Genomic DNA, 70,320 nt, shown 5'->3' on the forward strand with positions numbered 1-70,320 from the left:
GGGGACAACTTCAGTCTGGTGTCCATCCTTCGATATAAGGATTCTTTGAAGTCAAGGCCCAGCCGCGAGCCATGGGCCCCTGGGAACATTCTTTGGCCATTTTCCCTGGGAAAGAACACTCACCAGTCCAGGTTCCTGATGTCAGTTTGTAGGGCTCCCTTGGGTCTATCAGGGCAGCACAAGTTTGAGGTGGGGACAACTTCGGTGTGGGGTCCATCCTTCGATATAAGGATTTTTTGCAGTGAGGACCCTGCCCAGGGCCAGGGGCCCCTGGGCACATCCTTTTTCCGTTTTCCCTGGGAAAGAAAGCTCAGCAGTCCATGTTGATGATGTCAGTTTGTAGGGCTCCCTTGGGTCTATCAGGGCAGCACAAGTTTGAGGTGGGGACAATGTTGCCTTCAGGGGAAGGCAAGGCTACCTGGTTTCAAGGAACAGCACGGCAGCCCAGTCTCCCCTGGGCCACTCGGGCCAACGACACACGCAGGCACCAGTGTGGTGGACGGTCGAAAAGCCTTTATTATCTTATCTCATGGGTTTAAATAGTCTTGGGGGACTCTGCTACGTCAGGGGGGGTTGGTAGGGTCTCTAGGGTTAGTCAGGAGTGGAAAACTACTGGGTTAGGTGTGGTTACATTCTTTGGGGTAAATGGATAACATGTTGCAGGGTGAGAGGGGGAAGGGGTCTTTCTTTCCGTCACATCCCGAAATCTTCCGTTCGCCTGTCCCTATCTACTACATCTCCCCCCTCCTTTTCATAAGTAACATGAGGTAGTCGTAGATATAGGCACTGGAGTGAGGTACAAACTTGTAACTTGGTAAGGAAAAAAGGGTTTTTGGTAAACCTGAGTAAATCTCGCAAGGTGAGTTTTGAAGGCTTTTGCAGCTGATTGTATTCGCAGTTTTTAGTTCACAGCATTTGTTGCTGGCCCACGAACAGAATGTTCGCCCGTTCTAGACGGGCCTGAACAAATGAGACTAACTTGTTCAGCAGGCATGGTCTTATGGTAACAGCTAAAAGCAGTATTGCCAGTGGACCTACCAGGGCAGAAATTAAAGTGGTGAGCCAAGGTGATTGATTGAACCAGGATTCGAACCAGCTCTGCTGGGTTTCCTTGTCTCTCTTTCTTTGAGCCAGTCTATCTCGGAGTTCTGCCATGGAGTCTTTAACGACTCCTGTATGATCTGCATAAAAGCAGCATTCCTCTTTCAAAGCTGCACACAGTCCTCCTTGTTGCATGAACAAGAGGTTCAGTCCTCGCCTATTCTGTAAAACTACTTCTGAAAGCGAAGAGACTGATTTCTCTAGATAGGAGATGGATTTCTCGATCCTCTGCAGGTTTTCATCGATGGTCATTTGCAGCTGAGAGAGTCCGTGCTGTTGGGTTGCAATGGCTGAGACACCTGTGGCTGTACCAGCTGCTCCCAGGCCGAGCAGCATTGCGATAGTTATACCTGTGATTATTTCTCTTTTGTGCAGTCTGTCAGGTTCTTCGAAAAGGTGGTACACTTCTTCATCTGAGTGGTATAGGACCCTAGGAACAATCAGAACTTGGACACAGAAGTCAATAGAGTCATTAAATTTGGCAAGGAACACACAAGGATTCACTCCGGATCGCTGGCAAACCCACATCCCAGATGCGGATGGGACCACCCACTTACCGATCTTTTTGTTGGGCTTGACAACTTTAGTGCAGAAGTTGCCTTTCTGCTTTGCTAAAGTTGCATTACCAAAACATTTGCCTTGTCCTGTGATTTGACTCAGGGTGATTCCTCTGCGGGGAGTGTCCCATCTGCACTGGTGGGGGGCACTGGCTGTGGAGTAACTGAAGGGGGTGTCTAAAGCAATGCCTTCGTAGAAAGGGGGTTTAACATCATAACAAAGCCAACAGGAGTTAGTCAGGTTCGGTTTGGTTTCGTTTAGGGTTAGAAAGGTAGCTTCTAGCATACGAAAAATTGGGTTTGGATCGGACTCGGCTGTGCGGCTTATCTGGAATACATCTGCATGGCCAGCCGGGGTGTCGGTGACTTTTGGGGGCAAGGTTTTGGGGTGGGTTGTGTTTTTCCCTTTTATTTCTCCCCAGTCGGTAAACTGGGCTGGTTTGTATTGTGGCTGCTTTTCGGTGCGGCTTAAAGCTTTAGTTGGTTTTGTTTTAAATTGCATTGGCTCTATTCTCTTCGTCTCAGAGTTCCAGCCGGCTGCCGACAGTTCTTCCGAGCTGCCGGAGCTGCTGCCGGACTCCGAGTCGGAAGCCGAATGCCAGCGCACTTCCGGGGCTCGGTGCCGTTTTGCGCGGCTCCGACCCCGCTCCTCCCCCCGGGGGTGGCGCCGCTGCCGCCCCCCGGGCTCGCCCTGCCTCCTGCAGGGGGGGGTTTCTCCCTTATATGGTGGCAGCGTCAGGCGCGGCTGCCGATCGGCTCCGAGCCCTCTGCCGCTCTCCTCCTCTTTCTCCTGCACACGCGCATTAGCGAAACTCCGCGCCTCTGGGCTCTTCGCGCCGAGACTGCCCGCGCCCCGCCCCTCCCCTTGGCTGCCGGCACCATTTTCAAAGGCGTATGGAGGCGGCGTGGGCAGGATCTCCCCCCGAGCCGCGGCTCCCGCGGCTCTGGCTTCCCCCGCCAGTCCCTGCCAAAAGAACTCTGCGCGCTGCTGCACTTCTGGTAGCGGGTCACCGACCGGCGGTGGCGGGGCGGGTGGGGAAGCTGCGGATTTTTGGGAGGTTTCCGCGGGGGGCCCCGGGCCCCGGCCCGGGGAGGGGGGCGACGTGCCGGGCCCCCCCGGATCCCCGCTCCCGGGCGGGTCACCCTCAGGGGCGGTTTGCGTTGCCGCTCCTACCCCTAGCTTGGGTGTAACCAATAAACACGTACGCGCTGCGCTCCATGTCTCTTGCTCTTCTATTGCTCTGCGCAGGGCTTTCTCTACTTTTCCCCACGCCTTAAGGCATTTGCCGCTGCTTGAGGATTTCGTGTCCTCGGCCAGCGCGGCTGTGCATTTTTCCCATACCTCCGGATGCAAAACATCCACAGGGCGTTCAATTGCCCCAAGCTCAAGCAGCCTTGCTATAGCAAGATAAAAGTCTTTGAGCTTACACTCAATTCCCCATTGCTTATGAACCTCACTTACGACCCTGGCGATGGCATCCATGATGATCGCGGGTCCTGGGACGTCTCCCTCGCCGAGAACACGGTCTTACCGGTCTGGCCGCTGCTCTTGTCCAGGCGACACCCGCTGCCCGAGCGAATTATTCCCGGGTTTCGGCACCAGTTATGTTGCCTTCAGGGGAAGGCAAGGCGACCTGGTTTCAAGGAACAGCACGGCAGCCCAGTCTCCCCTGGGCCACTCGGGCCAACGACACACGCAGGCACCAGTGTGGTGGACGGTCGAAAAGCCTTTATTATCTTATCTCATGGGTTTAAATAGTCTTGGGGGACTCTGCTACGTCAGGGGGGGTTGGTAGGGTCTCTAGGGTTAGTCAGGAGTGGAAAACTACTGGGTTAGGTGTGGTTACATTCTTTGGGGTAAATGGATAACATGTTGCAGGGTGAGAGGGGGAAGAGGTCTTTCTTTCCGTCACATCCCGAAATCTTCCGTTCGCCTGTCCCTATCTACTACAGGACAACTTCGGTGTGGGGTCCATCCTTCGATATAAGGATTTTTTGCAGTCAGGGCCAGGGGCCCCCAGGCACATCCTTTGGCCATTTTCCCTGGAAAAGAAAACTCACCAGTCCAGGTTCCTGATGTCAGTTTGTAGGGCTCCCTTGGGTCTATAAGGGCAGCACAAGTTTGAGGTGGGGACAACTTCGGTGTGGGGTCCATCCTTCGATATAAGGATTTTTTGCAGTCAGGGCCAGGGGCCCCCAGGCACACCCTTTGGCCATTTTCCCTGGGAAAGAAAACTCACCAGTCCAGGTTGCTGATGTCAGTTTGTAGGGCTCCCTTGGGTCTATCAGGGCAGCACAACTTTGAGGAGGGGACAACTTCGGTCTGCGATCCATCCTTCGATATAAGGATTTTTTGCAGTCAGGTCCCAGCCCAGTTCCAGGGTCCCCAGGGCACATCCTTTGGCCATTTTCCCTGGGAAAGAAAACTCACCAGTCCAGGTTGCTGATGTCAGTTTGTAGGGCTCCCTTGGGTCTATCAGGGCAGCAGAAGTTTTAGGAGGGGACAACTTTGGTCTGTGATCCATCCCTCGATATAGGGATTCTTTACAGTCAGGTCTGAGCCCAGGGCCAGGGTCCCCGGGGCACATCCTTTGGCCATTTTCCCTGGGAAAGAAAACTCACCAGTCCAGGTTCCTGATGTCAGTTTGTAGGGCTCCCTTGGTTCTATCAAGGCAGCAGAAATTTGAGGAGCGGACAAGTTTGGTCTGCGATCCATCCTTCGATATAGGGATTCTTTGCAGTCAGGTCCCAGCCGAGTGCCAGGGGCCCCAGGGAACATCCTTTGGCCATTTTCCCTGGGAAAGAAAATTCACCAGTCCAGGTTCCTGATGTCAGTTTGTAGGGCTCCCTTGGGTCTAACAGGGCAGCACAAGTTTTAGGAGGGGACAACTTCGGTCTGGGTTCCATCCTTCGATATAAGGATTATTTGCAATCAGGACCCAGCCCAGTGCCAGGGTCCTCTGGGCACACCCTTTGGCCATTTTCCCTGGGAAAGAAAATTCACCAGTCCAGGTTGCTGATGTCAGTTTGTAGGGCTCCCTTGGTTCTATCAGGGCAGCACAAGTATGAGATGGGGACAACTTCAGTCTGGGGTCCATCCTTCGATATAAGGATTTTTTGCAGTGAGGACCCTGCCCAGGCCCAAGGGCCCCTGGGCACATCCTTTTTCCATTTTCCCTGGGAAAGAAAACTCAGCAGTCCATGTTGATGATGTCAGTTTGTAGGGCTCCCTTGGGTCTATCAGGGCAGCACAAGTTTGAGGTGGGGACAATGTTGCCTTCAGGGGAAGGCAAGGCGACCTGGTTTCAAGGAACAGCACGGCAGCCCAGTCTCCCCTGGGCCACTCGGGCCAACGACACACGCAGGCACCAGTGTGGTGGACGGTCGAAAAGCCTTTATTATCTTATCTCATGGGTTTAAATAGTCTTGGGGGACTCTGCTACGTCAGGGGGGGTTGGTAGGGTCTCTAGGGTTAGTCAGGAGTGGAAAACTACTGGGTTAGGTGTGGTTACATTCTTTGGGGTAAATGGATAACATGTTGCAGGGTGAGAGGGGGAAGAGGTCTTTCTTTCCGTCACATCCCGAAATCTTCCGTTCGCCTGTCCCTATCTACTACAGGACAACTTCGGTGTGGGGTCCATCCTTCGATATAAGGATTTTTTGCAGTCAGGGCCAGGGGCCCCCAGGCACATCCTTTGGCCATTTTCCCTGGAAAAGAAAACTCACCAGTCCAGGTTCCTGATGTCAGTTTGTAGGGCTCCCTTGGGTCTATAAGGGCAGCACAAGTTTGAGGTGGGGACAACTTCGGTGTGGGGTCCATCCTTCGATATAAGGATTTTTTGCAGTCAGGGCCAGGGGCCCCCAGGCACACCCTTTGGCCATTTTCCCTGGGAAAGAAAACTCACCAGTCCAGGTTGCTGATGTCAGTTTGTAGGGCTCCCTTGGGTCTATCAGGGCAGCACAACTTTGAGGAGGGGACAACTTCGGTCTGCGATCCATCCTTCGATATAAGGATTTTTTGCAGTCAGGTCCCAGCCCAGTTCCAGGGTCCCCAGGGCACATCCTTTGGCCATTTTCCCTGGGAAAGAAAACTCACCAGTCCAGGTTGCTGATGTCAGTTTGTAGGGCTCCCTTGGGTCTATCAGGGCAGCAGAAGTTTTAGGAGGGGACAACTTTGGTCTGTGATCCATCCCTCGATATAGGGATTCTTTACAGTCAGGTCTGAGCCCAGGGCCAGGGTCCCCGGGGCACATCCTTTGGCCATTTTCCCTGGGAAAGAAAACTCACCAGTCCAGGTTCCTGATGTCAGTTTGTAGGGCTCCCTTGGTTCTATCAAGGCAGCAGAAATTTGAGGAGCGGACAAGTTTGGTCTGCGATCCATCCTTCGATATAGGGATTCTTTGCAGTCAGGTCCCAGCCGAGTGCCAGGGGCCCCAGGGAACATCCTTTGGCCATTTTCCCTGGGAAAGAAAATTCACCAGTCCAGGTTCCTGATGTCAGTTTGTAGGGCTCCCTTGGGTCTAACAGGGCAGCACAAGTTTTAGGAGGGGACAACTTCGATCTGGGTTCCATCCTTCGATATAAGGATTATTTGCAATCAGGACCCAGCCCAGTGCCAGGGTCCTCTGGGCACACCCTTTGGCCATTTTCCCTGGGAAAGAAAATTCACCAGTCCAGGTTGCTGATGTCAGTTTGTAGGGCTCCCTTGGTTCTATCAGGGCAGCACAAGTATGAGATGGGGACAACTTCAGTCTGGGGTCCATCCTTCGATATAAGGATTTTTTGCAGTGAGGACCCTGCCCAGGCCCAAGGGCCCCTGGGCACATCCTTTTTCCATTTTCCCTGGGAAAGAAAACTCAGCAGTCCATGTTGATGATGTCAGTTTGTAGGGCTCCCTTGGGTCTATCAGGACAGCACAAGTTTGAGGTGGGGACAACTTCGGTGTGGGGTCCATCCTTCGATATAAGGATTCTTTGCAGTCAGGGCCAGGGGCCCCTGGGCACATCCTTTGGCCATTTTCCCCGGGAAAGAAAACTCAGCAGTCCAGGTTCCTGATGTCAGTTTGTAGGGCTCCCTTGGGTCTATCAGGGCAGCACAAGTTTGAGGTGGGGACAACTTCGGTGTGGGGTCCATCCTTCGATATAAGGATTTTTTGAAGTCAGGGCCAGGGGCCCCCGGGCACATCCTTTGGCCATTTTCCCTGGGAAAGAAAACTCACCAGTCCAGGTTCCTGATGTCAGTTTGTAGGGCTCCCTTGGGTCTATCAGGGCAGCACAAATTTGAGGTGGGGACAACTTCGGTGTGGGGTCCATCCTTCGATATAAGGATTTTTTGCATTCACGTCCCAGCCCAGTGCCAGGGTCCCGAGGGCACATCCTTTGGCCATTTTCCCTGGGAAAGAAAACTCACCAGTCCAGGTTGCTGATGTCAGTTTGTAGAGCTCCCTTGGGTCTATCTGGACAGCAGAAATTTGAGGAGCAGACAATCTTGGTCTGCGATCCATCCTTCGATATAGGGATTCTTTGCAGTCAGGTCCCAGCCGAGTGCCAGGGGCCCCAGGGAACATCCTTTGGCCATTTTCCCTGGGAAAGAAAATTCACCAGTCCAGGTTCCTGATGTCAGTTTGTAGGGCTCCCTTGGGTCTAACAAGGCAGCACAAGTTTTAGGAGGGGACAACTTCGGTCTGGGGTCCATCCTTCGATATAGGGATTATTTACAGTCAGGACCCAGCCAGGGGCCAGGGGCCCCTGGGCACATGCTTTGGCCATTTTCCCTGGGAAAGAAAATTCACCAGTCCAGGTTCCTGATGTCAGTTTGTAGGGCCCCCTTGGGTCTATCAGGTCAGCACAAGTTTGAGTAGGGGACAACTTCAGTCTGGGTTCCATCCTTCGATATAAGGATTATTTGCAATCAGGACCCAGCCCAGTGCCAGGGTCCTCTGGGCACACCCTTTGGCCATTTTCCCTGGAAAAGAAAATTCACCAGTCCAGGTTGCTGATGTCAGTTTGTAGGGCTCCCTTGGTTCTATCAGGGCAGCACAAGTATGAGATGGGGACAACTTCAGTCTGGGGTCCATCCTTCGATATAAGGATTTTTTGCAGTGAGGACCCTGCCCAGGCCCAAGGGCCCCTGGGCACATCCTTTTTCCATTTTCCCTGGGAAAGAAAACTCAGCAGTCCATGTTGATGATGTCAGTTTGTAGGGCTCCCTTGGGTCTATCAGGACAGCACAAGTTTGAGGTGGGGACAACTTCGGTGTGGGGTCCATCCTTCGATATAAGGATTCTTTGCAGTCAGGGCCAGGGGCCCCTGGGCACATCCTTTGGCCATTTTCCCCGGGAAAGAAAACTCAGCAGTCCAGGTTCCTGATGTCAGTTTGTAGGGCTCCCTTGGGTCTATCAGGGCACCACAAGTTTGAGGTGGGGACAACTTCGGTGTGGGGTCCATCCTTCGATATAAGGATTTTTTGAAGTCAGGGCCAGGGGCCCCCGGGCACATCCTTTGGCCATTTTCCCTGGGAAAGAAAACTCAGCAGTCCAGGTTGCTGATGTCAGTTTGTAGGGCTCCCTTGGGTCTATCAGGGCAGCACAAATTTGAGGTGGGGACAACTTCGGTGTGGGGTCCATCCTTCGATATAAGGATTTTTTGCATTCACGTCCCAGCCCAGTGCCAGGGTCCCGAGGGCACATCCTTTGGCCATTTTCCCTGGAAAAGAAAACTCACCAGTCCAGGTTGCTGATGTCAGTTTGTAGAGCTCCCTTGGGTCTATCTGGGCAGCAGAAATTTGAGGAGCAAACAATCTTGGTCTGCGATCCATCCTTCGATATTGGGATTATTTGCAGTCAGGTGTCAGCCGAGTGCCAGGGGCCCCAGGAAACATCCTTTGGCCATTTTCCCTGGGAAAGAACACTCACCAGTCCAGGTTGCTGATGTCAGTTTGTAGGGCTCTCTTGGGTCTATCAGGGCAGCACAAGTATGAGATGGGGACAACTTCAGTCTGGTGTCCATCCTTCGATATAAGGATTCTTTGAAGTCAAGGCCCAGCCGCGAGCCATGGGCCCCTGGGAACATTCTTTGGCCATTTTCCCTGGGAAAGAACACTCACCAGTCCAGGTTCCTGATGTCAGTTTGTAGGGCTCCCTTGGGTCTATCAGGGCAGCACAAGTTTGAGGTGGGGACAACTTCGGTGTGGGGTCCATCCTTCGATATAAGGATTTTTTGCAGTGAGGACCCTGCCCAGGGCCAGGGGCCCCTGGGCACATCCTTTTTCCGTTTTCCCTGGGAAAGAAAGCTCAGCAGTCCATGTTGATGATGTCAGTTTGTAGGGCTCCCTTGGGTCTATCAGGGCAGCACAAGTTTGAGGTGGGGACAATGTTGCCTTCAGGGGAAGGCAAGGCGACCTGGTTTCAAGGAACAGCACGGCAGCCCAGTCTCCCCTGGGCCACTCGGGCCAACGACACACGCAGGCACCAGTGTGGTGGACGGTCGAAAAGCCTTTATTATCTTATCTCATGGGTTTAAATAGTCTTGGGGGACTCTGCTACGTCAGGGGGGGTTGGTAGGGTCTCTAGGGTTAGTCAGGAGTGGAAAACTACTGGGTTAGGTGTGGTTACATTCTTTGGGGTAAATGGATAACATGTTGCAGGGTGAGAGGGGGAAGGGGTCTTTCTTTCCGTCACATCCCGAAATCTTCCGTTCGCCTGTCCCTATCTACTACATCTCCCCCCTCCTTTTCATAAGTAACATGAGGTAGTCGTAGATATAGGCACTGGAGTGAGGTACAAACTTGTAACTTGGTAAGGAAAAAAGGGTTTTTGGTAAACCTGAGTAAATCTCGCAAGGTGAGTTTTGAAGGCTTTTGCAGCTGATTGTATTCGCAGTTTTTAGTTCACAGCATTTGTTGCTGGCCCACGAACAGAATGTTCGCCCGTTCTAGACGGGCCTGAACAAATGAGACTAACTTGTTCAGCAGGCATGGTCTTATGGTAACAGCTAAAAGCAGTATTGCCAGTGGACCTACCAGGGCAGAAATTAAAGTGGTGAGCCAAGGTGATTGATTGAACCAGGATTCGAACCAGCTCTGCTGGGTTTCCTTGTCTCTCTTTCTTTGAGCCAGTCTATCTCGGAGTTCTGCCATGGAGTCTTTAACGACTCCTGTATGATCTGCATAAAAGCAGCATTCCTCTTTCAAAGCTGCACACAGTCCTCCTTGTTGCATGAACAAGAGGTTCAGTCCTCGCCTATTCTGTAAAACTACTTCTGAAAGCGAAGAGACTGATTTCTCTAGATAGGAGATGGATTTCTCGATCCTCTGCAGGTTTTCATCGATGGTCATTTGCAGCTGAGAGAGTCCGTGCTGTTGGGTTGCAATGGCTGAGACACCTGTGGCTGTACCAGCTGCTCCCAGGCCGAGCAGCATTGCGATAGTTATACCTGTGATTATTTCTCTTTTGTGCAGTCTGTCAGGTTCTTCGAAAAGGTGGTACACTTCTTCATCTGAGTGGTATAGGACCCTAGGAACAATCAGAACTTGGACACAGAAGTCAATAGAGTCATTAAATTTGGCAAGGAACACACAAGGATTCACTCCGGATCGCTGGCAAACCCACATCCCAGATGCGGATGGGACCACCCACTTACCGATCTTTTTGTTGGGCTTGACAACTTTAGTGCAGAAGTTGCCTTTCTGCTTTGCTAAAGTTGCATTACCAAAACATTTGCCTTGTCCTGTGATTTGACTCAGGGTGATTCCTCTGCGGGGAGTGTCCCATCTGCACTGGTGGGGGGCACTGGCTGTGGAGTAACTGAAGGGGGTGTCTAAAGCAATGCCTTCGTAGAAAGGGGGTTTAACATCATAACAAAGCCAACAGGAGTTAGTCAGGTTCGGTTTGGTTTCGTTTAGGGTTAGAAAGGTAGCTTCTAGCATACGAAAAATTGGGTTTGGATCGGACTCGGCTGTGCGGCTTATCTGGAATACATCTGCATGGCCAGCCGGGGTGTCGGTGACTTTTGGGGGCAAGGTTTTGGGGTGGGTTGTGTTTTTCCCTTTTATTTCTCCCCAGTCGGTAAACTGGGCTGGTTTGTATTGTGGCTGCTTTTCGGTGCGGCTTAAAGCTTTAGTTGGTTTTGTTTTAAATTGCATTGGCTCTATTCTCTTCGTCTCAGAGTTCCAGCCGGCTGCCGACAGTTCTTCCGAGCTGCCGGAGCTGCTGCCGGACTCCGAGTCGGAAGCCGAATGCCAGCGCACTTCCGGGGCTCGGTGCCGTTTTGCGCGGCTCCGACCCCGCTCCTCCCCCCGGGGGTGGCGCCGCTGCCGCCCCCCGGGCTCGCCCTGCCTCCTGCAGGGGGGGGTTTCTCCCTTATATGGTGGCAGCGTCAGGCGCGGCTGCCGATCGGCTCCGAGCCCTCTGCCGCTCTCCTCCTCTTTCTCCTGCACACGCGCATTAGCGAAACTCCGCGCCTCTGGGCTCTTCGCGCCGAGACTGCCCGCGCCCCGCCCCTCCCCTTGGCTGCCGGCACCATTTTCAAAGGCGTATGGAGGCGGCGTGGGCAGGATCTCCCCCCGAGCCGCGGCTCCCGCGGCTCTGGCTTCCCCCGCCAGTCCCTGCCAAAAGAACTCTGCGCGCTGCTGCACTTCTGGTAGCGGGTCACCGACCGGCGGTGGCGGGGCGGGTGGGGAAGCTGCGGATTTTTGGGAGGTTTCCGCGGGGGGCCCCGGGCCCCGGCCCGGGGAGGGGGGCGACGTGCCGGGCCCCCCCGGATCCCCGCTCCCGGGCGGGTCACCCTCAGGGGCGGTTTGCGTTGCCGCTCCTACCCCTAGCTTGGGTGTAACCAATAAACACGTACGCGCTGCGCTCCATGTCTCTTGCTCTTCTATTGCTCTGCGCAGGGCTTTCTCTACTTTTCCCCACGCCTTAAGGCATTTGCCGCTGCTTGAGGATTTCGTGTCCTCGGCCAGCGCGGCTGTGCATTTTTCCCATACCTCCGGATGCAAAACATCCACAGGGCGTTCAATTGCCCCAAGCTCAAGCAGCCTTGCTATAGCAAGATAAAAGTCTTTGAGCTTACACTCAATTCCCCATTGCTTATGAACCTCACTTACGACCCTGGCGATGGCATCCATGATGATCGCGGGTCCTGGGACGTCTCCCTCGCCGAGAACACGGTCTTACCGGTCTGGCCGCTGCTCTTGTCCAGGCGACACCCGCTGCCCGAGCGAATTATTCCCGGGTTTCGGCACCAGTTATGTTGCCTTCAGGGGAAGGCAAGGCGACCTGGTTTCAAGGAACAGCACGGCAGCCCAGTCTCCCCTGGGCCACTCGGGCCAACGACACACGCAGGCACCAGTGTGGTGGACGGTCGAAAAGCCTTTATTATCTTATCTCATGGGTTTAAATAGTCTTGGGGGACTCTGCTACGTCAGGGGGGGTTGGTAGGGTCTCTAGGGTTAGTCAGGAGTGGAAAACTACTGGGTTAGGTGTGGTTACATTCTTTGGGGTAAATGGATAACATGTTGCAGGGTGAGAGGGGGAAGAGGTCTTTCTTTCCGTCACATCCCGAAATCTTCCGTTCGCCTGTCCCTATCTACTACAGGACAACTTCGGTGTGGGGTCCATCCTTCGATATAAGGATTTTTTGCAGTCAGGGCCAGGGGCCCCCAGGCACATCCTTTGGCCATTTTCCCTGGAAAAGAAAACTCACCAGTCCAGGTTCCTGATGTCAGTTTGTAGGGCTCCCTTGGGTCTATAAGGGCAGCACAAGTTTGAGGTGGGGACAACTTCGGTGTGGGGTCCATCCTTCGATATAAGGATTTTTTGCAGTCAGGGCCAGGGGCCCCCAGGCACACCCTTTGGCCATTTTCCCTGGGAAAGAAAACTCACCAGTCCAGGTTGCTGATGTCAGTTTGTAGGGCTCCCTTGGGTCTATCAGGGCAGCACAACTTTGAGGAGGGGACAACTTCGGTCTGCGATCCATCCTTCGATATAAGGATTTTTTGCAGTCAGGTCCCAGCCCAGTGCCAGGGTCCCCAGGGCACATCCTTTGGCCATTTTCCCTGGGAAAGAAGACTCACCAGTCCAGGTTGCTGATGTCAGTTTGTAGGGCTCCCTTGGGTCTATCAGGGCAGCAGAAGTTTTAGGAGGGGACAACTTTGGTCTGTGATCCATCCCTCGATATAGGGATTCTTTACAGTCAGGTCTGAGCCCAGGGCCAGGGTCCCCGGGGCACATCCTTTGGCCATTTTCCCTGGGAAAGAAAACTCACCAGTCCAGGTTCCTGATGTCAGTTTGTAGGGCTCCCTTGGTTCTATCAAGGCAGCAGAAATTTGAGGAGCGGACAAGTTTGGTCTGCGATCCATCCTTCGATATAGGGATTCTTTGCAGTCAGGTCCCAGCCGAGTGCCAGGGGCCCCAGGGAACATCCTTTGGCCATTTTCCCTGGGAAAGAAAATTCACCAGTCCAGGTTCCTGATGTCAGTTTGTAGGGCTCCCTTGGGTCTAACAGGGCAGCACAAGTTTTAGGAGGGGACAACTTCGGTCTGGGTTCCATCCTTCGATATAAGGATTATTTGCAATCAGGACCCAGCCCAGTGCCAGGGTCCTCTGGGCACACCCTTTGGCCATTTTCCCTGGGAAAGAAAATTCACCAGTCCAGGTTGCTGATGTCAGTTTGTAGGGCTCCCTTGGTTCTATCAGGGCAGCACAAGTATGAGATGGGGACAACTTCAGTCTGGGGTCCATCCTTCGATATAAGGATTTTTTGCAGTGAGGACCCTGCCCAGGCCCAAGGGCCCCTGGGCACATCCTTTTTCCATTTTCCCTGGGAAAGAAAACTCAGCAGTCCATGTTGATGATGTCAGTTTGTAGGGCTCCCTTGGGTCTATCAGGACAGCACAAGTTTGAGGTGGGGACAACTTCGGTGTGGGGTCCATCCTTCGATATAAGGATTCTTTGCAGTCAGGGCCAGGGGCCCCTGGGCACATCCTTTGGCCATTTTCCCCGGGAAAGAAAACTCAGCAGTCCAGGTTCCTGATGTCAGTTTGTAGGGCTCCCTTGGGTCTATCAGGGCAGCACAAGTTTGAGGTGGGGACAACTTCGGTGTGGGGTCCATCCTTCGATATAAGGATTTTTTGAAGTCAGGGCCAGGGGCCCCCGGGCACATCCTTTGGCCATTTTCCCTGGGAAAGAAAACTCAGCAGTCCAGGTTGCTGATGTCAGTTTGTAGGGCTCCCTTGGGTCTATCAGGGCAGCACAAATTTGAGGTGGGGACAACTTCGGTGTGGGGTCCATCCTTCGATATAAGGATTTTTTGCATTCACGTCCCAGCCCAGTGCCAGGGTCCCGAGGGCACATCCTTTGGCCATTTTCCCTGGAAAAGAAAACACACCAGTCGAGGTTGCTGATGTCAGTTTGTAGAGCTCCCTTGGGTCTATCTGGGCAGCAGAAATTTGAGGAGCAAACAATCTTGGTCTGCGATCCATCCTTCGATATTGGGATTATTTGCAGTCAGGTGTCAGCCGAGTGCCAGGGGCCCCAGGAAACATCCTTTGGCCATTTTCCCTGGGAAAGAACACTCACCAGTCCAGGTTGCTGATGTCAGTTTGTAGGGCTCCCTTGGGTCTATCAGGGCAGCACAAGTATGAGATGGGGACAACTTCAGTCTGGTGTCCATCCTTCGATATAAGGATTCTTTGAAGTCAAGGCCCAGCCGAGAGCCATGGGCCCCTGGGCACATTCTTTGGCCATTTTCCCTGGGAAAGAACACTCACCAGTCCAGGTTCCTGATGTCAGTTTGTAGGGCTCCCTTGGGTCTATCAGGGCAGCACAAGTTTGAGGTGGGGACAACTTCGGTGTGGGGTGCATCCTTCGATATAAGGATTTTTTGCAGTGAAGACCCAGCCCAGGGCCAGGGGCCCCTGGGCACATCCTTTTTCCATTTTCCCTGGGAAAGAAAACTCAGCAGTCCAGGTTGCTGATGTCAGTTTGTAAGGCTCCCTTGGGTCTATCAGGGCAGCACAAGTTTGAGGTGGGGACAACTTCGGTGTGGGGTCCCTCCTTCGATATAAGGATTCTTTGCAGTGAGGACCCTGCCCAGGGCCAGGGGCCCCTGGGCACATCCTTTTTCCATTTTCCCTGGGAAAGAAAACTCACCAGTCCAGGTTGCTGATGTCAGTTTGTAGGGCTCCCTTGGGTCTATCAGGGCACCACAAGTTTGAGGTGGGGACAACTTCGGTGTGGGGTCCATCCTTCGATATAAGGATTCTTTGCAGTCAGGGCCAGGGGCCCCTGGGCACATCCTTTGGCCATTTTCCCTGGGAAAGAAAACTCAGCAGTCCAGGTTCCTGATGTCAGTTTGTAGGGCTCCCTTGGGTCTATCTGGGCAGCACAAGTTTGAGGTGGGGACAACTTCGGTGTGGGGTCCATCCTTCGATATAAGGATTTTTAGCAGTCAGGTCCCAGCCCAGTGCCAGGGTCCCCAGGGCACATCCTTTGGCCATTTTCCCTGGAAAAGAAAACTCACCAGTCCAGGTTGCTGATGTCAGTTTGTAGGGCTCCCTTGGGTCTATCTGGGCAGCAGAAATTTGAGGAGCGGACAATTTTGGTCTGTTATCCATCCTTCGATATAAGGATTCTTTTCAGTCAGGTCCCAGCCGAGTGCCAGGGGCCCCAGGGAACACCCTTTGGCCATTTTCCCTGGGAAAGAAAATTCACCAGTCCAGGTTCCTGATGTCAGTTTGTAGGGCTCCCTTGGGTCTATCAGGGCAGCACAAGTTTGAGGTGGGGACAACTTCGGTGTGGGGTCCATCCTTCGATATAAGGATTTTTTGCAGTCAGGGCCAGGGTCCCCTGGGCACATCCTTTGGCCATTTTCCCTGGGAAAGAAAACTCACCAGTCCAGGTTCCTGATGTCAGTTTGTAGGGCTCCCTTGGGTCTATCAGGGCAGCACAAGTTTGAGGTGGGGACAACTTCGGTGTGGGGTCCATCCTTCGATATAAGGATTTTTTGAAGTCAGGGCCAGGGGCCCCCGGGCACATCCTTTGGCCATTTTCCCTGGGAAAGAAAACTCAGCAGTCCAGGTTCCTGATGTCAGTTTGTAGGGCTCCCTTGGGTCTATCTGGGCAGCACAAGTTTGAGGTGGGGACAACTTCGGTGTGGGGTCCATCCTTCGATATAAGGATTTTTAGCAGTCAGGTCCCAGCCCAGTTCCAGGGTCCCCAGGGCACATCCTTTGGCCATTTTCCCTGGAAAAGAAAACTCAGCAGTCCAGGTTCCTGATGTCAGTTTGTAGGGCTCCCTTGGGTCTATCTGGGCAGCAGAAATTTGAGGAGTGCACAATTTTGGTCTGTTATCCATCCTTCGATATAAGGATTCTTTTCAGTCACGTCCCAGCCGAGTGCCAGGGGCCCCAGGGAACATCCTTTGGCCATTTTCCCTGGGAAAGAAAACTCAGCAGTCCAGGCTCCTGATGTCAGTTTGTAGGGCTCCCTTGGGTCTATCAGGGCAGCACAAGTCTGAGGTGGGGACAACTTCGGTGTGGGGTCCATCCTTCGATATAAGGATTCTTTGAAGTCAAGGCCCAGCCGAGAGCCATGGGCCCCTGGGCACATTCTGTGGCCATTTTCCCTGGGAAAGAATACTCACCAGTCCAGGTTGCTGATGTCACTTTGTAGGGCTCCCTTGGGTCTATCAGGGCAGCACAAGTTTGAGGTGGGGACAACTTCGGTGTGGGGTCCATCCTTCGATATAAGGATTTTTTGCAGTGAGGACCGTGCCCAGGGCCAGGGGCCCCTGGGCACATCCTTTTTCCATTTTCCCTGGGAAAGAAAACTCAGCAGTCCAGGTTCCTGATGTCAGTTTGTAGGGCTCCCTTGGGTCTATCAGGGCACCACAAGTTTGAGGTGGGGACAACTTCGGTGTGGGGTCCCTCCTTCGATATAAGGATTCTTTGCAGTGAGGACCGTGCCCAGGGCCAGGGGCCCCTGGGCACATCCTTTTTCCATTTTCCCTGGGAAAGAAAACTCAGCAGTCCAGGTTCCTGATGTCAGTTTGTAGGGCTCCCTTGGGTCTATCAGGGCACCACAAGTTTGAGGTTGGGAGAACTTCGGTGTGGGGTGCATCCTTCGATATAAGGATTTTTTTCAGTGAGGACCCTGCCCAGGGCCAGGGGCCCCTGGGCACAACCTTTTTCCATTTTCCCTGGGAAAGAAAACTCAGCAGTCCAGGTTCCTGATGTCAGTTTGTAGGGCTCCCTTGGGTCTATCAGGGCCGCACAAGTTTGAGGTGGGGACAACTTCGGTGTGGGGTCCATCCTTCGATATAAGGATTTTTTGCAGTGAGGACCCTGCCCAGGGCCAGGGGCCCCTGGGCACATCCTTTTTCCGTTTTCCCTGGGAAAGAAAGCTCAGCAGTCCATGTTGATGATGTCAGTTTCTAGGGCTCCCTTGGGTCTATCAGGGCAGCACAAGTTTGAGGTGGGGACAACTTCGGTGTGGGGTCCATCCTTCGATATAAGGATTTTTTGCAGTCAGGGCCAGGGGCCCCCGGGCACATCCTTTGGCCATTTTCCCTGGGAAAGAAAACTAAGCAGTCCAGGTTCCTGATGTCAGTTTGTAGGGCTCCCTTGGGTCTATCTGGGCAGCACAAGTTTGAGGTGGGGAGAACTTCGCTGTGGGGTCCATCCTTCGATATAAGGATTTTTTGCAGTCAGGGCCAGGGGCCCCCGGGCACATCCTTTGGCCATTTTCCCTGGGAAAGAAAACTCAGCAGTCCAGGTTGCTGATGTCAGTTTGTAGGGCTCCCTTGAGTCTATCAGGGCAGCACAAATTTGAGGTGGGGACAACTTCGGTGTGGAGTCCATCCTTCGATATAAGGAATTTTTGCATTCAGGTCCCAGCCCAGTGCCAGGGTCCCGAGGGCACACCCTTTGGCCATTTTCCCTGGAAAAGAAAACTCACCAGTCCAGGTTCCTGATGTCAGTTTGTAGGGCTCCCGTGGGTCTGTCCGGGCAGCAGAAATTTCAGGAGCAAACAATTTTGGTCTGCGATCCATCCTTCGATATTGGGATTCTTTGCAGTCAGGTGTCTGCCGAGTGCCAGGGTCCCAAGGGAACATCCTTTGGCCATTTTCCCTGGGAAAGAAAATTCACCAGTCCAGGTTGCTGATGTCAGTTTGTAGGGCTCTCTTGGGTCTATCAGGGCAGCACAAGTATGAGATGGGGACAACTTCAGTCGGGTGTCCATCCTTCGATATAAGGATTCTTTGCAGTCAGGTCCTAGCACAGTGCCAGGGGCCCCAGGGCAAACCCTTTGGCCATTTTCCCTGGGAAAGAAAACTCAGCAGTCCAGGTTGCTGATGTCGGTTTGTAGGGCTTCCTTGGGTCTATCTGGGCAGCAGAAATTTGAGGAGGGGTCGACTTTGGTCTGTGATCCATGCTTCGATATATGGATTTTTCCAGTCAGGCCCCACCCCAGGGCCAGGGGCCCCTGGGCACATCCTTTGGCCATTTTCCCTGGGAAAGAAAACTCACCAGTCCAGGTTGCTGATGTCAGTTTGTAGGGCTCCCTTGGGTCTATCAGGGCAGCACATATTTTATTTCGGGACAACTTCGGTCTGGGGTCCATCCTTCAATATAAGGAGTCTTTGAAATCAGGGCCCAGCCCAGGGCCAGGGGCCCCTGGGCACATCCTTTGGCCATTTTCCCTGGGAAAGGAAACTCACCAGTCCAGGTTCCTGATGTCAGTTTGTAGGGCTCCCTTGGGTCTATCAGGGTAGCACAAGATTGAGGAGGGGACAATTTTGGTCTGTGATCCATCCTTCGATATTGGGATTCTTTACAGTCAGGACCCACCCCAGGGCCAGGGGCCCCTGGGCACATCCTTTGGCCATTTTCCCTGGGAAAGAAAACTCACCAGTCCAGGTTGCTGATGTCAGTTTGTAGGGCTCCCTTGGGTCTATCAGGGCAGCACAATATGAGGAGGGGATAACTTCAGTTTGGGGTCTAAACGTCGATATAAATATTCTTTGCAGTCAGGTCCCAGATCTGTGCCCGGGGCCCCTGGGCACATCCTTTGGCCATTTTCCCTGGGAACGAAAATTCACCAGTCCAGGTTCCTGATATCAGTTTGTAGGGCTCCCTTGGGTCTATCTGGGCAGCAGAAATTTGAGGAGAGGACAAATTTTGTCTGCGATCCATCCTTCGATGTATGGATATTTTGCAGTAAGGCCCCAGCCCAGGGGACACGGGCTTAGGGCACATCCTTTGGCCATTTTCCCTGGGAAAGAAAACTCACCAGTCCAGGTTCCTGATGTCAGTTTGTAGGGCTCCCTTGGGTCTATCAGGGCAGCACAAGTTTGAGGTGGGGACAACTTCGGTGTGGGGTCCATCGTTCGATATAAGGATTTTTTGAAGTCAGGGCCAGGGGCCCCCGGGCACATCCTTTGGCCATTTTCCCTGGGAAAGAAAACTCACCAGTCCAGGTTCCTGATGTCAGTTTGTAGGGCTCCCTTGGGTCTATCTGGGCAGCAGAAATTTGAGGAGCGGACAATTTCGGTCTGTTATCCATCCTTCGATATAAGGATTCTTTTCAGTCAGGTCCCAGCCGAGTGCCAGGGGCCCCAGGGAACATCCTTTGGCCATTTTCCCTGGGCAAGAAAACTCACCAGTCCAGGTTCCTGATGTCAGTTTGTAGGGCTCCCTTGGGTCTATCAGGGCAGCACAAGTTTGAGGTGGGGACAACTTCGGCGTGGGGTCCATCCTTCGATATAAGGATTCTTTGAAGTCAAGGCCCAGCCGAGAGCCATGGGCCCCTGGGCACATTCTGTGGCCATTTTCCCTGGGAAAGAACACTCACCAGTCCAGGTTGCTGATGTCACTTTGTAGGGCTCCCTTGGGTCTATCAGGGCAGCACAAGTTTGCGGTGGGGACAACTTCGGTGTGGGGTGCATCCTTCGATATAAGGATTTTTTGCAGTGAGGACCGTGCCCAGGGCCAGGGGCCCCTGGGCACATCCTTTTTCCATTTTCCCTGGGAAAGAAAACTCAGCAGTCCAGGTTCCTGATGTCAGTTTGTAGGGCTCCCTTGGGTCTATCAGGGCACCACAAGTTTGAGGTGGGGACAACTTCGGTGTGGGGTCCATCCTTCGATATAAGGATTCTTTGCAGTGAGTACCGTGCACAGGGCCAGGGGCCCCTGGGCACATCCTTTTTCCATTTTCCCTGGGAAAGAAAACTCAGCAGTCCAGGTTCCTGATGTCAGTTTGTAGGGCTCCCTTGGGTCTATCAGGGCACCACAAGTTTGAGGTTGGGACAACTTCGGTGTGGGGTGCATCCTTCGATATAAGGATTTTTTGCAGTGAGGACCCTGCCCAGGGCTAGGGGCCCCTGGGCACAACCTTTTTCCATTTTCCCTGGGAAAGAAAACTCACCAGTCCAGGTTCCTGATGTCAGTTTGTAGGGCTCCCTTGGGTCTATCAGGGCAGCACAATTTTGAGGTGGGGACAACTTCGGTGTGGGGTCCATCCTTCGATATAAGGATTTTTTGCAGTGAGGACCCTGCCCAGGGCCAGGGGTCCCTGGGCACATCCTTTTTCCGTTTTCCCTGGGAAAGAAAGCTCAGCAGTCCATGTTGATGATGTCAGTTTCTAGGGCTCCCTTGGGTCTATCAGGGCACCACAAGTTTGAGGTGGGGACAACTTTGGTGTGGGGTCCATCCTTCGATATAAGGATTTTTTGCAGTCAGGGCCAGGGGCCCCCAGGCACATCCTTTGGCCATTTTCCCTGGGAAAGAAAACTCACCAGTCCAGGTTCCTGATGTCAGTTTGTAGGGCTCCCTTGGGTCTATCAGGGCAGCACAAGTTTGAGGTGGGGACAACTTCGGTGTGGGGTCCATCCTTCGATATAAGGATTTTTTGCAGTCAGGGCCAGGGGCCCCAGGCACACCCTTTGGCCATTTTCCCTGGGAAAGAAAACTCAGCAGTCCAGGTTGCTGATGTCAGTTTGTAGGGCTCCCTTGGGTCTATCAGGGCAGCACAACTTTGAGGAGGGGACAACTTCGGTCTGCGATCCATCCTTCGATATAAGGATTTTTTGCAGTCAAGTCCCAGCCCAGTTCCAGGGTCCCCAGGGCACATCCTTTGGCCATTTTCCCTGGGAAAGAAAACTCACCAGTCCAGGTTGCTGATGCCAGTTTGTAGGGCTCACTTGGGTCTATCTGGGTAGCACAACTTTCAGGAGGGGACAACTTTGGTCTGGGGTGCGTCCTTCGATATAAGGATTTTTAGCATTTAGGTCCCAGCCCAGTGCCAGGGTCCCCGGGGCACATCCTTTGGCCATTTTCCCTGGGAAAGAAAACTCACCAGTCCAGGTTCCTGATGTCAGTTTGTAGGGCTCCCTTGGTTCTATCAAGGCAGCAGAAATTTGAGGAGCGGACAAGTTTGGTCTGCGATCCATCCTTTGATATAGGGATTCTTTGCAGTCAGGTCCCAGCCGAGTGCCAGGGGCCCCAGGGAACATCCTTTGGCCATTTTCCCTGGGAAAGAACACTCACCAGTCCAGGTTGATGATGTCAGTTTGTAGGGCTCCCTTAGGTCTATCAGGGCACCACAAGTTTGAGGTGGGGACAACTTCGGTCTGGGGTCCATCCTTCGATATAAGGATTATTTGCAGTCAGGGCCAGGGGCCCCTGGGCACATCCTTTGGCCATTTTCCCCGGGAAAGAAAACTCAGCAGTCCAGGTTCCTGATGTCAGTTTGTAGGGCTCCCTTGGGTCTATCTGGGCAGCACAAGTTTGAGGTGGGGACAACTTCGGTGTGGGGTCCATCCTTCGATATAAGGATTTTTTGCAGTCAGGTCCCAGCCCAGTTCCAGGGTCCCCAGGGCACATCCTTTGGCCATTTTCCCTGGGAAAGAAAACTCACCAGTCCAGGTTGCTGATGTCAGTTTGTAGGGCTCCCTTGGGTCTATCTGGGTAGCACAACTTTCAGGAGGGGACAACTTCGGTCTGGGGTGCGTCCTTCGATATAAGGATTTTTAGCAGTCAGGTCCCAGCCCAGTGCCAGGGTCCCCGGGGCACATCCTTTGGCCATTTTCCCTGGGAAAGAAAACTCACCAGTCCAGGTTGCTGATGTCAGTATGTAGGGCTCCCTTGGTTCTATCAAGGCAGCAGAAATTTGAGGAGCGGACAAGTTTGGTCTGCGATCCATCCTTTGATATAGGGATTCTATGCAGTCAGGTCCCAGCCGAGTGCCAGGGGCCCCAGGGAACATCCTTTGGCCATTTTCCCTGGGAAAGAACACTCACCAGTCCAGGTTGATGATGTCAGTTTGTAGGGCTCCCTTAGGTCTATCAGGGCCGCACAAGTTTGAGGTGGGGACAACTTCAGTGTGGGGTCCATCCTTCGATATAAGGATTTTTTGCAGTGAGGACCCTGCCCAGGCCCAAGGGCCCCTGGGCACATCCTTTTTCCATTTTCCCTGGGAAAGAAAACTCAGCAGTCCATGTTGATGATGTCAGTTTGTAGGGCTCCCTTGGGTCTATCAGGACAGCACAAGTTTGAGGTGGGGACAACTTCGGTGTGGGGTCCATCCTTCGATATAAGGATTATTTGCAGTCAGGGCCAGGGGCCCCTGGGCACATCCTTTGGCCATTTTCCCCGGGAAAGAAAACTCAGCAGTCCAGGTTCCTGATGTCAGTTTGTAGGGCTCCCTTGGGTCTATCAGGGCAGCACAAGTTTGAGGTGGGGACAACTTCGGTGTGGGGTCCATCCTTCGATATAAGGATTTTTTGCAGTCAGGGCCAGGGGCCCCCGGGCACATCCTTTGGCCATTTTCCCTGGGAAAGAAAACTCACCAGTCCAGGTTGCTGATGTCAGTTTGTAGAGCTCCCTTGGGTCTATCTGGGCAGCAGAAATTTGAGGAGCAAACAATCTTGGTCTGCGATCCATCCTTCGATATTTGGATTATTTGCAGTCAGGTGTCAGCCGAGTGCCAGGGGCCCCAGGGAACATCCTTTGGCCATTTTCCCTGGGAAAGAAAATTCACCAGTCCAGGTTGCTGATGTCAGTTTGTAGGGCTCCCTTGGGTCTATCAGGGCAGCACAAGTATGAGATGGGGACAACTTCAGTCTGGTGTCCATCCTTCGATATAAGGATTCTTTGAAGTCAAGGCCCAGCCGAGAGCCATGGGCCCCTGGGCACATTCTTTGGCCATTTTCCCTGGGAAAGAACACTCACCAGTCCAGGTTCCTGATGTCAGTTTGTAGGGCTCCCTTGGGTCTATCAGGGCACCACAAGTTTGAGGTGGGGACAACTTCGGTGTGGGGTGCATCCTTCGATATAAGGATTTTTTGCAGTGAGGACCCTGCCCAGGGCCAGGGGCCCCTGGGCACATCCTTTTTCCATTTTCCCTGGGAAAGAAAACTCACCAGTCCCGGTTCCTGATGTCAGTTTGTAGGGCTCCCTTAGGTCTATCAGGGCACCACAATTTTGAGGTGGGGACAACTTCGGTGTGGGGTCCATCCTTCGATATAAGGATTTTTTGCAGTGAGGACCCTGCCCAGGGCCAGGGGCCCCTGGGCACATCCTTTTTCCGTTTACCCTGGGAAAGAAAGCTCAGCAGTCCATGTTGCTGATGTCACTTTGTAGGGCTCCCTTGGGTCTATCAGGGCAGCACAATTTTGAGGTGGGGACAACTTCGGTGTGGGGTCCATCCTTCGATATAAGGATTTTTTGCAGTGAGGACCCTGCCCAGGGCCAGGGGCCCCTGGGCACATCCTTTTTCCATTTACCCTGGGAAAGAAAGCTCAGCAGTCCATGTTGATGATGTCACTTTGTAGGGCTCCCTTGGGTCTATCAGGGCAGCACAAGTTTGAGGTGGGGACAACTTCGGTGTGGGGTCCATCCTTCGATATAAGGATTATTTGCAGTCAGGGCCAGGGGCCCGCAGGCACATCCTTTGGCCATTTTCCCCGGGAAAGAAAACTCACCCGTCCAGGTTCCTGATGTCAGTTTGTAGGGCTCCCTTGGGTCTATAAGGGCAGCACAAGTTTGAGGTGGGGACAACTTCGGTGTGGGGTCCATCCTTCGATATAAGGATTTTTTGCAGTCAGGGCCAGGGGCCCCCGGGCACATCCTTTGGCCATTTTCCCTGGGAAAGAAAACTCAGCAGTCCAGGTTGCTGATGTCAGTTTGTAGGGCTCCCTCTCTTCGGTCTGGGGTCCATCCTTCGATATAGGGATTCTTTACAGTCAGGACCCAGCCCAGGTCCAGGGGCCCCTGGGCACATCCTTTGGCCATGTTTCCTAGGAAAGAAAATTCACCAGTCCAGGTTCCTGATGTTAGTTTGTAGGGCTCCCTTGGGTCTATCAGGGCAGCACAAGTATGAGATGGGGACAACTTCGGTGTGGGGTCCATCCTTCGATATAAGAATTTTTTGCAGTCATGTTCCAGCCCAGGGCCATGGACCCCTGGGCACATCCTTTGGCCATTTTCCCTGGGAAAGAAAACTCACCAGTCCAGGTTCCTGATGTCAGTTTGTAGGGCTCTCTTGGGTCTATCTCGGCAGCAGAAATTTCAGGAGCGGACCAGTTTGGTCTGCGATCCATCCTTCGATAGAGGGATTCTTTGCAGTCAGGTCCCAGCCGAGTGCCAGGGGCCCCAGGGAACATCCTTTGGCCATTTTCCCTGGGAAAGAAAACTCACCAGTCCAGGTTCCTGATGCCAGTTTGTAGGGCTCCCTTGGGTCTATCTGGGTAGCACAACTTTCAGGAGCGGACAACTTCGGTCTGGGGTCCATCGTTCGATATAAGGAGTTTTAGCAGTCAGGTCGCAGCTCAGTGCCAGGGTCCCCAGGGCACATCCTTTGGCCATTTTCCCTGGGAAAGAAAACTAAGCAGTCCAGGTTCCTGATGTCAGTTTGTAGGGCTCCCTTGGGTCTATCTGGGCAGCACAAGTTTGAGGTGGGGAGAACTTCGCTGTGGGGTCCATCCTTCGATATAAGGATTTTTTGCAGTCAGGGCCAGGGGCCCCCGGGCACATCCTTTGGCCATTTTCCCTGGGAAAGAAAACTCAGCAGTCCAGGTTGCTGATGTCAGTTTGTAGGGCTCCCTTGAGTCTATCAGGGCAGCACAAATTTGAGGTGGGGACAACTTCGGTGTGGAGTCCATCCTTCGATATAAGGAATTTTTGCATTCAGGTCCCAGCCCAGTGCCAGGGTCCCGAGGGCACACCCTTTGGCCATTTTCCCTGGAAAAGAAAACTCACCAGTCCAGGTTCCTGATGTCAGTTTGTAGGGCTCCCGTGGGTCTATCCGGGCAGCAGAAATTTCAGGAGCAAACAATTTTGGTCTGCGATCCATCCTTCGATATTGGGATTCTTTGCAGTCAGGTGTCTGCCGAGTGCCAGGGTCCCAAGGGAACATCCTTTGGCCATTTTCCCTGGGAAAGAAAATTCACCAGTCCAGGTTGCTGATGTCAGTTTGTAGGGCTCTCTTGGGTCTATCAGGGCAGCACAAGTATGAGATGGGGACAACTTCAGTCGGGTGTCCATCCTTCGATATAAGGATTCTTTGCAGTCAGGTCCTAGCACAGTGCCAGGGGCCCCAGGGCAAACCCTTTGGCCATTTTCCCTGGGAAAGAAAACTCAGCAGTCCAGGTTGCTGATGTCGGTTTGTAGGGCTTCCTTGGGTCTATCTGGGCAGCAGAAATTTGAGGAGGGGTCGACTTTGGTCTGTGATCCATGCTTCGATATATGGATTTTTCCAGTCAGGCCCCACCCCAGGGCCAGGGGCCCCTGGGCACATCCTTTGGCCATTTTCCCTGGGAAAGAAAACTCACCAGTCCAGGTTGCTGATGTCAGTTTGTAGGGCTCCCTTGGGTCTATCAGGGCAGCACATATTTTATTTCGGGACAACTTCGGTCTGGGGTCCATCCTTCAATATAAGGAGTCTTTGAAATCAGGGCCCAGCCCAGGGCCAGGGGCCCCTGGGCACATCCTTTGGCCATTTTCCCTGGGAAAGGAAACTCACCAGTCCAGGTTCCTGATGTCAGTTTGTAGGGCTCCCTTGGGTCTATCAGGGTAGCACAAGATTGAGGAGGGGACAATTTTGGTCTGTGATCCATCCTTCGATATTGGGATTCTTTACAGTCAGGACCCACCCCAGGGCCAGGGGCCCCTGGGCACATCCTTTGGCCATTTTCCCTGGGAAAGAAAACTCACCAGTCCAGGTTGCTGATGTCAGTTTGTAGGGCTCCCTTGGGTCTATCAGGGCAGCACAATATGAGGAGGGGATAACTTCAGTTTGGGGTCTAAACGTCGATATAAATATTCTTTGCAGTCAGGTCCCAGATCTGTGCCCGGGGCCCCTGGGCACATCCTTTGGCCATTTTCCCTGGGAACGAAAATTCACCAGTCCAGGTTCCTGATATCAGTTTGTAGGGCTCCCTTGGGTCTATCTGGGCAGCAGAAATTTGAGGAGAGGACAAATTTTGTCTGCGATCCATCCTTCGATGTATGGATATTTTGCAGTAAGGCCCCAGCCCAGGGGACACGGGCTTAGGGCACATCCTTTGGCCATTTTCCCTGGGAAAGAAAACTCACCAGTCCAGGTTCCTGATGTCAGTTTGTAGGGCTCCCTTGGGTCTATCAGGGCAGCACAAGTTTGAGGTGGGGACAACTTCGGTGTGGGGTCCATCGTTCGATATAAGGATTTTTTGAAGTCAGGGCCAGGGGCCCCCGGGCACATCCTTTGGCCATTTTCCCTGGGAAAGAAAACTCACCAGTCCAGGTTCCTGATGTCAGTTTGTAGGGCTCCCTTGGGTCTATCTGGGCAGCAGAAATTTGAGGAGCGGACAATTTCGGTCTGTTATCCATCCTTCGATATAAGGATTCTTTTCAGTCAGGTCCCAGCCGAGTGCCAGGGGCCCCAGGGAACATCCTTTGGCCATTTTCCCTGGGCAAGAAAACTCACCAGTCCAGGTTCCTGATGTCAGTTTGTAGGGCTCCCTTGGGTCTATCAGGGCAGCACAAGTTTGAGGTGGGGACAACTTCGGCGTGGGGTCCATCCTTCGATATAAGGATTCTTTGAAGTCAAGGCCCAGCCGAGAGCCATGGGCCCCTGGGCACATTCTGTGGCCATTTTCCCTGGGAAAGAACACTCACCAGTCCAGGTTGCTGATGTCACTTTGTAGGGCTCCCTTGGGTCTATCAGGGCAGCACAAGTTTGCGGTGGGGACAACTTCGGTGTGGGGTGCATCCTTCGATATAAGGATTTTTTGCAGTGAGGACCGTGCCCAGGGCCAGGGGCCCCTGGGCACATCCTTTTTCCATTTTCCCTGGGAAAGAAAACTCAGCAGTCCAGGTTCCTGATGTCAGTTTGTAGGGCTCCCTTGGGTCTATCAGGGCACCACAAGTTTGAGGTGGGGACAACTTCGGTGTGGGGTCCATCCTTCGATATAAGGATTCTTTGCAGTGAGTACCGTGCACAGGGCCAGGGGCCCCTGGGCACATCCTTTTTCCATTTTCCCTGGGAAAGAAAACTCAGCAGTCCAGGTTCCTGATGTCAGTTTGTAGGGCTCCCTTGGGTCTATCAGGGCACCACAAGTTTGAGGTTGGGACAACTTCGGTGTGGGGTGCATCCTTCGATATAAGGATTTTTTGCAGTGAGGACCCTGCCCAGGGCTAGGGGCCCCTGGGCACAACCTTTTTCCATTTTCCCTGGGAAAGAAAACTCACCAGTCCAGGTTCCTGATGTCAGTTTGTAGGGCTCCCTTGGGTCTATCAGGGCAGCACAATTTTGAGGTGGGGACAACTTCGGTGTGGGGTCCATCCTTCGATATAAGGATTTTTTGCAGTGAGGACCCTGCCCAGGGCCAGGGGTCCCTGGGCACATCCTTTTTCCGTTTTCCCTGGGAAAGAAAGCTCAGCAGTCCATGTTGATGATGTCAGTTTCTAGGGCTCCCTTGGGTCTATCAGGGCACCACAAGTTTGAGGTGGGGACAACTTTGGTGTGGGGTCCATCCTTCGATATAAGGATTTTTTGCAGTCAGGGCCAGGGGCCCCCAGGCACATCCTTTGGCCATTTTCCCTGGGAAAGAAAACTCACCAGTCCAGGTTCCTGATGTCAGTTTGTAGGGCTCCCTTGGGTCTATCAGGGCAGCACAAGTTTGAGGTGGGGACAACTTCGGTGTGGGGTCCATCCTTCGATATAAGGATTTTTTGCAGTCAGGGCCAGGGGCCCCAGGCACACCCTTTGGCCATTTTCCCTGGGAAAGAAAACTCAGCAGTCCAGGTTGCTGATGTCAGTTTGTAGGGCTCCCTTGGGTCTATCAGGGCAGCACAACTTTGAGGAGGGGACAACTTCGGTCTGCGATCCATCCTTCGATATAAGGATTTTTTGCAGTCAAGTCCCAGCCCAGTTCCAGGGTCCCCAGGGCACATCCTTTGGCCATTTTCCCTGGGAAAGAAAACTCACCAGTCCAGGTTGCTGATGCCAGTTTGTAGGGCTCACTTGGGTCTATCTGGGTAGCACAACTTTCAGGAGGGGACAACTTTGGTCTGGGGTGCGTCCTTCGATATAAGGATTTTTAGCATTTAGGTCCCAGCCCAGTGCCAGGGTCCCCGGGGCACATCCTTTGGCCATTTTCCCTGGGAAAGAAAACTCACCAGTCCAGGTTCCTGATGTCAGTTTGTAGGGCTCCCTTGGTTCTATCAAGGCAGCAGAAATTTGAGGAGCGGACAAGTTTGGTCTGCGATCCATCCTTTGATATAGGGATTCTTTGCAGTCAGGTCCCAGCCGAGTGCCAGGGGCCCCAGGGAACATCCTTTGGCCATTTTCCCTGGGAAAGAACACTCACCAGTCCAGGTTGATGATGTCAGTTTGTAGGGCTCCCTTAGGTCTATCAGGGCACCACAAGTTTGAGGTGGGGACAACTTCGGTCTGGGGTCCATCCTTCGATATAAGGATTATTTGCAGTCAGGGCCAGGGGCCCCTGGGCACATCCTTTGGCCATTTTCCCCGGGAAAGAAAACTCAGCAGTCCAGGTTCCTGATGTCAGTTTGTAGGGCTCCCTTGGGTCTATCTGGGCAGCACAAGTTTGAGGTGGGGACAACTTCGGTGTGGGGTCCATCCTTCGATATAAGGATTTTTTGCAGTCAGGTCCCAGCCCAGTTCCAGGGTCCCCAGGGCACATCCTTTGGCCATTTTCCCTGGGAAAGAAAACTCACCAGTCCAGGTTGCTGATGTCAGTTTGTAGGGCTCCCTTGGGTCTATCTGGGTAGCACAACTTTCAGGAGGGGACAACTTCGGTCTGGGGTGCGTCCTTCGATATAAGGATTTTTAGCAGTCAGGTCCCAGCCCAGTGCCAGGGTCCCCGGGGCACATCCTTTGGCCATTTTCCCTGGGAAAGAAAACTCACCAGTCCAGGTTGCTGATGTCAGTATGTAGGGCTCCCTTGGTTCTATCAAGGCAGCAGAAATTTGAGGAGCGGACAAGTTTGGTCTGCGATCCATCCTTTGATATAGGGATTCTTTGCAGTCAGGTCCCAGCCGAGTGCCAGGGGCCCCAGGGAACATCCTTTGGCCATTTTCCCTGGGAAAGAAAATTCACCAGTCCAGGTTCCTGATGTTAGTTTGTAGGGCTCCCTTGGGTCTATCAGGGCAGCACAAGTTTGAGGTGGGGACAACTTCGGCGTGGGGTCCATCCTTCGATATAAGGATTCTTTGAAGTCAAGGCCCAGCCGAGAGCCATGGGCCCCTGGGCACATTCTGTGGCCATTTTCCCTGGGAAAGAACACTCACCAGTCCAGGTTGCTGATGTCACTTTGTAGGGCTCCCTTGGGTCTATCAGGGCAGCACAAGTTTGCGGTGGGGACAACTTCGGTGTGGGGTGCATCCTTCGATATAAGGATTTTTTGCAGTGAGGACCGTGCCCAGGGCCAGGGGCCCCTGGGCACATCCTTTTTCCATTTTCCCTGGGAAAGAAAACTCAGCAGTCCAGGTTCCTGATGTCAGTTTGTAGGGCTCCCTTGGGTCTATCAGGGCACCACAAGTTTGAGGTGGGGACAACTTCGGTGTGGGGTCCATCCTTCGATATAAGGATTCTTTGCAGTGAGTACCGTGCAAAGGGCCAGGGGCCCCTGGGCACATCCTTTTTCCATTTTCCCTGGGAAAGAAAACTCAGCAGTCCAGGTTCCTGATGTCAGTTTGTAGGGCTCCCTTGGGTCTATCAGGGCACCACAAGTTTGAGGTTGGGACAACTTCGGTGTGGGGTGCATCCTTCGATATAAGGATTTTTTGCAGTGAGGACCCTGCCCAGGGCTAGGGGCCCCTGGGCACAACCTTTTTCCATTTCCCCTGGGAAAGAAAACTCACCAGTCCAGGTTCCTGATGTCAGTTTGTAGGGCTCCCTTGGGTCTATCAGGGCAGCACAATTTTGAGGTGGGGACAACTTCGGTGTGGGGTCCATCCTTCGATATAAGGATTTTTTGCAGTGAGGACCCTGCCCAGGGCCAGGGGTCCCTGGGCACATCCTTTTTCCGTTTTCCCTGGGAAAGAAAGCTCAGCAGTCCATGTTGATGATGTCAGTTTCTAGGGCTCCCTTGGGTCTATCAGGGCACCACAAGTTTGAGGTGGGGACAACTTTGGTGTGGGGTCCATCCTTCGATATAAGGATTTTTTGCAGTCAGGGCCAGGGGCCCCCAGGCACATCCTTTGGCCATTTTCCCTGGGAAAGAAAACTCACCAGTCCAGGTTCCTGATGTCAGTTTGTAGGGCTCCCTTGGGTCTATCAGGGCAGCGCAAGTTTGAGGTGGGGACAACTTCGGTGTGGGGTCCATCCTTCGATATAAGGATTTTTTGCAGTCAGGGCCAGGGGCCCCAGGCACACCCTTTGGCCATTTTCCCTGGGAAAGAAAACTCAGCAGTCCAGGTTGCTGATGTCAGTTTGTAGGGCTCCCTTGGGTCTATCAGGGCAGCACAACTTTGAGGAGGGGACAACTTCGGTCTGCGATCCATCCTTCGATATAAGGATTTTTTGCAGTCAAGTCCCAGCCCAGTTCCAGGGTCCCCAGGGCACATCCTTTGGCCATTTTCCCTGGGAAAGAAAACTCACCAGTCCAGGTTCCTGATGTCAGTTTGTAGGGCTCCCTTGGGTCTAACAGGGCAGCAGAAATTTTAGGAGGGGACAACTTTGGTCTGTGATCCATCCTTCGATATAGGGATTCTTTACAGTCAGGTCCGAGCCCAGGGCCAGGGGCCCTTGGGCACATCCTTTGGCCATTTTCCCTGGGAAAGAAAACTCACCAGTCCAGGTTGCTGATGCCAGTTTGTAGGGCTCACTTGGGTCTATCTGGGTAGCACAACTTTCAGGAGGGGACAACTTTGGTCTGGGGTGCGTCTTTCGATATAAGGATTTTTAGCATTTAGGTCCCAGCCCAGTGCCAGGGTCCCCGGGGCACATCCTTTGGCCATTTTCCCTGGGAAAGAAAACTCACCAGTCCAGGTTCCTGATGTCAGTTTGTAGGGCTCCCTTGGTTCTATCAAGGCAGCAGAAATTTGAGGAGCGGACAAGTTTGGTCTGCGATCCATCCTTTGATATAGGGATTCTTTGCAGTCAGGTCCCAGCCGAGTGCCAGGGGCCCCAGGGAACATCCTTTGGCCATTTTCCCTGGGAAAGAACACTCACCAGTCCAGGTTGATGATGTCAGTTTGTAGGGCTCCCTTAGGTCTATCAGGGCACCACAAGTTTGAGGTGGGGACAACTTCGGTCTGGGGTCCATCCTTCGATATAAGGATTATTTGCAGTCAGGGCCAGGGGCCCCTGGGCACATCCTTTGGCCATTTTCCCCGGGAAAGAAAACTCAGCAGTCCAGGTTCCTGATGTCAGTTTGTAGGGCTCCCTTGGGTCTATCTGGGCAGCACAAGTTTGAGGTGGGGACAACTTCGGTGTGGGGTCCATCCTTCGATATAAGGATTTTTTGCAGTCAGGTCCCAGCCCAGTTCCAGGGTCCCCAGGGCACATCCTTTGGCCATTTTCCCTGGGAAAGAAAACTCACCAGTCCAGGTTGCTGATGTCAGTTTGTAGGGCTCCCTTGGGTCTATCTGGGTAGCACAACTTTCAGGAGGGGACAACTTCGGTCTGGGGTGCGTCCTTCGATATAAGGATTTTTAGCAGTCAGGTCCCAGCCCAGTGCCAGGGTCCCCGGGGCACATCCTTTGGCCATTTTCCCTGGGAAAGAAAACTCACCAGTCCAGGTTGCTGATGTCAGTATGTAGGGCTCCCTTGGTTCTATCAAGGCAGCAGAAATTTGAGGAGCGGACAAGTTTGGTCTGCGATCCATCCTTTGATATAGGGATTCTTTGCAGTCAGGTCCCAGCCGAGTGCCAGGGGCCCCAGGGAACATCCTTTGGCCATTTTCCCTGGGAAAGAAAACTCACCAGTCCAGGTTGATGATGTCAGTTTGTAGGGCTCCCTTAGGTCTATCAGGGCCGCACAAGTTTGAGGTGGGGACAACTTCAGTGTGGGGTCCATCCTTCGATATAAGGATTTTTTGCAGTGAGGACCCTGCCCAGGCCCAAGGGCCCCTGGGCACATCCTTTTTCCATTTTCCCTGGGAAAGAAAACTCAGCAGTCCATGTTGATGATGTCAGTTTGTAGGGCTCCCTTGGGTCTATCAGGACAGCACAAGTTTGAGGTGGGGACAACTTCGGTGTGGGGTCCATCCTTCGATATAAGGATTATTTGCAGTCAGGGCCAGGGGCCCCTGGGCACATCCTTTGGCCATTTTCCCTGGGAAAGAAAACTCAGCAGTCCAGGTTCCTGATGTCAGTTTGTAGGGCTCCCTTGGGTCTATCAGGGCAGCACAAGTTTGAGGTGGGGACAACTTCGGTGTGGGGTCCATCCTTCGATATAAGGATTTTTTGCAGTCAGGGCCAGGGGCCCCCGGGCACATCCTTTGGCCATTTTCCCTGGGAAAGAAAACTCACCAGTCCAGGTTGCTGATGTCAGTTTGTAGAGCTCCCTTGGGTCTATCTGGGCAGCAGAAATTTGAGGAGCAAACAATCTTGGTCTGCGATCCATCCTTCGATATTTGGATTATTTGCAGTCAGGTGTCAGCCGAGTGCCAGGGGCCCCAGGGAACATCCTTTGGCCATTTTCCCTGGGAAAGAAAATTCACCAGTCCAGGTTGCTGATGTCAGTTTGTAGGGCTCCCTTGGGTCTATCAGGGCAGCACAAGTATGAGATGGGGACAACTTCAGTCTGGTGTCCATCCTTCGATATAAGGATTCTTTGAAGTCAAGGCCCAGCCGAGAGCCATGGGCCCCTGGGCACATTCTTTGGCCATTTTCCCTGGGAAAGAACACTCACCAGTCCAGGTTCCTGATGTCAGTTTGTAGGGCTCCCTTGGGTCTATCAGGGCACCACAAGTTTGAGGTGGGGACAACTTCGGTGTGGGGTGCATCCTTCGATATAAGGATTTTTTGCAGTGAGGACCCTGCCCAGGGCCAGGGGCCCCTGGGCACATCCTTTTTCCATTTTCCCTGGGAAAGAAAACTCACCAGTCCAGGTTCCTGATGTCAGTTTGTAGGGCTCCCTTAGGTCTATCAGGGCACCACAATTTTGAGGTGGGGACAACTTCGGTGTGGGGTCCATTCTTCGATATAAGGATTTTTTGCAGTGAGGACCCTGCCCAGGGCCAGGGGCCCCTGGGCACATCCTTTTTCCGTTTACCCTGGGAAAGAAAGCTCAGCAGTCCATGTTGCTGATGTCACTTTGTAGGGCTCCCTTGGGTCTATCAGGGCAGCACAATTTTGAGGTGGGGACAACTTCGGTGTGGGGTCCATCCTTCGATATAAGGATTTTTTGCAGTGAGGACCCTGCCCAGGGCCAGGGGCCCCTGGGCACATCCTTTTTCAATTTACCCTGGGAAAGAAAGCTCAGCAGTCCATGTTGATGATGTCACTTTGTAGGGCTCCCTTGGGTCTATCAGGGCAGCACAAGTTTGAGGTGGGGACAACTTCGGTGTGGGGTCCATCCTTCGATATAAGGATTATTTGCAGTCAGGGCCAGGGGCCCCCAGGCACATCCTTTGGCCATTTTCCCCGGGAAAGAAAACTCACCCGTCCAGGTTCCTGATGTCAGTTTGTAGGGCTCCCTTGGGTCTATAAGGGCAGCACAAGTTTGAGGTGGGGACAACTTCGGTGTGGGGTCCATCCTTCGATATAAGGATTTTTTGCAGTCAGGGCCAGGGGCCCCCGGGCACATCCTTTGGCCATTTTCCCTGGGAAAGAAAACTCAACAGTCCAGGTTGCTGATGTCAGTTTGTAGGGCTCCCTCTCTTCGGTCTGGGGTCCATCCTTCGATATAGGGATTCTTTACAGTCAGGACCCAGCCCAGGTCCAGGGGCCCCTGGGCACATCCTTTGGCCATGTTTCCTAGGAAAGAAAATTCACCAGTCCAGGTTCCTGATGTTAGTTTGTAGGGCTCCCTTGGGTCTATCAGGGCAGCACAAGTATGAGATGGGGACAACTTCGGTGTGGGGTCCATCCTTCGATATAAGAATTTTTTGCAGTCATGTTCCAGCCCAGGGCCATGGACCCCTGGGCACATCCTTTGGCCATTTTCCCTGGGAAAGAAAACTCACCAGTCCAGGTTCCTGATGTCAGTTTGTAGGGCTCTCTTGGGTCTATCTCGGCAGCAGAAATTTCAGGAGCGGACCAGTTTGGTCTGCGATCCATCCTTCGATAGAGGGATTCTTTGCAGTCAGGTCCCAGCCGAGTGCCAGGGGCCCCAGGGAACATCCTTTGGCCATTTTCCCTGGGAAAGAAAACTCACCAGTCCAGGTTCCTGATGCCAGTTTGTAGGGCTCCCTTGGGTCTATCTGGGTAGCACAACTTTCAGGAGCGGACAACTTCGGTCTGGGGTCCATCGTTCGATATAAGGAGTTTTAGCAGTCAGGTCGCAGCTCAGTGCCAGGGTCCCCAGGGCACATCCTTTGGCCATTTTCCCTGGAAAAGAAAACTCACCAGTCCAGGTTCCTGATGTCAGTTTGTAGGGCTCCCTTGGGTCTATCTGGGCAGCAGAAATTTGAGGAGCAAACAATTTTGGTCTGTTATCCATCCTTCAATATAGGGATTCTTTGCAGTCAGGTGTCAGCCGAGTGCCAGGGGCCCCAGGGAACATCCTCTGGCCATTTCCCCTGGGAAAGAAAATTCTCCAGTCCAGGTTCCTGATGTCAGTTAGTAGGGCTCCCTTGGGTCTATCAGGGCAGCACAAGTATGAGATGGGGACAACTTCAGTCTGGTGTCCATCCTTCGATATAAGGATTCTTTGAAGTCAAGGCCCAGCCGAGAGCCATGGGCCCCTGGGCACATTCTTTGGCCATTTTCCCTGGGAAAGAACACTCACCAGTCCAGGTTCCTGATGTCGGTTTGTAGGGCTCCCTTAGGTCTATCAGGGCAGCACAAGTTTGAGGTGGGGACAACTTCGGTGTGGGGTCCATCCTTCGATATAAGGATTCTTTGAAGTCAAGGCCCAGCCGAGAGCCATGGGCCCCTGGGAACATTCTTTGGCCATTTTCCCTGGGAAAGAACACTCACCAGTCCAGGTTCCTGATGTCAGTTTGTAGGGCTCCCTTGGGTCTATCAGGGCACCACAAGTTTGAGGTGGGGACAATTTCCGTGTGGGGTGCATCCTTCGATATAAGGATTTTTTTCAGTGAGGACCCTGCCCAGGGCCAGGAGACCCTGGGCACATCCTTTTTCCATTTTCCCTGGGAAAGAAAACTCACCAGTTCAGGTTCCTGATGTCAGTTTGTAGGGCTCCCTTGGGTCTATCAGGACAGCACAAGTTTGAGGTGGGGACAACTTCGGTGTGGGGTCCATCCTTCGATATAAGGATTTTTTGCAGTCAGGGCCAGGGGCCCCCGGGCACATCCTTTGGCCATTTTCCCTGGGAAAGAAAACTCAGCAGTCCAGGTTCCTGTTGTCAGTTTGTAGGGCTCCCTTGGGTCTATCAGGGCAGCACAAGTTTGAGGTGGGGACAACTTCGGTGTGGGGTCCATCCTTCGATATAAGGATTTTTTGCAGTGAGGACCCTGCCCAGGGCCAGGGGCCCCTGGGCACATCCTTTTTCCATTTTCCCTGGGAAAGAAAACTCACCAGTCCAGGTTCCTGATGTCAGTTTGTAGGGCTCCCTTGGGTCTATCAGGGCAGCACAAGTTTGAGGTGGGGACAACTTCGGTGTTGGGTCCATCCTTCGATATAAGGATTTTTTGCAGTGAGGACCCTGCCCAGGGCCAGGGGCCCCTGGGCACATCCTTTTTCCATTTTCCCTGGGAAAGAAAACTCAGCAGTCCATGTTGATGATGTCAGTTTGTAGGGCTCCCTTGGGTCTATCAGGACAGCACAAGTTTGAGGTGGGGACAACTTCGGTGTGGGGTCCATCCTTCGATATAAGGATTATTTGCAGTCAGGGCCAGGGGTCCCCAGGTACATCCTTTGGCCATTTTCCCCGGGAAAGAAAACTCAGCAGTCCAGGTTCCTGATGTCAGTTTGTAGGGCTCCCTTGGGTCTATCAGGGCAGCACAACTTTGAGGTGGGGACAACTTCGGTGTGGGGTCCATCCTTCGATATAAGGATTTTTTGAAGTCAGGTCCAGGGGCCCCCGGGCACATCCTTTGGCCATTTTCCCTGGGAAAGAAATCTCACCAGTCCAGGTTGCTGATGTCAGTTTGTAGGGCTCCCTTGGGTCTATCAGGGCAGCACAAATTTGAGGTGGGGACAACTTCGGTGTGGGGTCCATCTTTCGATATAAGGATTTTTTGCATTCAGGTCCCAGCCCAGTGCCAGGGTCCCGAGGGCACATCCTTTGGCCATTTTCCCTGGAAAAGAAAACTCACCAGTCCAGGTTGCTGATGTCAGTTTGTAGAGCTCCCTTTGGTCTATCTGGGCAGCAGAAATTTGAGGAGCAAACAATCTTGGTCTGCGATCCATCCTTCGATATAGGGATTCTTTGCAGTCAGGTGTCAGCCCAGTGCCAGGGGCCCCAGGGAACATCCTTTGGCCATTTTCCCTGGAAAAGAAAACTCACCAGTCCAGGTTGCTGATGTCAGTTTGTAGGGCTCCCTTGGGTCTATCTGGGCAGCAGAAATTTGAGGAGCAAACAATTTTGGTCTGTTATCCATCCTTCAATATAGGGATTCTTTGCAGTCAGGGGTCAGCCGAGTGCCAGGGGCCCCAGGGAACATCCTTTGGCCATTTACCCTGGGAAAGAAAATTCACCAGTCCAGGTTCCTGATGTCAGTTTGTAGGGCTCCCTTGGGTCTATCAGGGCAGCACAAGTATGAGATGGGGACAACTTCAGTCTGGTGTCCATCCTTCGATAAAAGGATTCTTTGAAGTCAAGGCCCAGCCGAGAGCCATGGGCCCCTGGGAACATTCTTTGGCCATTTTCCCTGGGAAAGAACACTCACCAGTCCAGGTTCCTGATGTCAGTTTGTAGGGCTCCCTTAGGTCTATCACGGCAGCACAAGTTTGAGGTGGGGACAACTTCGGTGTGGGGTCCATCCTTCGATATAAGGATTTTTTTCAGTGAGGACCCTGCCCAGGGCCAGGGGACCCTGGGCACATCATTTTTCCATTTTCCCTGGGAAAGAAAACTCACCAGTCCAGGTTCCTGATGTCAGTTTGTAGGGCTCCCTTGGGTCTATCAGGGCACCACAAGTTTGAGGTGGTAACAACTTCGGTGTGGGGTCCATCCTTCGATATAAGGATTTTTTGCAGTGAACACCCTGCCCAGGGCCAGGGGCCCCCGGGCACATCCTTTTTCCATTTTCCCTGGGAAAGAAAACTCAGCAGTCCATGTTGATGATGTCAGTTTGTAGGGCTCCCTTGGGTCTATCAGGACAGCACAAGTTTGAGGTGGGGACAACTTTGGTGTGGGGTGCATCCTTCGATATAAGGATTTTTTGCAGTGAGGACTCTGCCCAGGGCAGGGGCCCCTGGGCACAACCTTTTTCCATTTTCCCTGGGAAAGAAAACTCAGCAGTCCAGGTTGCTGATGTCAGATTGTAGGGCTCCCTTGGGTCTATCAGGGCAGCACAAGTTTGAGGTGGGGACAACTTCGGTGTGGGGTGCATCCTTCGATATAAGGATTTTTTGCAGTGAGGACCCTGCCCAGGGCCAGGGGCCCCCGGGCACATCCTTTTTCCATTTTCCCTGGGAAAGAAAACTCAGCAATCCATGTTGATGATGTCAGTTTGTAGGGCTCCCTTGGGTCTATCAGGACAGCACAAGTTTGAGGTGGGGACAACTTTGGTGTGGGGTGCATCCTTCGATATAAGGATTTTTTGCAGTGAGGACTCTGCCCAGGGCCAGGGGCCCCTGGGCACATCCTTTTTCCATTTTCCCTGGGAAAGAAAACTCACCAGTCCAGGTTCCTGATGTCAGTTTGTAGGGCTCCCTTGGGTCTATCAGGGCAGCACAAGTTTGAGGTGGGGACAACTTCGGTGTGGGGTCCCTCCTTCGATATAAGGATTCTTTGCAGTGAGGACCCTGCCCAGGGCCAGGGGCCCCTGGGCACATCCTTTTTCCATTTTCCCTGGGAAAGAAAACTCAGCAGTCCATGTTGATGATGTCAGTTTGTAGGGCTCCCTTGGGTCTATCAGGGCAGCACAAGTTTGAGGTGGGGACAACTTTGGAGTGGGGTGCATCCTTCGATATAAGGATTTTTTGCAGTGAGGACTCTGCCCAGGGCCAGGGGCCCCTGGGCACATCCTTTTTCCATTTTCCCTGGGAAAGAAAACTCAGCAGTCCAGGTTGCTGATGTCAGTTTGTAGGGCTCCCTTGGGTCTATCAGGGCAGCACAAGTTTGAGGTGGGGACAACTTCGGTGTGGGGTCCCTCCTTCGATATAAGGATTCTTTGCAGTGAGGACCCTGCCCAGGGCCAGGGGCCCCTGGGCACATCCTTTTTCCATTTTCCCTGGGAAAGAAAACTCAGCAGTCCAGGTTCCTGATGTCAGTTTGTAGGGCTCCCTTGGGTCTATCAGGGCACCACAAGTTTGAGGTGGGGACAACTTCGGTGTAGGGTGCATCCTTCGATATAAGGATTTTTTTCAGTGAGGACCCTGCCCAGGGCCAGGGGCCCCTGGGCACATCCTTTTTCTATTTTCCCTGGGAAAGAAAACTCACCAGTCCAGGTTCCTGATGTCAGTTTGTAGGGCTCCCTTGGGTCTATCAGGGCAGCACAATTTTGAGGTGGGGACAACTTCGGTATTGGGTCCATCCTTCGATATTGGGATTATTTGCAGTGAGGACCCTGCCCAGGGCCAGGGGCCCCTGGGCACATCCTTTTTCCATTTTCCCTGGGAAAGAAAACTCAGCAGTCCATGTTGATGATGTCAGTTTGTAGGGCTCCCTTGGGTCTATCAGGACAGCACAAGTTTGAGGTGGGGACAACTTTGGTGTGGGGTCCATCCTTCGATATAAGGATTATTTGCAGTCAGGGCCAGGGTCCCCCAGGCACATCCTTTTTCCATTTTCCCCGGGAAAGAAAACTCAGCAGTCCAGGTTCCTGATGTCAGTTTGTAGGGCTCCCTTGGGTCTATCAGGGCCGCACAAGTTTGAGGTGGGGACAACTTCGGTGTGGGGTCCATCCTTCGATATAAGGATTTTTTGCAGTGAGGACCCTGCCCAGGGCCAGGGGCCCCTGGGCACATCCTTTTTCCGTTTTCCCTGGGAAAGAAAGCTCAGCAGTCCATGTTGATGATGTCAGTTTCTAGGGCTCCCTTGGGTCTATCAGGGCAGCACAAGTTTGAGGTGGGGACAACTTCGGTGTGGGGTCCATCCTTCGATATAAGGATTTTTTGCAGTCAGGGCCAGGGGCCCCCGGGCACATCCTTTGGCCATTTTCCCTGGGAAAGAAAACTAAGCAGTCCAGGTTCCTGATGTCAGTTTGTAGGGCTCCCTTGGGTCTATCTGGGCAGCACAAGTTTGAGGTGGGGAGAACTTCGCTGTGGGGTCCATCCTTCGATATAAGGATTTTTTGCAGTCAGGGCCAGGGGCCCCCGGGCACATCCTTTGGCCATTTTCCCTGGGAAAGAAAACTCAGCAGTCCAGGTTGCTGATGTCAGTTTGTAGGGCTCCCTTGAGTCTATCAGGGCAGCACAAATTTGAGGTGGGGACAACTTCGGTGTGGAGTCCATCCTTCGATATAAGGAATTTTTGCATTCAGGTCCCAGCCCAGTGCCAGGGTCCCGAGGGCACACCCTTTGGCCATTTTCCCTGGAAAAGAAAACTCACCAGTCCAGGTTCCTGATGTCAGTTTGTAGGGCTCCCGTGGGTCTGTCCGGGCAGCAGAAATTTCAGGAGCAAACAATTTTGGTCTGCGATCCATCCTTCGATATTGGGATTCTTTGCAGTCAGGTGTCTGCCGAGTGCCAGGGTCCCAAGGGAACATCCTTTGGCCATTTTCCCTGGGAAAGAAAATTCACCAGTCCAGGTTGCTGATGTCAGTTTGTAGGGCTCTCTTGGGTCTATCAGGGCAGCACAAGTATGAGATGGGGACAACTTCAGTCGGGTGTCCATCCTTCGATATAAGGATTCTTTGCAGTCAGGTCCTAGCACAGTGCCAGGGGCCCCAGGGCAAACCCTTTGGCCATTTTCCCTGGGAAAGAAAACTCAGCAGTCCAGGTTGCTGATGTCGGTTTGTAGGGCTTCCTTGGGTCTATCTGGGCAGCAGAAATTTGAGGAGGGGTCGACTTTGGTCTGTGATCCATGCTTCGATATATGGATTTTTCCAGTCAGGCCCCACCCCAGGGCCAGGGGCCCCTGGGCACATCCTTTGGCCATTTTCCCTGGGAAAGAAAACTCACCAGTCCAGGTTGCTGATGTCAGTTTGTAGGGCTCCCTTGGGTCTATCAGGGCAGCACATATTTTATTTCGGGACAACTTCGGTCTGGGGTCCATCCTTCAATATAAGGAGTCTTTGAAATCAGGGCCCAGCCCAGGGCCAGGGGCCCCTGGGCACATCCTTTGGCCATTTTCCCTGGGAAAGGAAACTCACCAGTCCAGGTTCCTGATGTCAGTTTGTAGGGCTCCCTTGGGTCTATCAGGGTAGCACAAGATTGAGGAGGGGACAATTTTGGTCTGTGATCCATCCTTCGATATTGGGATTCTTTACAGTCAGGACCCACCCCAGGGCCAGGGGCCCCTGGGCACATCCTTTGGCCATTTTCCCTGGGAAAGAAAACTCACCAGTCCAGGTTGCTGATGTCAGTTTGTAGGGCTCCCTTGGGTCTATCAGGGCAGCACAATATGAGGAGGGGATAACTTCAGTTTGGGGTCTAAACGTCGATATAAATATTCTTTGCAGTCAGGTCCCAGATCTGTGCCCGGGGCCCCTGGGCACATCCTTTGGCCATTTTCCCTGGGAACGAAAATTCACCAGTCCAGGTTCCTGATATCAGTTTGTAGGGCTCCCTTGGGTCTATCTGGGCAGCAGAAATTTGAGGAGAGGACAAATTTTGTCTGCGATCCATCCTTCGATGTATGGATATTTTGCAGTAAGGCCCCAGCCCAGGGGACACGGGCTTAGGGCACATCCTTTGGCCATTTTCCCTGGGAAAGAAAACTCACCAGTCCAGGTTCCTGATGTCAGTTTGTAGGGCTCCCTTGGGTCTATCAGGGCAGCACAAGTTTGAGGTGGGGACAACTTCGGTGTGGGGTCCATCGTTCGATATAAGGATTTTTTGAAGTCAGGGCCAGGGGCCCCCGGGCACATCCTTTGGCCATTTTCCCTGGGAAAGAAAACTCACCAGTCCAGGTTCCTGATGTCAGTTTGTAGGGCTCCCTTGGGTCTATCTGGGCAGCAGAAATTTGAGGAGCGGACAATTTCGGTCTGTTATCCATCCTTCGATATAAGGATTCTTTTCAGTCAGGTCCCAGCCGAGTGCCAGGGGCCCCAGGGAACATCCTTTGGCCATTTTCCCTGGGCAAGAAAACTCACCAGTCCAGGTTCCTGATGTCAGTTTGTAGGGCTCCCTTGGGTCTATCAGGGCAGCACAAGTTTGAGGTGGGGACAACTTCGGCGTGGGGTCCATCCTTCGATATAAGGATTCTTTGAAGTCAAGGCCCAGCCGAGAGCCATGGGCCCCTGGGCACATTCTGTGGCCATTTTCCCTGGGAAAGAACACTCACCAGTCCAGGTTGCTGATGTCACTTTGTAGGGCTCCCTTGGGTCTATCAGGGCAGCACAAGTTTGCGGTGGGGACAACTTCGGTGTGGGGTGCATCCTTCGATATAAGGATTTTTTGCAGTGAGGACCGTGCCCAGGGCCAGGGGCCCCTGGGCACATCCTTTTTCCATTTTCCCTGGGAAAGAAAACTCAGCAGTCCAGGTTCCTGATGTCAGTTTGTAGGGCTCCCTTGGGTCTATCAGGGCACCACAAGTTTGAGGTGGGGACAACTTCGGTGTGGGGTCCATCCTTCGATATAAGGATTCTTTGCAGTGAGTACCGTGCACAGGGCCAGGGGCCCCTGGGCACATCCTTTTTCCATTTTCCCTGGGAAAGAAAACTCAGCAGTCCAGGTTCCTGATGTCAGTTTGTAGGGCTCCCTTGGGTCTATCAGGGCACCACAAGTTTGAGGTTGGGACAACTTCGGTGTGGGGTGCATCCTTCGATATAAGGATTTTTTGCAGTGAGGACCCTGCCCAGGGCTAGGGGCCCCTGGGCACAACCTTTTTCCATTTTCCCTGGGAAAGAAAACTCACCAGTCCAGGTTCCTGATGTCAGTTTGTAGGGCTCCCTTGGGTCTATCAGGGCAGCACAATTTTGAGGTGGGGACAACTTCGGTGTGGGGTCCATCCTTCGATATAAGGATTTTTTGCAGTGAGGACCCTGCCCAGGGCCAGGGGTCCCTGGGCACATCCTTTTTCCGTTTTCCCTGGGAAAGAAAGCTCAGCAGTCCATGTTGATGATGTCAGTTTCTAGGGCTCCCTTGGGTCTATCAGGGCACCACAAGTTTGAGGTGGGGACAACTTTGGTGTGGGGTCCATCCTTCGATATAAGGATTTTTTGCAGTCAGGGCCAGGGGCCCCCAGGCACATCCTTTGGCCATTTTCCCTGGGAAAGAAAACTCACCAGTCCAGGTTCCTGATGTCAGTTTGTAGGGCTCCCTTGGGTCTATCAGGGCAGCACAAGTTTGAGGTGGGGACAACTTCGGTGTGGGGTCCATCCTTCGATATAAGGATTTTTTGCAGTCAGGGCCAGGGGCCCCAGGCACACCCTTTGGCCATTTTCCCTGGGAAAGAAAACTCAGCAGTCCAGGTTGCTGATGTCAGTTTGTAGGGCTCCCTTGGGTCTATCAGGGCAGCACAACTTTGAGGAGGGGACAACTTCGGTCTGCGATCCATCCTTCGATATAAGGATTTTTTGCAGTCAAGTCCCAGCCCAGTTCCAGGGTCCCCAGGGCACATCCTTTGGCCATTTTCCCTGGGAAAGAAAACTCACCAGTCCAGGTTGCTGATGCCAGTTTGTAGGGCTCACTTGGGTCTATCTGGGTAGCACAACTTTCAGGAGGGGACAACTTTGGTCTGGGGTGCGTCCTTCGATATAAGGATTTTTAGCATTTAGGTCCCAGCCCAGTGCCAGGGTCCCCGGGGCACATCCTTTGGCCATTTTCCCTGGGAAAGAAAACTCACCAGTCCAGGTTCCTGATGTCAGTTTGTAGGGCTCCCTTGGTTCTATCAAGGCAGCAGAAATTTGAGGAGCGGACAAGTTTGGTCTGCGATCCATCCTTTGATATAGGGATTCTTTGCAGTCAGGTCCCAGCCGAGTGCCAGGGGCCCCAGGGAACATCCTTTGGCCATTTTCCCTGGGAAAGAACACTCACCAGTCCAGGTTGATGATGTCAGTTTGTAGGGCTCCCTTAGGTCTATCAGGGCACCACAAGTTTGAGGTGGGGACAACTTCGGTCTGGGGTCCATCCTTCGATATAAGGATTATTTGCAGTCAGGGCCAGGGGCCCCTGGGCACATCCTTTGGCCATTTTCCCCGGGAAAGAAAACTCAGCAGTCCAGGTTCCTGATGTCAGTTTGTAGGGCTCCCTTGGGTCTATCTGGGCAGCACAAGTTTGAGGTGGGGACAACTTCGGTGTGGGGTCCATCCTTCGATATAAGGATTTTTTGCAGTCAGGTCCCAGCCCAGTTCCAGGGTCCCCAGGGCACATCCTTTGGCCATTTTCCCTGGGAAAGAAAACTCACCAGTCCAGGTTGCTGATGTCAGTTTGTAGGGCTCCCTTGGGTCTATCTGGGTAGCACAACTTTCAGGAGGGGACAACTTCGGTCTGGGGTGCGTCCTTCGATATAAGGATTTTTAGCAGTCAGGTCCCAGCCCAGTGCCAGGGTCCCCGGGGCACATCCTTTGGCCATTTTCCCTGGGAAAGAAAACTCACCAGTCCAGGTTGCTGATGTCAGTATGTAGGGCTCCCTTGGTTCTATCAAGGCAGCAGAAATTTGAGGAGCGGACAAGTTTGGTCTGCGATCCATCCTTTGATATAGGGATTCTATGCAGTCAGGTCCCAGCCGAGTGCCAGGGGCCCCAGGGAACATCCTTTGGCCATTTTCCCTGGGAAAGAACACTCACCAGTCCAGGTTGATGATGTCAGTTTGTAGGGCTCCCTTAGGTCTATCAGGGCCGCACAAGTTTGAGGTGGGGACAACTTCAGTGTGGGGTCCATCCTTCGATATAAGGATTTTTTGCAGTGAGGACCCTGCCCAGGCCCAAGGGCCCCTGGGCACATCCTTTTTCCATTTTCCCTGGGAAAGAAAACTCAGCAGTCCATGTTGATGATGTCAGTTTGTAGGGCTCCCTTGGGTCTATCAGGACAGCACAAGTTTGAGGTGGGGACAACTTCGGTGTGGGGTCCATCCTTCGATATAAGGATTATTTGCAGTCAGGGCCAGGGGCCCCTGGGCACATCCTTTGGCCATTTTCCCCGGGAAAGAAAACTCAGCAGTCCAGGTTCCTGATGTCAGTTTGTAGGGCTCCCTTGGGTCTATCAGGGCAGCACAAGTTTGAGGTGGGGACAACTTCGGTGTGGGGTCCATCCTTCGATATAAGGATTTTTTGCAGTCAGGGCCAGGGGCCCCCGGGCACATCCTTTGGCCATTTTCCCTGGGAAAGAAAACTCACCAGTCCAGGTTGCTGATGTCAGTTTGTAGAGCTCCCTTGGGTCTATCTGGGCAGCAGAAATTTGAGGAGCAAACAATCTTGGTCTGCGATCCATCCTTCGATATTTGGATTATTTGCAGTCAGGTGTCAGCCGAGTGCCAGGGGCCCCAGGGAACATCCTTTGGCCATTTTCCCTGGGAAAGAAAATTCACCAGTCCAGGTTGCTGATGTCAGTTTGTAGGGCTCCCTTGGGTCTATCAGGGCAGCACAAGTATGAGATGGGGACAACTTCAGTCTGGTGTCCATCCTTCGATATAAGGATTCTTTGAAGTCAAGGCCCAGCCGAGAGCCATGGGCCCCTGGGCACATTCTTTGGCCATTTTCCCTGGGAAAGAACACTCACCAGTCCAGGTTCCTGATGTCAGTTTGTAGGGCTCCCTTGGGTCTATCAGGGCACCACAAGTTTGAGGTGGGGACAACTTCGGTGTGGGGTGCATCCTTCGATATAAGGATTTTTTGCAGTGAGGACCCTGCCCAGGGCCAGGGGCCCCTGGGCACATCCTTTTTCCATTTTCCCTGGGAAAGAAAACTCACCAGTCCAGGTTCCTGATGTCAGTTTGTAGGGCTCCCTTAGGTCTATCAGGGCACCACAATTTTGAGGTGGGGACAACTTCGGTGTGGGGTCCATCCTTCGATATAAGGATTTTTTGCAGTGAGGACCCTGCCCAGGGCCAGGGGCCCCTGGGCACATCCTTTTTCCGTTTACCCTGGGAAAGAAAGCTCAGCAGTCCATGTTGCTGATGTCACTTTGTAGGGCTCCCTTGGGTCTATCAGGGCAGCACAATTTTGAGGTGGGGACAACTTCGGTGTGGGGTCCATCCTTCGATATAAGGATTTTTTGCAGTGAGGACCCTGCCCAGGGCCAGGGGCCCCTGGGCACATCCTTTTTCCATTTACCCTGGGAAAGAAAGCTCAGCAGTCCATGTTGATGATGTCACTTTGTAGGGCTCCCTTGGGTCTATCAGGGCAGCACAAGTTTGAGGTGGGGACAACTTCGGTGTGGGGTCCATCCTTCGATATAAGGATTATTTGCAGTCAGGGCCAGGGGCCCGCAGGCACATCCTTTGGCCATTTTCCCCGGGAAAGAAAACTCACCCGTCCAGGTTCCTGATGTCAGTTTGTAGGGCTCCCTTGGGTCTATAAGGGCAGCACAAGTTTGAGGTGGGGACAACTTCGGTGTGGGGTCCATCCTTCGATATAAGGATTTTTTGCAGTCAGGGCCAGGGGCCCCCGGGCACATCCTTTGGCCATTTTCCCTGGGAAAGAAAACTCAGCAGTCCAGGTTGCTGATGTCAGTTTGTAGGGCTCCCTCTCTTCGGTCTGGGGTCCATCCTTCGATATAGGGATTCTTTACAGTCAGGACCCAGCCCAGGTCCAGGGGCCCCTGGGCACATCCTTTGGCCATGTTTCCTAGGAAAGAAAATTCACCAGTCCAGGTTCCTGATGTTAGTTTGTAGGGCTCCCTTGGGTCTATCAGGGCAGCACAAGTATGAGATGGGGACAACTTCGGTGTGGGGTCCATCCTTCGATATAAGAATTTTTTGCAGTCATGTTCCAGCCCAGGGCCATGGACCCCTGGGCACATCCTTTGGCCATTTTCCCTGGGAAAGAAAACTCACCAGTCCAGGTTCCTGATGTCAGTTTGTAGGGCTCTCTTGGGTCTATCTCGGCAGCAGAAATTTCAGGAGCGGACCAGTTTGGTCTGCGATCCATCCTTCGATAGAGGGATTCTTTGCAGTCAGGTCCCAGCCGAGTGCCAGGGGCCCCAGGGAACATCCTTTGGCCATTTTCCCTGGGAAAGAAAACTCACCAGTCCAGGTTCCTGATGCCAGTTTGTAGGGCTCCCTTGGGTCTATCTGGGTAGCACAACTTTCAGGAGCGGACAACTTCGGTCTGGGGTCCATCGTTCGATATAAGGAGTTTTAGCAGTCAGGTCGCAGCTCAGTGCCAGGGTCCCCAGGGCACATCCTTTGGCCATTTTCCCTGGGAAAGAAAACTAAGCAGTCCAGGTTCCTGATGTCAGTTTGTAGGGCTCCCTTGGGTCTATCTGGGCAGCACAAGTTTGAGGTGGGGAGAACTTCGCTGTGGGGTCCATCCTTCGATATAAGGATTTTTTGCAGTCAGGGCCAGGGGCCCCCGGGCACATCCTTTGGCCATTTTCCCTGGGAAAGAAAACTCAGCAGTCCAGGTTGCTGATGTCAGTTTGTAGGGCTCCCTTGAGTCTATCAGGGCAGCACAAATTTGAGGTGGGGACAACTTCGGTGTGGAGTCCATCCTTCGATATAAGGAATTTTTGCATTCAGGTCCCAGCCCAGTGCCAGGGTCCCGAGGGCACACCCTTTGGCCATTTTCCCTGGAAAAGAAAACTCACCAGTCCAGGTTCCTGATGTCAGTTTGTAGGGCTCCCGTGGGTCTATCCGGGCAGCAGAAATTTCAGGAGCAAACAATTTTGGTCTGCGATCCATCCTTCGATATTGGGATTCTTTGCAGTCAGGTGTCTGCCGAGTGCCAGGGTCCCAAGGGAACATCCTTTGGCCATTTTCCCTGGGAAAGAAAATTCACCAGTCCAGGTTGCTGATGTCAGTTTGTAGGGCTCTCTTGGGTCTATCAGGGCAGCACAAGTATGAGATGGGGACAACTTCAGTCGGGTGTCCATCCTTCGATATAAGGATTCTTTGCAGTCAGGTCCTAGCACAGTGCCAGGGGCCCCAGGGCAAACCCTTTGGCCATTTTCCCTGGGAAAGAAAACTCAGCAGTCCAGGTTGCTGATGTCGGTTTGTAGGGCTTCCTTGGGTCTATCTGGGCAGCAGAAATTTGAGGAGGGGTCGACTTTGGTCTGTGATCCATGCTTCGATATATGGATTTTTCCAGTCAGGCCCCACCCCAGGGCCAGGGGCCCCTGGGCACATCCTTTGGCCATTTTCCCTGGGAAAGAAAACTCACCAGTCCAGGTTGCTGATGTCAGTTTGTAGGGCTCCCTTGGGTCTATCAGGGCAGCACATATTTTATTTCGGGACAACTTCGGTCTGGGGTCCATCCTTCAATATAAGGAGTCTTTGAAATCAGGGCCCAGCCCAGGGCCAGGGGCCCCTGGGCACATCCTTTGGCCATTTTCCCTGGGAAAGGAAACTCACCAGTCCAGGTTCCTGATGTCAGTTTGTAGGGCTCCCTTGGGTCTATCAGGGTAGCACAAGATTGAGGAGGGGACAATTTTGGTCTGTGATCCATCCTTCGATATTGGGATTCTTTACAGTCAGGACCCACCCCAGGGCCAGGGGCCCCTGGGCACATCCTTTGGCCATTTTCCCTGGGAAAGAAAACTCACCAGTCCAGGTTGCTGATGTCAGTTTGTAGGGCTCCCTTGGGTCTATCAGGGCAGCACAATATGAGGAGGGGATAACTTCAGTTTGGGGTCTAAACGTCGATATAAATATTCTTTGCAGTCAGGTCCCAGATCTGTGCCCGGGGCCCCTGGGCACATCCTTTGGCCATTTTCCCTGGGAACGAAAATTCACCAGTCCAGGTTCCTGATATCAGTTTGTAGGGCTCCCTTGGGTCTATCTGGGCAGCAGAAATTTGAGGAGAGGACAAATTTTGTCTGCGATCCATCCTTCGATGTATGGATATTTTGCAGTAAGGCCCCAGCCCAGGGGACACGGGCTTAGGGCACATCCTTTGGCCATTTTCCCTGGGAAAGAAAACTCACCAGTCCAGGTTCCTGATGTCAGTTTGTAGGGCTCCCTTGGGTCTATCAGGGCAGCACAAGTTTGAGGTGGGGACAACTTCGGTGTGGGGTCCATCGTTCGATATAAGGATTTTTTGAAGTCAGGGCCAGGGGCCCCCGGGCACATCCTTTGGCCATTTTCCCTGGGAAAGAAAACTCACCAGTCCAGGTTCCTGATGTCAGTTTGTAGGGCTCCCTTGGGTCTATCTGGGCAGCAGAAATTTGAGGAGCGGACAATTTCGGTCTGTTATCCATCCTTCGATATAAGGATTCTTTTCAGTCAGGTCCCAGCCGAGTGCCAGGGGCCCCAGGGAACATCCTTTGGCCATTTTCCCTGGGCAAGAAAACTCACCAGTCCAGGTTCCTGATGTCAGTTTGTAGGGCTCCCTTGGGTCTATCAGGGCAGCACAAGTTTGAGGTGGGGACAACTTCGGCGTGGGGTCCATCCTTCGATATAAGGATTCTTTGAAGTCAAGGCCCAGCCGAGAGCCATGGGCCCCTGGGCACATTCTGTGGCCATTTTCCCTGGGAAAGAACACTCACCAGTCCAGGTTGCTGATGTCACTTTGTAGGGCTCCCTTGGGTCTATCAGGGCAGCACAAGTTTGCGGTGGGGACAACTTCGGTGTGGGGTGCATCCTTCGATATAAGGATTTTTTGCAGTGAGGACCGTGCCCAGGGCCAGGGGCCCCTGGGCACATCCTTTTTCCATTTTCCCTGGGAAAGAAAACTCAGCAGTCCAGGTTCCTGATGTCAGTTTGTAGGGCTCCCTTGGGTCTATCAGGGCACCACAAGTTTGAGGTGGGGACAACTTCGGTGTGGGGTCCATCCTTCGATATAAGGATTCTTTGCAGTGAGTACCGTGCACAGGGCCAGGGGCCCCTGGGCACATCCTTTTTCCATTTTCCCTGGGAAAGAAAACTCAGCAGTCCAGGTTCCTGATGTCAGTTTGTAGGGCTCCCTTGGGTCTATCAGGGCACCACAAGTTTGAGGTTGGGACAACTTCGGTGTGGGGTGCATCCTTCGATATAAGGATTTTTTGCAGTGAGGACCCTGCCCAGGGCTAGGGGCCCCTGGGCACAACCTTTTTCCATTTTCCCTGGGAAAGAAAACTCACCAGTCCAGGTTCCTGATGTCAGTTTGTAGGGCTCCCTTGGGTCTATCAGGGCAGCACAATTTTGAGGTGGGGACAACTTCGGTGTGGGGTCCATCCTTCGATATAAGGATTTTTTGCAGTGAGGACCCTGCCCAGGGCCAGGGGTCCCTGGGCACATCCTTTTTCCGTTTTCCCTGGGAAAGAAAGCTCAGCAGTCCATGTTGATGATGTCAGTTTCTAGGGCTCCCTTGGGTCTATCAGGGCACCACAAGTTTGAGGTGGGGACAACTTTGGTGTGGGGTCCATCCTTCGATATAAGGATTTTTTGCAGTCAGGGCCAGGGGCCCCCAGGCACATCCTTTGGCCATTTTCCCTGGGAAAGAAAACTCACCAGTCCAGGTTCCTGATGTCAGTTTGTAGGGCTCCCTTGGGTCTATCAGGGCAGCACAAGTTTGAGGTGGGGACAACTTCGGTGTGGGGTCCATCCTTCGATATAAGGATTTTTTGCAGTCAGGGCCAGGGGCCCCAGGCACACCCTTTGGCCATTTTCCCTGGGAAAGAAAACTCAGCAGTCCAGGTTGCTGATGTCAGTTTGTAGGGCTCCCTTGGGTCTATCAGGGCAGCACAACTTTGAGGAGGGGACAACTTCGGTCTGCGATCCATCCTTCGATATAAGGATTTTTTGCAGTCAAGTCCCAGCCCAGTTCCAGGGTCCCCAGGGCACATCCTTTGGCCATTTTCCCTGGGAAAGAAAACTCACCAGTCCAGGTTGCTGATGCCAGTTTGTAGGGCTCACTTGGGTCTATCTGGGTAGCACAACTTTCAGGAGGGGACAACTTTGGTCTGGGGTGCGTCCTTCGATATAAGGATTTTTAGCATTTAGGTCCCAGCCCAGTGCCAGGGTCCCCGGGGCACATCCTTTGGCCATTTTCCCTGGGAAAGAAAACTCACCAGTCCAGGTTCCTGATGTCAGTTTGTAGGGCTCCCTTGGTTCTATCAAGGCAGCAGAAATTTGAGGAGCGGACAAGTTTGGTCTGCGATCCATCCTTTGATATAGGGATTCTTTGCAGTCAGGTCCCAGCCGAGTGCCAGGGGCCCCAGGGAACATCCTTTGGCCATTTTCCCTGGGAAAGAACACTCACCAGTCCAGGTTGATGATGTCAGTTTGTAGGGCTCCCTTAGGTCTATCAGGGCACCACAAGTTTGAGGTGGGGACAACTTCGGTCTGGGGTCCATCCTTCGATATAAGGATTATTTGCAGTCAGGGCCAGGGGCCCCTGGGCACATCCTTTGGCCATTTTCCCCGGGAAAGAAAACTCAGCAGTCCAGGTTCCTGATGTCAGTTTGTAGGGCTCCCTTGGGTCTATCTGGGCAGCACAAGTTTGAGGTGGGGACAACTTCGGTGTGGGGTCCATCCTTCGATATAAGGATTTTTTGCAGTCAGGTCCCAGCCCAGTTCCAGGGTCCCCAGGGCACATCCTTTGGCCATTTTCCCTGGGAAAGAAAACTCACCAGTCCAGGTTGCTGATGTCAGTTTGTAGGGCTCCCTTGGGTCTATCTGGGTAGCACAACTTTCAGGAGGGGACAACTTCGGTCTGGGGTGCGTCCTTCGATATAAGGATTTTTAGCAGTCAGGTCCCAGCCCAGTGCCAGGGTCCCCGGGGCACATCCTTTGGCCATTTTCCCTGGGAAAGAAAACTCACCAGTCCAGGTTGCTGATGTCAGTATGTAGGGCTCCCTTGGTTCTATCAAGGCAGCAGAAATTTGAGGAGCGGACAAGTTTGGTCTGCGATCCATCCTTTGATATAGGGATTCTTTGCAGTCAGGTCCCAGCCGAGTGCCAGGGGCCCCAGGGAACATCCTTTGGCCATTTTCCCTGGGAAAGAAAATTCACCAGTCCAGGTTCCTGATGTTAGTTTGTAGGGCTCCCTTGGGTCTATCAGGGCAGCACAAGTTTGAGGTGGGGACAACTTCGGCGTGGGGTCCATCCTTCGATATAAGGATTCTTTGAAGTCAAGGCCCAGCCGAGAGCCATGGGCCCCTGGGCACATTCTGTGGCCATTTTCCCTGGGAAAGAACACTCACCAGTCCAGGTTGCTGATGTCACTTTGTAGGGCTCCCTTGGGTCTATCAGGGCAGCACAAGTTTGCGGTGGGGACAACTTCGGTGTGGGGTGCATCCTTCGATATAAGGATTTTTTGCAGTGAGGACCGTGCCCAGGGCCAGGGGCCCCTGGGCACATCCTTTTTCCATTTTCCCTGGGAAAGAAAACTCAGCAGTCCAGGTTCCTGATGTCAGTTTGTAGGGCTCCCTTGGGTCTATCAGGGCACCACAAGTTTGAGGTGGGGACAACTTCGGTGTGGGGTCCATCCTTCGATATAAGGATTCTTTGCAGTGAGTACCGTGCAAAGGGCCAGGGGCCCCTGGGCACATCCTTTTTCCATTTTCCCTGGGAAAGAAAACTCAGCAGTCCAGGTTCCTGATGTCAGTTTGTAGGGCTCCCTTGGGTCTATCAGGGCACCACAAGTTTGAGGTTGGGACAACTTCGGTGTGGGGTGCATCCTTCGATATAAGGATTTTTTGCAGTGAGGACCCTGCCCAGGGCTAGGGGCCCCTGGGCACAACCTTTTTCCATTTCCCCTGGGAAAGAAAACTCACCAGTCCAGGTTCCTGATGTCAGTTTGTAGGGCTCCCTTGGGTCTATCAGGGCAGCACAATTTTGAGGTGGGGACAACTTCGGTGTGGGGTCCATCCTTCGATATAAGGATTTTTTGCAGTGAGGACCCTGCCCAGGGCCAGGGGTCCCTGGGCACATCCTTTTTCCGTTTTCCCTGGGAAAGAAAGCTCAGCAGTCCATGTTGATGATGTCAGTTTCTAGGGCTCCCTTGGGTCTATCAGGGCACCACAAGTTTGAGGTGGGGACAACTTTGGTGTGGGGTCCATCCTTCGATATAAGGATTTTTTGCAGTCAGGGCCAGGGGCCCCCAGGCACATCCTTTGGCCATTTTCCCTGGGAAAGAAAACTCACCAGTCCAGGTTCCTGATGTCAGTTTGTAGGGCTCCCTTGGGTCTATCAGGGCAGCGCAAGTTTGAGGTGGGGACAACTTCGGTGTGGGGTCCATCCTTCGATATAAGGATTTTTTGCAGTCAGGGCCAGGGGCCCCAGGCACACCCTTTGGCCATTTTCCCTGGGAAAGAAAACTCAGCAGTCCAGGTTGCTGATGTCAGTTTGTAGGGCTCCCTTGGGTCTATCAGGGCAGCACAACTTTGAGGAGGGGACAACTTCGGTCTGCGATCCATCCTTCGATATAAGGATTTTTTGCAGTCAAGTCCCAGCCCAGTTCCAGGGTCCCCAGGGCACATCCTTTGGCCATTTTCCCTGGGAAAGAAAACTCACCAGTCCAGGTTCCTGATGTCAGTTTGTAGGGCTCCCTTGGGTCTAACAGGGCAGCAGAAATTTTAGGAGGGGACAACTTTGGTCTGTGATCCATCCTTCGATATAGGGATTCTTTACAGTCAGGTCCGAGCCCAGGGCCAGGGGCCCTTGGGCACATCCTTTGGCCATTTTCCCTGGGAAAGAAAACTCACCAGTCCAGGTTGCTGATGCCAGTTTGTAGGGCTCACTTGGGTCTATCTGGGTAGCACAACTTTCAGGAGGGGACAACTTTGGTCTGGGGTGCGTCTTTCGATATAAGGATTTTTAGCATTTAGGTCCCAGCCCAGTGCCAGGGTCCCCGGGGCACATCCTTTGGCCATTTTCCCTGGGAAAGAAAACTCACCAGTCCAGGTTCCTGATGTCAGTTTGTAGGGCTCCCTTGGTTCTATCAAGGCAGCAGAAATTTGAGGAGCGGACAAGTTTGGTCTGCGATCCATCCTTTGATATAGGGATTCTTTGCAGTCAGGTCCCAGCCGAGTGCCAGGGGCCCCAGGGAACATCCTTTGGCCATTTTCCCTGGGAAAGAACACTCACCAGTCCAGGTTGATGATGTCAGTTTGTAGGGCTCCCTTAGGTCTATCAGGGCACCACAAGTTTGAGGTGGGGACAACTTCGGTCTGGGGTCCATCCTTCGATATAAGGATTATTTGCAGTCAGGGCCAGGGGCCCCTGGGCACATCCTTTGGCCATTTTCCCCGGGAAAGAAAACTCAGCAGTCCAGGTTCCTGATGTCAGTTTGTAGGGCTCCCTTGGGTCTATCTGGGCAGCACAAGTTTGAGGTGGGGACAACTTCGGTGTGGGGTCCATCCTTCGATATAAGGATTTTTTGCAGTCAGGTCCCAGCCCAGTTCCAGGGTCCCCAGGGCACATCCTTTGGCCATTTTCCCTGGGAAAGAAAACTCACCAGTCCAGGTTGCTGATGTCAGTTTGTAGGGCTCCCTTGGGTCTATCTGGGTAGCACAACTTTCAGGAGGGGACAACTTCGGTCTGGGGTGCGTCCTTCGATATAAGGATTTTTAGCAGTCAGGTCCCAGCCCAGTGCCAGGGTCCCCGGGGCACATCCTTTGGCCATTTTCCCTGGGAAAGAAAACTCACCAGTCCAGGTTGCTGATGTCAGTATGTAGGGCTCCCTTGGTTCTATCAAGGCAGCAGAAATTTGAGGAGCGGACAAGTTTGGTCTGCGATCCATCCTTTGATATAGGGATTCTTTGCAGTCAGGTCCCAGCCGAGTGCCAGGGGCCCCAGGGAACATCCTTTGGCCATTTTCCCTGGGAAAGAAAACTCACCAGTCCAGGTTGATGATGTCAGTTTGTAGGGCTCCCTTAGGTCTATCAGGGCCGCACAAGTTTGAGGTGGGGACAACTTCAGTGTGGGGTCCATCCTTCGATATAAGGATTTTTTGCAGTGAGGACCCTGCCCAGGCCCAAGGGCCCCTGGGCACATCCTTTTTCCATTTTCCCTGGGAAAGAAAACTCAGCAGTCCATGTTGATGATGTCAGTTTGTAGGGCTCCCTTGGGTCTATCAGGACAGCACAAGTTTGAGGTGGGGACAACTTCGGTGTGGGGTCCATCCTTCGATATAAGGATTATTTGCAGTCAGGGCCAGGGGCCCCTGGGCACATCCTTTGGCCATTTTCCCTGGGAAAGAAAACTCAGCAGTCCAGGTTCCTGATGTCAGTTTGTAGGGCTCCCTTGGGTCTATCAGGGCAGCACAAGTTTGAGGTGGGGACAACTTCGGTGTGGGGTCCATCCTTCGATATAAGGATTTTTTGCAGTCAGGGCCAGGGGCCCCCGGGCACATCCTTTGGCCATTTTCCCTGGGAAAGAAAACTCACCAGTCCAGGTTGCTGATGTCAGTTTGTAGAGCTCCCTTGGGTCTATCTGGGCAGCAGAAATTTGAGGAGCAAACAATCTTGGTCTGCGATCCATCCTTCGATATTTGGATTATTTGCAGTCAGGTGTCAGCCGAGTGCCAGGGGCCCCAGGGAACATCCTTTGGCCATTTTCCCTGGGAAAGAAAATTCACCAGTCCAGGTTGCTGATGTCAGTTTGTAGGGCTCCCTTGGGTCTATCAGGGCAGCACAAGTATGAGATGGGGACAACTTCAGTCTGGTGTCCATCCTTCGATATAAGGATTCTTTGAAGTCAAGGCCCAGCCGAGAGCCATGGGCCCCTGGGCACATTCTTTGGCCATTTTCCCTGGGAAAGAACACTCACCAGTCCAGGTTCCTGATGTCAGTTTGTAGGGCTCCCTTGGGTCTATCAGGGCACCACAAGTTTGAGGTGGGGACAACTTCGGTGTGGGGTGCATCCTTCGATATAAGGATTTTTTGCAGTGAGGACCCTGCCCAGGGCCAGGGGCCCCTGGGCACATCCTTTTTCCATTTTCCCTGGGAAAGAAAACTCACCAGTCCAGGTTCCTGATGTCAGTTTGTAGGGCTCCCTTAGGTCTATCAGGGCACCACAATTTTGAGGTGGGGACAACTTCGGTGTGGGGTCCATTCTTCGATATAAGGATTTTTTGCAGTGAGGACCCTGCCCAGGGCCAGGGGCCCCTGGGCACATCCTTTTTCCGTTTACCCTGGGAAAGAAAGCTCAGCAGTCCATGTTGCTGATGTCACTTTGTAGGGCTCCCTTGGGTCTATCAGGGCAGCACAATTTTGAGGTGGGGACAACTTCGGTGTGGGGTCCATCCTTCGATATAAGGATTTTTTGCAGTGAGGACCCTGCCCAGGGCCAGGGGCCCCTGGGCACATCCTTTTTCAATTTACCCTGGGAAAGAAAGCTCAGCAGTCCATGTTGATGATGTCACTTTGTAGGGCTCCCTTGGGTCTATCAGGGCAGCACAAGTTTGAGGTGGGGACAACTTCGGTGTGGGGTCCATCCTTCGATATAAGGATTATTTGCAGTCAGGGCCAGGGGCCCCCAGGCACATCCTTTGGCCATTTTCCCCGGGAAAGAAAACTCACCCGTCCAGGTTCCTGATGTCAGTTTGTAGGGCTCCCTTGGGTCTATAAGGGCAGCACAAGTTTGAGGTGGGGACAACTTCGGTGTGGGGTCCATCCTTCGATATAAGGATTTTTTGCAGTCAGGGCCAGGGGCCCCCGGGCACATCCTTTGGCCATTTTCCCTGGGAAAGAAAACTCAACAGTCCAGGTTGCTGATGTCAGTTTGTAGGGCTCCCTCTCTTCGGTCTGGGGTCCATCCTTCGATATAGGGATTCTTTACAGTCAGGACCCAGCCCAGGTCCAGGGGCCCCTGGGCACATCCTTTGGCCATGTTTCCTAGGAAAGAAAATTCACCAGTCCAGGTTCCTGATGTTAGTTTGTAGGGCTCCCTTGGGTCTATCAGGGCAGCACAAGTATGAGATGGGGACAACTTCGGTGTGGGGTCCATCCTTCGATATAAGAATTTTTTGCAGTCATGTTCCAGCCCAGGGCCATGGACCCCTGGGCACATCCTTTGGCCATTTTCCCTGGGAAAGAAAACTCACCAGTCCAGGTTCCTGATGTCAGTTTGTAGGGCTCTCTTGGGTCTATCTCGGCAGCAGAAATTTCAGGAGCGGACCAGTTTGGTCTGCGATCCATCCTTCGATAGAGGGATTCTTTGCAGTCAGGTCCCAGCCGAGTGCCAGGGGCCCCAGGGAACATCCTTTGGCCATTTTCCCTGGGAAAGAAAACTCACCAGTCCAGGTTCCTGATGCCAGTTTGTAGGGCTCCCTTGGGTCTATCTGGGTAGCACAACTTTCAGGAGCGGACAACTTCGGTCTGGGGTCCATCGTTCGATATAAGGAGTTTTAGCAGTCAGGTCGCAGCTCAGTGCCAGGGTCCCCAGGGCACATCCTTTGGCCATTTTCCCTGGAAAAGAAAACTCACCAGTCCAGGTTCCTGATGTCAGTTTGTAGGGCTCCCTTGGGTCTATCTGGGCAGCAGAAATTTGAGGAGCAAACAATTTTGGTCTGTTATCCATCCTTCAATATAGGGATTCTTTGCAGTCAGGTGTCAGCCGAGTGCCAGGGGCCCCAGGGAACATCCTCTGGCCATTTCCCCTGGGAAAGAAAATTCTCCAGTCCAGGTTCCTGATGTCAGTTAGTAGGGCTCCCTTGGGTCTATCAGGGCAGCACAAGTATGAGATGGGGACAACTTCAGTCTGGTGTCCATCCTTCGATATAAGGATTCTTTGAAGTCAAGGCCCAGCCGAGAGCCATGGGCCCCTGGGCACATTCTTTGGCCATTTTCCCTGGGAAAGAACACTCACCAGTCCAGGTTCCTGATGTCGGTTTGTAGGGCTCCCTTAGGTCTATCAGGGCAGCACAAGTTTGAGGTGGGGACAACTTCGGTGTGGGGTCCATCCTTCGATATAAGGATTCTTTGAAGTCAAGGCCCAGCCGAGAGCCATGGGCCCCTGGGAACATTCTTTGGCCATTTTCCCTGGGAAAGAACACTCACCAGTCCAGGTTCCTGATGTCAGTTTGTAGGGCTCCCTTGGGTCTATCAGGGCACCACAAGTTTGAGGTGGGGACAATTTCCGTGTGGGGTGCATCCTTCGATATAAGGATTTTTTTCAGTGAGGACCCTGCCCAGGGCCAGGAGACCCTGGGCACATCCTTTTTCCATTTTCCCTGGGAAAGAAAACTCACCAGTTCAGGTTCCTGATGTCAGTTTGTAGGGCTCCCTTGGGTCTATCAGGACAGCACAAGTTTGAGGTGGGGACAACTTCGGTGTGGGGTCCATCCTTCGATATAAGGATTTTTTGCAGTCAGGGCCAGGGGCCCCCGGGCACATCCTTTGGCCATTTTCCCTGGGAAAGAAAACTCAGCAGTCCAGGTTCCTGTTGTCAGTTTGTAGGGCTCCCTTGGGTCTATCAGGGCAGCACAAGTTTGAGGTGGGGACAACTTCGGTGTGGGGTCCATCCTTCGATATAAGGATTTTTTGCAGTGAGGACCCTGCCCAGGGCCAGGGGCCCCTGGGCACATCCTTTTTCCATTTTCCCTGGGAAAGAAAACTCACCAGTCCAGGTTCCTGATGTCAGTTTGTAGGGCTCCCTTGGGTCTATCAGGGCAGCACAAGTTTGAGGTGGGGACAACTTCGGTGTTGGGTCCATCCTTCGATATAAGGATTTTTTGCAGTGAGGACCCTGCCCAGGGCCAGGGGCCCCTGGGCACATCCTTTTTCCATTTTCCCTGGGAAAGAAAACTCAGCAGTCCATGTTGATGATGTCAGTTTGTAGGGCTCCCTTGGGTCTATCAGGACAGCACAAGTTTGAGGTGGGGACAACTTCGGTGTGGGGTCCATCCTTCGATATAAGGATTATTTGCAGTCAGGGCCAGGGGTCCCCAGGTACATCCTTTGGCCATTTTCCCCGGGAAAGAAAACTCAGCAGTCCAGGTTCCTGATGTCAGTTTGTAGGGCTCCCTTGGGTCTATCAGGGCAGCACAACTTTGAGGTGGGGACAACTTCGGTGTGGGGTCCATCCTTCGATATAAGGATTTTTTGAAGTCAGGTCCAGGGGCCCCCGGGCACATCCTTTGGCCATTTTCCCTGGGAAAGAAATCTCACCAGTCCAGGTTGCTGATGTCAGTTTGTAGGGCTCCCTTGGGTCTATCAGGGCAGCACAAATTTGAGGTGGGGACAACTTCGGTGTGGGGTCCATCTTTCGATATAAGGATTTTTTGCATTCAGGTCCCAGCCCAGTGCCAGGGTCCCGAGGGCACATCCTTTGGCCATTTTCCCTGGAAAAGAAAACTCACCAGTCCAGGTTGCTGATGTCAGTTTGTAGAGCTCCCTTTGGTCTATCTGGGCAGCAGAAATTTGAGGAGCAAACAATCTTGGTCTGCGATCCATCCTTCGATATAGGGATTCTTTGCAGTCAGGTGTCAGCCCAGTGCCAGGGGCCCCAGGGAACATCCTTTGGCCATTTTCCCTGGAAAAGAAAACTCACCAGTCCAGGTTGCTGATGTCAGTTTGTAGGGCTCCCTTGGGTCTATCTGGGCAGCAGAAATTTGAGGAGCAAACAATTTTGGTCTGTTATCCATCCTTCAATATAGGGATTCTTTGCAGTCAGGGGTCAGCCGAGTGCCAGGGGCCCCAGGGAACATCCTTTGGCCATTTACCCTGGGAAAGAAAATTCACCAGTCCAGGTTCCTGATGTCAGTTTGTAGGGCTCCCTTGGGTCTATCAGGGCAGCACAAGTATGAGATGGGGACAACTTCAGTCTGGTGTCCATCCTTCGATAAAAGGATTCTTTGAAGTCAAGGCCCAGCCGAGAGCCATGGGCCCCTGGGAACATTCTTTGGCCATTTTCCCTGGGAAAGAACACTCACCAGTCCAGGTTCCTGATGTCAGTTTGTAGGGCTCCCTTAGGTCTATCACGGCAGCACAAGTTTGAGGTGGGGACAACTTCGGTGTGGGGTCCATCCTTCGATATAAGGATTTTTTTCAGTGAGGACCCTGCCCAGGGCCAGGGGACCCTGGGCACATCATTTTTCCATTTTCCCTGGGAAAGAAAACTCACCAGTCCAGGTTCCTGATGTCAGTTTGTAGGGCTCCCTTGGGTCTATCAGGGCACCACAAGTTTGAGGTGGTAACAACTTCGGTGTGGGGTCCATCCTTCGATATAAGGATTTTTTGCAGTGAACACCCTGCCCAGGGCCAGGGGCCCCCGGGCACATCCTTTTTCCATTTTCCCTGGGAAAGAAAACTCAGCAGTCCATGTTGATGATGTCAGTTTGTAGGGCTCCCTTGGGTCTATCAGGACAGCACAAGTTTGAGGTGGGGACAACTTTGGTGTGGGGTGCATCCTTCGATATAAGGATTTTTTGCAGTGAGGACTCTGCCCAGGGCAGGGGCCCCTGGGCACAACCTTTTTCCATTTTCCCTGGGAAAGAAAACTCAGCAGTCCAGGTTGCTGATGTCAGATTGTAGGGCTCCCTTGGGTCTATCAGGGCAGCACAAGTTTGAGGTGGGGACAACTTCGGTGTGGGGTGCATCCTTCGATATAAGGATTTTTTGCAGTGAGGACCCTGCCCAGGGCCAGGGGCCCCCGGGCACATCCTTTTTCCATTTTCCCTGGGAAAGAAAACTCAGCAATCCATGTTGATGATGTCAGTTTGTAGGGCTCCCTTGGGTCTATCAGGACAGCACAAGTTTGAGGTGGGGACAACTTTGGTGTGGGGTGCATCCTTCGATATAAGGATTTTTTGCAGTGAGGACTCTGCCCAGGGCCAGGGGCCCCTGGGCACATCCTTTTTCCATTTTCCCTGGGAAAGAAAACTCACCAGTCCAGGTTCCTGATGTCAGTTTGTAGGGCTCCCTTGGGTCTATCAGGGCAGCACAAGTTTGAGGTGGGGACAACTTCGGTGTGGGGTCCCTCCTTCGATATAAGGATTCTTTGCAGTGAGGACCCTGCCCAGGGCCAGGGGCCCCTGGGCACATCCTTTTTCCATTTTCCCTGGGAAAGAAAACTCAGCAGTCCATGTTGATGATGTCAGTTTGTAGGGCTCCCTTGGGTCTATCAGGGCAGCACAAGTTTGAGGTGGGGACAACTTTGGAGTGGGGTGCATCCTTCGATATAAGGATTTTTTGCAGTGAGGACTCTGCCCAGGGCCAGGGGCCCCTGGGCACATCCTTTTTCCATTTTCCCTGGGAAAGAAAACTCAGCAGTCCAGGTTGCTGATGTCAGTTTGTAGGGCTCCCTTGGGTCTATCAGGGCAGCACAAGTTTGAGGTGGGGACAACTTCGGTGTGGGGTCCCTCCTTCGATATAAGGATTCTTTGCAGTGAGGACCCTGCCCAGGGCCAGGGGCCCCTGGGCACATCCTTTTTCCATTTTCCCTGGGAAAGAAAACTCAGCAGTCCAGGTTCCTGATGTCAGTTTGTAGGGCTCCCTTGGGTCTATCAGGGCACCACAAGTTTGAGGTGGGGACAACTTCGGTGTAGGGTGCATCCTTCGATATAAGGATTTTTTTCAGTGAGGACCCTGCCCAGGGCCAGGGGCCCCTGGGCACATCCTTTTTCTATTTTCCCTGGGAAAGAAAACTCACCAGTCCAGGTTCCTGATGTCAGTTTGTAGGGCTCCCTTGGGTCTATCAGGGCAGCACAATTTTGAGGTGGGGACAACTTCGGTATTGGGTCCATCCTTCGATATTGGGATTATTTGCAGTGAGGACCCTGCCCAGGGCCAGGGGCCCCTGGGCACATCCTTTTTCCATTTTCCCTGGGAAAGAAAACTCAGCAGTCCATGTTGATGATGTCAGTTTGTAGGGCTCCCTTGGGTCTATCAGGACAGCACAAGTTTGAGGTGGGGACAACTTTGGTGTGGGGTCCATCCTTCGATATAAGGATTATTTGCAGTCAGGGCCAGGGTCCCCCAGGCACATCCTTTTTCCATTTTCCCCGGGAAAGAAAACTCAGCAGTCCAGGTTCCTGATGTCAGTTTGTAGGGCTCCCTTGGGTCTATCAGGGCAGCACAAGTTTGAGGTGGGGACAACTTCGGTGTGGGGTCCATCCTTCGATATAAGGATTTTTTGCAGTCAGGGCCAGGGGCCCCCGGGCACATCCTTTGGCCATTTTCCCTGGGAAAGAAAACTCACCAGTCCAGGTTGTTGATGTCAGTTTGTAGGGCTCCCTTGAGTCTATCAGGGCAGCACAAATTTGAGGTGGGGACAACTTCGGTGTGGGGTCCATCTTTCGATATAAGGATTTTTTGCATTCAGGTCCCAGCCCAGTGCCAGGGTCCCGAGGGCACATCCTTTGGCCATTTTCCCCGGGAAAGAAAACTCACCAGTCCAGGTTGCTGATGTCAGTTTGTAGAGCTCCCTTTGGTCTATCTGGGCAGCAGAAATTTGAGGAGCAAACAATCTTGGTCTGCGATCCATCCTTCGATATAGGGATTCTTTGCAGTCAGGTGTCAGCCGAGTGCCAGGGGCCCCAGGGAACATCCTTTGGCCATTTTCCCTGGGAAAGAAAATTCACCAGACCAGGTTGCTGATGTCAGTTTGTAGGGCTCTCTTGGGTCTATCAGGGCAGCACAAGTATGAGATGGGGACAACTTCAGTCTGGTGTCCATCCTTCGATATAAGGATTCTTTGAAGTCAAGGCCCAGCCGAGAGCCATGGCCCCTGGGCACATCCTTTTTCCATTTTCCCTGGGAAAGAAAACTCAGCAGTCCAGGTTGCTGATATCAGTTTGTAGGGCTCCCTTGGGTCTATCAGGGCAGCACAAGTTTGAGGTGGGGACAACTTCGGTGTGGGGTCCCTCCTTCGATATAAGGATTCTTTGCAGTGAGGACCCTGCCCAGGGCCAGGGACCCCTGGGCACATCCTTTTTCCATTTTCCCTGGGAAAGAACACTCACCAGTCCAGGTTGCTGATGTCAGTTTGTAGGGCTCCCTTGGGTCTATCAGGGCACCACAAGTTTGAGGTGGGGACAACTTCGGTGTGGGGTGCATCCTTCGATATAAGGATTTTTTTCAGTGAGGACCCTACCCAGGGCCAGGGGCCCCTGGGCACATCCTTTGGCCATTTTCCCTTGGAAAGAAAACTCACCAGTCCAGGTTCCTGATGTCAGTTTGTAGGGCTCCCTTGGGTCTATCAGGGCAGCACAAGTTTGACGTGGAGACAACTTCGGTGTGGGGTCCATCCTTCGATATAAGGATTTTTTGCAGTCAGGGCCAGGGTCCCCTGGGCACAACCTTTGGCCATTCTCCCTGGGAAAGAAAACTCAGCAGTCCAGGTTCTTGATGTCAGTTTGTAGGGCTCCCTTGGGTCTATCAGGGCAGCACAAGTTTGAGGTGGGGACAACTTCGGTGTGGGGTCCATCCTTCGATATAAGTACTTTTTGAAGTTAGGGCCAGGGGCCCCTGGGCACATCCTTTGGCCATTTTCCCTGGGAAAGAAAACTCACCAGTCCAGGTTGCTGATGTCAGTTTGTAGGGCTCCCTTGGGTCTATCTGGGCAGCACAAGTTTGAGGTGGGGACAACTTCAGTCTGGGGTCCATCCTTCGATATAAGGATTTTTAGCAGTCAGGTCCCAGCCCAGTGCCAGGGTCCCCAGGGCACATCCTTTGGCCATTTTCCCTGGAAAAGAAAACTCACCAGTCCAGGTTCCTAATGTCAGTTTGTAGGGCTCCCTTGGGTCTATCAGGGCAGCAGAAATTTGAGGAGCGGACAATTTTGGTCTGTTATCCATCCTTCGATATAGGGATTCTTTACAGTCAGGACCCAGCCCAGGTCCAGGGGCCCCTGGGCACATCCTTTGGCCATTTTTCCTAGGAAAGAAAATTCACCAGTCCAGGTTCCTGATGTTAGTTTGTAGGGCTCCCTTGGGTCTATCAGGGCAGCACAAGTATGAGTAGGGACAACTTCGGTCTGGGGTCCATCCTTCGATATAAGGATTTCTTGCAGTCATGTTCCAGCCCAGGGCCAGGGGCCCCTGGGCACATCCTTTGGCCATTTTCCCTGGGAAAGAAAACTCACCAGTCCAGGTTGCTGATGCCAGTTTGTAGGGCTCCCTTGGGTCTATCTGGGTAGCACAACTTTCAGGAGCGGACAACTTCGGTCTGGGGTCCATCGTTCGATATAAGGAGTTTTAGCAGTCAGGTCGCAGCTCAGTGCCAGGGTCCCCAGGGCACAACCTTTGGCCATTTTCCCCGGGAAAGAAAACTCACCAGTCCAGGTTGCTGATGTCAGTTTGTAGAGCTCCCTTTGGTCTTTCTGGGCAGCAGAAATTTGAGGAGCAAACAATCTTGGTCTGCGATCCATCCTTCGATATAGGGATTCTTTGCAGTCAGGTGTCAGCCGAGTGCCAGGGGCCCCAGGGAACATCCTTTGGCCATTTTCCCTGGAAAAGAAAATTCACCAGACCAGGTTGCTGATGTCAGTTTGTAGGGCTCTCTTGGGTCTATCAGGGCAGCACAAGTATGAGATGGGGACAACTTCAGTCTGGTGTCCATCCTTCGATATAAGGATTCTTTGAATCAAGGCCCAGCCGAGAGCCATGGCCCCTGGGCACATCCTTTTTCCATTTTCCCTGGTAAAGAAAACTCAGCAGTCCAGGTTGCTGATATCAGTTTGTAGGGCTCCCTTGGGTCTATCAGGGCAGCACAAGTTTGAGGTGGGGACAACTTCGGTGTGGGGTCCCTCCTTCGATATAAGGATTCTTTGCAGTGAGGACCCTGCCCAGGGCCAGGGACCCCTGGGCACATCCTTTGGCCATTTTCCCTGGGAAAGAAAACTCACCAGTCCAGGTTGCTGATGTCAGTTTGTAGGGCTCCCTTGGGTCTATCAGGGCACCACAAGTTTGAGGTGGGGACAACTTCGGTGTGGGGTGCATCCTTCGATATAAGGATTTTTTTCAGTGAGGACCCTACCCAGGGCCAGGGGCCCCTGGGCACATCCTTTGGCCATTTTCCCTTGGAAAGAAAACTCACCAGTCCAGGTTCCTGATGTCAGTTTGTAGGGCTCCCTTGGGTCTATCAGGGCAGCACAAGTTTGACGTGGAGACAACTTCGGTGTGGGGTCCATCCTTCGATATAAGGATTTTTTGCAGTCAGGGCCAGGGTCCCCTGGGCACAACCTTTGGCCATTCTCCCTGGGAAAGAAAACTCAGCAGTCCAGGTTCTTGATGTCAGTTTGTAGGGCTCCCTTGGGTCTATCAGGGCAGCACAAGTTTGAGGTGGGGACAACTTCGGTGTGGGGTCCATCCTTCGATATAAGTACTTTTTGAAGTTAGGGCCAGGGGCCCCTGGGCACATCCTTTGGCCATTTTCCCTGGGAAAGAAAACTCACCAGTCCAGGTTGCTGATGTCAGTTTGTAGGGCTCCCTTGGGTCTATCTGGGCAGCACAAGTTTGAGGTGGGGACAACTTCAGTCTGGGGTCCATCCTTCGATATAAGGATTTTTAGCAGTCAGGTCCCAGCCCAGTGCCAGGGTCCCCAGGGCACATCCTTTGGCCATTTTCCCTGGAAAAGAAAACTCACCAGTCCAGGTTCCTGATGTCAGTTTGTAGGGCTCCCTTGGGTCTATCAGGGCAGCAGAAATTTGAGGAGCGGACAATTTTGGTCTGTTATCCATCCTTCGATATAGGGATTCTTTACAGTCAGGACCCAGCCCAGGTCCAGGGGCCCCTGGGCACATCCTTTGGCCATTTTTCCTAGGAAAGAAAATTCACCAGTCCAGGTTCCTGATGTTAGTTTGTAGGGCTCCCTTGGGTCTATCAGGGCAGCACAAGTATGAGTAGGGACAACTTCGGTCTGGGGTCCATCCTTCGATATAAGGATTTCTTGCAGTCATGTTCCAGCCCAGGGCCAGGGGCCCCTGGGCACATCCTTTGGCCATTTTCCCTGGGAAAGAAAACTCACCAGTCCAGGTTGCTGATGCCAGTTTGTAGGGCTCCCTTGGGTCTATCTGGGTAGCACAACTTTCAGGAGCGGACAACTTCGGTCTGGGGTCCATCGTTCGATATAAGGATTTTTAGCAGTCAGGTCGCAGCTCAGTGCCAGGGTCCCCAGGGCACAACCTTTGGCCATTTTCCCTGGGAAAGAAAACTCACCAGTCCAGGTTCCGGATGTCACTTTGTGGGGCTCCCTTGCGTCTATCTGGGCAGCACAAGTTTGAGATGGGGACAACTTCAGTCTGGGGTCCATCCTTCGATATAAGGATTTTTAGCAGTCAGGTCCCAGCCCAGTGCAAGGGTCCCCAGGGCACATCCTTTGGCCATTTTCCCTGGAAAAGAAAACTCACCAGTCCAGGTTCCTGATGTCAGTTTGTAGAGCTCCCTTGGGTCTATCTGGGCAGCAGAAATTTGAGGAGCAAAAAATCTTGGTCTGCGATCCATCCTTCGATATTGGGATTATTTGCAGTCAGGTGTCAGCCGAGTGCCAGGGGCCCCAGGGAACATCCTTTGGCCATTTTCCCTGGGAAAGAACACTCACCAGTCCAGGTTCCTGATGTCAGTTTGTAGGGCTCCCTTAGGTCTATCAGGGCACCACAAGTATGAGATGGGGACAACTTCGGTCTGGGGTCCATACTTCGATATAAGGATTTTTTGCAGTGAGGACCCTGCCCAGGGCCAGGGGCCCCTGGGCACATCCTTTGGCCATTTTCCCTGGGAAAGAAAACTCACCAGTCCAGGTTCCTGATGTCAGTTTGTAGGGCTCCCTTGGGTCTATCAGGGCAGCACAAGTTTGAGGTGGGGACAACTTCGGTGTGGGGTCCCTCCTTCGATATAAGGATTCTTTGCAGTGAGGACCGTGCCCAGGGCCAGGGGCCCCTGGGCACATCCTTTTTCCATTTTCCCTGGGAAAGAAAACTCAGCAGTCCAGGTTCCTGATGTCAGTTTGTAGGGCTCCCTTGGGTCTATCAGGGCACCACAAGTTTGAGGTGGGGACAACTTCGGTGTGGGGTCCATCCTTCGATATAAGGATTTTTTGCAGTGAGGACCGTGCCCAGGGCCAGGGGCCCCTGGGCACATCCTTTTTCCATTTTCCCTGGGAAAGAAAACTCAGCAGTCCAGGTTCCTGATGTCAGTTTGTAGGGCTCCCTTGGGTCTATCAGGGCAGCACAAGTTTGAGGTGGGGACAACTTCGGTGTGGGGTCCATCCTTCGATATAAGGATTTTTTGCAGTGAGGACCCTGCCCAGGGCCAGGGGCCCCTGGGCACATCCTTTTTCCATTTTCCTTGGGAAAGAAAACTCAGCAGTCCATGTTGATGATGTCAGTTTGTAGGGCTCCCTTGGGTCTATCAGGACAGCACAAGTTTGAGGTGGGGACAACTTCGGTGTGGGGTCCATCCTTCGATATAAGGATTATTTACAGTCAGGGCCAGGGGCCCCCAGGCACATACTTTGGCCATTTTCCCTGGGAAAGAAAACTCAGCAGTCCAGGTTCCTGATGTCAGTTTGTAGGGCTCCCTTGGGTCTATCAGGGCAGCACAAGTTTGAGGTGGGGACAACTTCGGTGTGGGGTCCATCCTTCGATATAAGGATTTTTTGCAGTCAGGGCCAGGGGCCCCCGGGCACATCCTTTGGCCATTTTCCCTGGGAAAGAAAACTCACCAGTCCAGGTTGCTGATGTCAGTTTGTAGGGCTCCCTTGGGTCTATTAGGGCAGCACAAATTTGAGGTGGGGACAACTTCGGTCTGTGGTCCATCTTTCGATATAAGGATTTTTTGCATTCAGGTCCCAGCCCAGTGCCAGGGTCCCCAGGGCACACCCTTTGGCCATTTTCCCTGGGAAAGAAAACTCACCAGTCCAGGTTGCTGATGTCAGTTTGTAGGGCTCCCTTGGGTCTATCTGGGCAGCAGAAATTTGAGGAGCAAACAATTTTGGTCTGCGATCCATCCTTCGATAGAGGGATTCTTTTCAGTCAGGTGTCAGCCGAGTGCCAGGGGCCCCAGGGAACATCCTTTGGCCATTTTCCCTGGGAAAGAAAATTCACCAGTCCAGGTTGCTGATGTCAGTTTGTAGGGCTCTCTTGGGTCTATCAGGGCAGCACAAGTATGAGATGGGGACAACTTCAGTCTGGTGTCCATCCTTCGATATAAGGATTCTTTGAAGTCAAGGCCCAGCCAAGAGCCATGGGCCCCTGGGCACATTCTTTGGGTATTTTCGCTGGGAAAGAACACTCACCAGTCCAGGTTCCTGATCTCAGTTGGTCGGGCTCCCTTGGGTCTATCAGGGCAGCACAAGTTTGAGGTGGGGACAACTTCGGTGTGGGGTCCATCTTTCGATATAAGGATTTTCTGCATTCAGGTCCCAGCCCAGTGCCAGGGTCCCCAAGCCACATCCTTTGGCCATTTTCCCTGGAAAAGAAAACTCAGCAGTCCAGGTTGCTGATGTCAGTTTGTAGGGCTCCCTTGGGTCTATCTGGGCAGCAGAAATTTCAGGAGCAGACAATTTTGGTCTGTTATCCATCCTTCGATATAGGGATTCTTTTCAGTCAGGTCCCAGCCGAGTGCCAGGGGCCCCAGGGAACATCCTTTGGCCATTTTCCCTGGGAAAGAACACTCACCAGTCCAGGTTCCTGATGTCAGTTTGTCGGGCTCCCTTGTGTCTATCTGGGCAGCAAAACTTTCAGGAGGGGACAATTTTGGTCTGTAATCCATCCTTCGATATAGGGATTCTTTACACTCAGGACCCAGCCAGGGGCCACGGGCCCCTGGGCACAACCTTTGGCCATTTTCCCTGGGAAAGAAAACTCACCAGTCCAGGTTGCTGATGTCAGTTTGTAGGGCTCCCTTGCGTCTATCTGGGCAGCACAAGTATGAGATGGGGACAACTTTGGTCTGGGGTCCATCCTTCGATATATATGGATAATTTGCAATCATGCCCCAGCCCAGGGCCAGGGGCCCCTGGGCACATCCTTTGGCCATTTTCCCTGGGAAAGAAAACTCACCAGTCCAGGTTGCTGATGTCAGTTTGTAGGGCTCCCTTGGGTCTATCTGGGCAGCAGAAATTTGAGGAGCAAATAATTTTGGTCTGCGATCCATCCTTCGATGGAGGGATTCTTTTCAGTCAGGTGTCAGCCGAGTGCCAGGGGCCCCAGGGAACATCCTTTGGCCATTTTCCCTGGGAAAGAAAATTCACCAGTCCAGGTTGCTGATGTCAGTTTGTAGGGCTCTCTTGGGTCTATCAGGGCAGCACAAGTATGAGATGGGGACAACTTCAGTCTGGTGTCCATCCTTCGATATAAGGATTCTTTGAAGTCAAGGCCCAGCCAAGAGCCATGGGCCCCTGGGCACATTCTTTGGGTATTTTCCCTGGGAAAGAACACTCACCAGTCCAGGTTCCTGATGTCAGTTTGTAGGGCTCCCTTAGGTCTATCAGGGCAGCACAAGTATGAGATGGGGACAACTTCGGTCTGGGGTCCATACTTCGATATAAGGATTTTTTGCAGTGAGGACCCTGCCAAGGGCCAGGGGCCCCTGGGCACATCCTTTGGCCATTTTCCCTGGGAAAGAAAACTCAGCAGTCCAGGTTGCTGATGTCAGTTTGTAGGGCTCCCTTGGGTCTATCAGGGCAGCGCAAGTTTGAGGTGGGGACAACTTCGGTGTGGGGTCCATCCTTCGATATAAGGATTTTTTGCAGTGAGGACCGTGCCCAGGGCCAGGGGCCCCTGGGCACATCCTTTTTCCATTTTCCCTGGGAAAGAAAACTCAGCAGTCCAGGTTCCTGATGTCAGTTTGTAGGGCTCCCTTGGGTCTATCAGGGCAGCACAAGTTTGAGGTGGGGACAATTTCGGTGTGGGGTCCATCCTTTGATATAAGGATTTTTTTCAGTGAGGACCCGGCCCAGGGCCAGGGGCCCCTGGGCACATCCTTTTTCCATTTTCCCTGGGAAAGAAAACTCACCAGTCCAGGTTGCTGATGTCAGTTTGTAGGGCTCCCTTGGGTCTATCTGGGCAGCACAAGTTTGAGGTGGAGACAACTTCAGTCTGGGGTCCATCCTTCGATATAAGGATTTTTTGAAGTCAGGGCCAGGGTCCCCTGGGCACACCCTTTGGCCATTTTCCCTGGGAAAGAAAACTCAGCAGTCCAGGTTGCTGATGTCAGTTTGTAGGGCTCTCTTGGGTCTATCAGGGCAGCAAAAATTTGAGGTGGGGACAACTTCGGTGTGGGGTCCATCTTTCGATATAAGGATTTTTTGCATTCAGGTCCCAGCCCAGTGCCAGGGTCCCCAGGGCACATCCTTTGGCCATTTTCCCTGGAAAAGAAAACTCACCAGTCCAGGTTGCTGATGTCAGTTTGTAGGGCTCCCTTGGGTCTATCTGGGCAGTAGAAATCTGAGGAGCAAACAATTTTGGTCTGTAATCCATCCTTCGATATTGGGATTATTTGCAGTCAGGTGTCAGCCGAGTGCCAGGGGCCCCAGGGAACATCCTTTGGCCATTTTCCCTGGGAAAGAACACTCACCAGTCCAGGTTCCTGATGTCAGTTTGTAGGGCTCCCTTAGGTCTATCAGGGCAGCACAAGTTTGAGGTGGGGCCAACTTCGGTGTGGGGTCCATCCTTCGATATAAGGATTTTTTGCAGTGAGGACCCTGCCCAGGGCCAGGGGCCCCTGGGCACATCCTTTTTCCATTTTCCCTGGGAAAGAAAACTCTGCAGTCCAGGTTGCTGATGTCAGTTTGTAGGGCTCCCTTGGGTCTATCAGGGCAGCACAAGTTTGAGGTGGGGACAACTTCGGTGTGGGGTCCC

This window comes from Lonchura striata, chromosome 4 (assembly GCF_046129695.1).
Source record: "Lonchura striata isolate bLonStr1 chromosome 4, bLonStr1.mat, whole genome shotgun sequence".
Classification (NCBI taxonomy): domain Eukaryota; kingdom Metazoa; phylum Chordata; class Aves; order Passeriformes; family Estrildidae; genus Lonchura; species Lonchura striata.